General features: G+C 36.7%; 3 protein-coding genes, 1 long non-coding RNA gene and 1 pseudogene across 5 annotated transcripts; 3 read left to right on the plus strand and 2 right to left on the minus strand.

Annotated features, from left to right (window-relative positions):
• Positions 1 to 2306: 2306 nt before the first annotated feature.
• On the minus strand, positions 2307 to 4219 carry LOC128092348 (elongation factor 1-alpha-like; annotated as a pseudogene).
• A 1267-nt stretch (positions 4220 to 5486) lies between these two features.
• On the plus strand, positions 5487 to 6130 carry LOC120430137 (uncharacterized). The gene is made up of 2 exons (XM_039595224.1): positions 5487 to 5562; positions 5610 to 6130. The coding sequence occupies exons 1-2, from the start codon at positions 5487 to 5489 to the stop codon at positions 6128 to 6130; spliced, it is 597 nt and encodes a 198-aa protein (XP_039451158.1).
• A 2787-nt stretch (positions 6131 to 8917) lies between these two features.
• Positions 8918 to 11302, plus strand: LOC120430138 (uncharacterized). The gene is made up of 4 exons (XM_039595225.1): positions 8918 to 9081; positions 9890 to 10247; positions 10327 to 10942; positions 11007 to 11302. Exons 1-4 carry the CDS (start codon positions 8918 to 8920, stop codon positions 11300 to 11302), a joined length of 1434 nt encoding a protein of 477 aa, XP_039451159.1.
• Positions 11303 to 12663: 1361 nt separating this feature from the next.
• LOC120430139 (syntaxin-binding protein 5) lies at positions 12664 to 58518 on the minus strand. The gene is given in 9 exon segments (XM_039595226.2): positions 12664 to 19921; positions 32986 to 33172; positions 33231 to 33562; positions 33623 to 33701; positions 33831 to 34293; positions 34357 to 34517; positions 34579 to 34654; positions 34720 to 34927; positions 58306 to 58518. Coding segments are annotated over 9 exon segments (1722 nt in total). The 5' UTR covers positions 58504 to 58518; the 3' UTR covers positions 12664 to 19903.
• On the plus strand, positions 23201 to 25403 carry LOC120430143 (uncharacterized). 2 transcript variants are annotated; one of them, XR_005607561.2, is made up of 6 exons: positions 23201 to 23389; positions 23450 to 23504; positions 23564 to 23732; positions 23784 to 24332; positions 24398 to 24878; positions 24934 to 25403. It is a non-coding gene; the product is annotated as an uncharacterized LOC120430143 (long non-coding RNA). The 2 variants fall into 2 exon arrangements; XR_005607560.2 differs by having other exon boundaries at positions 23202 to 23504; positions 24934 to 25402.
• Positions 58519 to 67127: the final 8609 nt, after the last annotated feature.

Raw genomic sequence — 67127 nt, forward strand, 5'->3', positions numbered from 1 at the left:
ATCATCCTAACCTTCCCACGGGCCGGGAAGCAGCCAACATGGCCCGCTTCCCGGGACCCCTCATAACTTATATACTCTCAAAACGAATACTTTTTTTTAAAGGCATTGTTACGTTTGCATTTTATGGTCTGTTTTGCGATGATATTTGTAAACCATACTAGTTAGTATTTCTTAATATTAATGTGTGATAGCAGAAAAGATGAGTTTATTTCTTCCCTTGTGCGCCAACATAAATCCGCCACCTGGGACTTGCTGTATCAACATTTTCTTGCAAGCAGAAGGCGGAAACGAAATTCCTACTCGCCAACACCAACACACTCAACTCATCGAGAGGCAGAGAAGGCCAAACGACGAGCTAACTTGCAAGTGGCTTCATTTTGTGCAAGATTACGTTGCGGCAAAGTTGAGTTTTGTACTTTTTCCAACTTCTGAAGTGAAATTCAAACGCGTATTCTCAACGTCTGGAAGGATTATATTCGGTCAATTTAACCCATTACGAAACAAGCATCTGTCCGCACCGCAGATAAGCCGGAGGATTAGCAAGCTTTCCGAGATGGTAATCACGATAAGACGGTACGGACGGCGAGGAATAGTCTGCAGAAGCGTAGCCTAACTGAGATTGCCTGGCCGGACGGAGTAAAGCACTGGAAGAAACCCTCACAAAATGTTAAATTAAGTAGAATTTTGGCCATTTTGGGTCGTGCAATAGAAAAATGTTAAAAGCAAACGTTGTTGATTGGTATTTATTTTGATGAGCAGCCGAAGGGTAAAAAAGCTCTTGTACAGCACTTTGTTTTTTTTCGGGAATGTGGTCAATTAGGAGAAATGATTTTCGGTGAAATGGAATTCGGGATGTTGGCGGCTTGACTGGCTGCGTAAATTTGACAGCCCTGCTCGCCTGCCGGAACCAGTTTGCTGCGATCGAGCGCAACCCTGCGCAACGCTTTTCGCGCGCAACGGCGCGACGTTGACGCACGCCAAACGAACGAAGGACGACGAACGAGACACGAACAACGAGCGACGAAGATGACGAGAGAAAAAAACGCCATGTTGCGGTACCATTCCCTTTTCACCCTCGGTAGAGTTGACACGCGTTTGAATTAGTTTACTAAATCTAGTGTTAATTAGTTAAGATAACCCGAGTGCTTTACTTCTTCATCACACCCACGGCCATCGGATTCTAAAATACAGTCCACCCTTGAACATTCGGCCTTTTCCGTAGGGCCAACGTGCCGGCCCGAACATTGGTCCAATCGACCCGAATTTGGACATCCGGCGTTGGATGTGGTGAAGAAGCCCGGTGAAAAGATGGAGGCAAAGGCCTCTGTGTGCAAACGGCAGTTCCCGTGCAACCCAACTCCGGTGAGAGAGACGTAGCCACGAGTGACAAGTGCGAGACGATACGGTTTCGATTCCCGAACATTCGCGAAACCCGACGTCGCGAGTGTTCAAGAAAGTGAAAGAAGAAGAAGAAACAACCAACGAACAAGTGTGCAGTGAGAAAAGTGCAAAATGCCGACGAAAGTTCAACGAACCCCAGCGAAGAAGCAGATGAGTTGGACGGCCTGATCCACCTCCGGAACCAGGAGATGGACACCCTCGAGGAGCTCCAAAAGGAACTCGCTGGTTGGGCACGAGCTGATCGTACGGCTTCGGATGTCCGATCGCATCTGAAGAACCTGGAGCGAATCAACAACGATTTCGGCAACTTCCACCAGCGAATTGTCCTCCTGACGGACTCCAAGACTCGGGATCCACACGACGCGAAGAGGAAGGAGTTTAGAAAGCTGCACGATCAGATCTCCAAGACTCTTGAGCGATGGGCGGATGTCCTCGCACCCGCTGTCGGTGCAGGCCCATCCATGGCACTCCAACCAGCTAGGCCCCAACCGGTGAACACCTCGCAACCCCTGCCCAGAATCACCCAAAGTCCGACGGCAAGTACGAGTCCTGGGACAGATTCAAGGTAATGTTTAAGGACGTCGTGGACAAGTCAAACGAACCGACCAGGATCAAGCTCTACTACCTGGAACAAACCTTCATCGGAGAAGCTGCAGGTTCGATCGACGAAAAGACCATCCAGGATGGCAATTACCAGCGAGCCTGGGAACTGCTCGAAGAGCGGTTCGAAGACAAGCGGCGGATGGTCGATCTCCACATCGGCGGTCTGCTAGGAGTGCAAAAGCTGGAAGAGGAGAGCCATGCGGACGTCGAGAACCTCATGTTCCTGGACAAGGAGTTCTCCGGAGTGTCCGAGCAGATTGACGTCTACATCCTGGCACACGCGCTGGACGGACAGTGAATAATTTTGAGACATTTTGAAATTTTTTGAGTCAAATTGAGCCACTCTCGCTACTCAAAAATGTTCAGTTTTTCACGAACGACGTAGCCCGTTTTGACATTTGTCACCGATCATGATTGGAAAAAACATAAAGAGCAAAAAACGTGTTTCAGTGGCCCAAAGTTTACAATTTTGTGTAAAATTGGTCCATGCAAAATCTTTTCCCCCTTTCAATTTCCCCTTGGGGGCCGCACTGTAGGACCAAAAATTTTACCGCCCGTGAGCAAACACATTGGAGTATTGCAACGGGCCATGTTCCGACGAAAACGACCAGCATTGAAAACAGGCTGGCGGCGGATACACGAGTTCAGGAAAAGACCGCTTCCAGAAAGAGTGCCGCCGATGCTGATGGATTCGACTAGGGACAAATGTTGATCAATGCCGTCTGTGAAATCCTAACGGAAGGGGAAGAGGATGCAGTTGTCGCAAAGATGCATGTCCGGAGACAGTTCTACCCCGTGCCCGAAACTCCCTGCGCCGAAGCCGCTCACAAAATTGGAAAAAAAATCGGTAGAGCAAAGGGTATCAAGTAGCGAGCCCGTGTCAAAAAGGTACGAACGAGGTGTTGGACAAATCGGTTCCCACTTACGGCTACCAGCGGTTCAAGGCCGAAAAGGAGAAGGAATGGGTGGTAGAGGTGCTCCTGAATGCGGGTAAGCCAAGAACAAAATCGCCCGGATGAGGAACATTGCCCACGTAAAAACGATCCCAATTTCGCGAACGGGCTTTCCCGGACCGGATGCCGTTTCAACCAGAGAGCTGGTGAATGCTGCCAACGCCGCTAAGGCGTCGACGTCGTCGGTCGGAGATTTCTAGGAGAAGCGCAGGCGAAAAGCAGGCCCGCGGAATCGGCGTGAAGCGAAAGCGCGCAAGGTCAGCAAGGTGCTGAAAAAGAAGCCGCCGATGACACTGGAGCTGCTGTCCACAAGAAGAAGAGAACTGCCGGAGCAACGTAGGCTGCCGCAAAGAAGGTCGCCGCCACCGTGGGTGAGAAGAAGGCCATCGAGGTCAAGGTGCAGAAGGGTACCGCTATGATTTGTGTCGTCACTCTGCCGAGGGTCTAGGTATGATTTTGGAGCAAAATAAATAAGTAAACAAAAAAACACACAATAAAAAACGCATCATTCGCCTAGTCTCTGGTAAAAATAAGAAAAGATCGGAGCGACTGCTTCAGATGTCCCCCTCCTTATCCTTGATCTCGCTGAACTCGCAAGTATTTTGAGCGGTGTGGCAATCCAGCACTGGGGTGTATCCGTTGGAGATCTGACCGGGGTGGTTCAGCACGATGACCTGGGCGGTGAGTTCGCAGTTCCACGACGCAGTTCCTTGACGGACACGTTCTTGACGTTGTCTCTGGGCACGACCTCTGGCAGGGCTTCTTCGTGCATTTCGACGGACTTGACTTCAGCGGTCAGGTTGGCCGGGTCGAAGATGATGGCGATACCGGACTTGTTCACACCGGTTCCCGTTCCCGGGGCAGATGTAGGGGCTTGTCGGTGGGGCACTTGCCGTCAGCCTTCCTCTTTTGCACTTGATAGCCCATGCTTGAAACAAGTTCATCTTGGTGGACGGTTCCAGCATGTTATTTCCGTGCCATCCGGAGATGGGCACGATAGCGACGGCGGCTGGGTAGCCGATCTTCTTGATGTAGGACTAGACTTCCTTCTTGATTCCCCGAAACGGGCCTCGTTGTACAGGGGCTCGGTCGAGTCCATCTTGTTGACATCGACGATCAGCTGTTTGACACCGAGCGTGAAGGCAACAAGGCATTCTCTCGAGAGTGTCCGTTTTTGGAGAAATTTTTGAGATAATACCAGTCTCAAATTCACAGGTACCGGCGGCGACGATCAACACGGCACAGTCCGTAACAGGCGGAATAGTTTGTTCCGGGTTTCTTTGACTGACTGAACTTTAGCAGCATCGTGGCGTGAAAATGGTGAAAATATTTCTAATTTATTTGTAAACACGCTCTTCTGTCAAAAGCTGGTTATTTCACAGATTCCGCAACTCGGTGAAAAAAAAAATCATGAGGAAGATTGAGTAACTTTGAGCCACATTGAGTAATATTGTAAAATTGAGTCACTCAGTTACTCTGTGTCCTACCCCTTGGAGGCGACAATCAAGCGTGGGGAACTCTCGAAGTACGAAGCGGCCATCCAGTTCCTGAAGGACCGAGTTTCCGTTCTGGAACGGTGGGAGGCCACATTCAAGTCGGTACCGAAGCAGCGAAAACCAGCCAAGCCCTCCGCCAACAGGCCGTCTCAGCGAGCCAACGCGGCCACAACACCGTCGCAGTCGGAATTCCGGTGTGAGATCCGCGTCGAGGCGCACCAAACGTTCAGATGCTCAACGTTCCTCTTATACACGGTGGCCCAGCGAAAGGACAAGGCGAGGGAGAAGAACCTGTGCTACAATTGCCTGCGGCCAGGACACTCAACGAAGCGGTGCTCGTCGAAGTACACCTGTGGTAAGTGCCAACGGAGATATCACACAACCCTGCACGAACCACGAGAGCAGCAAGAACCGACGCAGAAGCCGGCCACTCCCCAGAGTGCTGGCCAGAATTGTTAAAATATCAAAATATCAGCTCTCAGCAACTATAATTATCCCGCCTGAATATTCATGCCTCAAATACAACTGCTCTTCTCTCCTAATTGAAACTCTCAGCGTCGAACATAGCCGAACACGTTTTCGTGTTTACCCACTCACGATTGACATTTTCCTTTTCTCTCTCATTCTCGCTTCCACGATCTTCCTACCGCAACAGCGTTTAACCACAAAAGCCGCCACAAAACAAATTTTGCAAACGCAGTTTAACGGGACGTCATGCGTGGTCGGCTCCTAATCGCCATCTCGCGCTCTCTCATTGCAGTTTTCGGAGAGATTGAGGTACTCAGCGGTGAGAACGCATAGTCGAGGAAAAGGGAAGGAGTGATAGAGAGAGAATGACATCGCTGGGAATCACGAGACACAAGAAGAGATATCACAAGCTATAGTGACGGCCGCTATGCTCTCGAATATTTTTGGTGCAGTGATAATCTATTGATAGCTTTTCTATCACTCTTTTGCAACACTGGGTGCTGGCCCACCTCAGCAGACGTCCAGCCAAGCGACCTGCAACCATACCTAGACGGTGAAGACCGTGATGCTGCTCACCGCGGTCGTTAACCTGCTCGACGACCAGGGCCAACCCGTGCCCTGTCGCGTCCTCCTCGACAACGGTTCCCAAGTGTATTTTATTACGCTAACTATGGCCGATCGCTTAAAGTCAACAACTTCTCCGTCAACGTCGAGTGCCTGATCGTGCCGAAAGTGACCGGTATGGTTCCAGCTGTGCCAGTTGACATCAACGATTGGCCGATTCCTGTCGGCGTCCAGCTGGTCGACCCAGCATTCCACAAGCCCAATCGCATCGACATGCTGATGGGGGTCGCCATGTTCTTCCGGTTGCTAAAATCGGGACAGATGGAGTTAGCTGGCAATCTACCGGAGCTGTGCGAGACTCACCTAGGCTGGGTCATCGCCGGAGAAGTTGGGGACACCGTCCCAAGCCCGCAGTACACGCACACTGCCACACTCGACGACATCAACGAAGCGATCCAGAGATTCTGGCAGGTCGAGGACATCGACACAGCGGTTTCCACCGAGCAAGAAGAATGCAAGGCGTTCTTCGCGTCCACCAACAAGCGGGATCCAACTGGCACATATGTGGTACGTTTGCCATTTCGTCCGGTCGTCGCAACTCTCGACTACAAACGCAACCTCGCTTTCGGCGCTTCCTGTCGCTGAAGCGGCGACTCGCCCGAGATCCTGACTTGAAGCTGCAATACGGTGAGTTCATTAGGGAATACGAAGAACTGGGGCACTGCAAGTCGGGTGAAGAGGCCGACGACTTACCTAACACGAGCCGCTACTACATGCCCCATCACGCTATCCTGCACCCCTCGAGCTCCACGACGAAGTTGAGGGTCGTATTGAACGCATCTGAGCAATTCTCTACCAAAACCGGAAATGGATTTTATTTGTATTTTTTGATTTGGTTCAAACTTTTTGGGGGCCTTCCCTATGACCAAAGAAGCCATTTTGCATCATTAGTTTGTCCATATAAATTTCCATACAAATTTGGCAGCTGTTCATACAAAAATGGTACGTAAATATTCGAAAATCTGTAACTTTTGAAGGAATTTTTTGATCAATTTGGTGTCTTCGGCAAAGTTGTAGGTATTGTTAAGGACTATTTAAAAAAAAATAGGTACACGGAAAAAAAATTTCACGATTTTTTTATTAACTTTTTTTTCACAAAAACTCAAATTCCCAAAATACGTATTTTTTGATTTTCGAGATTTTTTGATATGTTTTAGGGGACAAAAATCCGCAACTTTTGAGCTATAGAGAAACATGGTCAAAAAATCTGCCGCCGAGTTATGATTTTTTGAAAAACTGGTGATTTTTGGAAAAAATCGAAATTTCATACATAAAATTTTTTTGACCTCATTTTTTTATGCAAAATTGAATTTGCAATCGAAAATTACTTTACAGATTTTTTGATAAAGGGCCCCGTTTTCGATTTTTAAAAATAGTGACCATGAGCGACCATTTCTAAAAATTTTTTTTTTGAAAAGTTCAGAAAATTTGCTATAAAATTGTCTAAGAGACACCGAAGATTGGACCTCTGGTTGTTGAGATACAGCGGCTTAAAGAAAAAGAAACACGAAAATTGAAGTTTTCTAAGTCTCACCCAAACAGCCCACGATTTTCTAATGACAATATCTCAGCAATTAATGGTTCAATTTTCAATGTTATTACATGAAACATTCGTGAAATTTTCCGATCATTTCGAAAAAAATATTTTGAAAATTTTTAAATCAAGACTAACATTTCAAATGGGCATAATATTCAATGTTTGGCCCTTTTAAAATGTTAGTCTTGATTTATTTTTTTTCAAAATATTTTTTTCGAAAAGATCGGAAAATTTCACGAATGTTTCATGTATTAACATTGAAAATTGAACCATTAGTTGCTGAGATATCGTCATTAGAAAATCGTGGGCTGTTTGGGTGAGACTTAAAAAACTTCAATTTTCGTGTTTCTTTTTCTTTAAGCCGCTGTATCTCAACAACCAGAGGTCCAATCTTCGGTGTCTCTTAGACAATTTTATAGCAAATTTTCTGAACTTTTCAAAAAAAAAAAATTTTTAGAAATGGTCACTCATGGTCACTATTTTTAAAAATCGAAAAACTGCAAATATTTCGCTGAAATCAAACTTTCGGTGGCTATATCTTGAAAACGGGGCCCTTTATCAAAAAATCTGTAAAGTAATTTTCGATTGCAAATTCAATTTTGCATAAAAAAATGAGGTCAAAAAAATTTTATGTATGAAATTTCGATTTTTTCCAAAAATCACCAGTTTTTCAAAAAATCATAACTCGGCGGCAGATTTTTTGACCATGTTTCTCTATAGCTCAAAAGTTGCGGATTTTTGTCCCCTAAAACATATCAAAAAATCTCGAAAATCAAAAAATACGTATTTTGGGAATTTGAGTTTTTGTGAAAAAAAAGTTAATAAAAAAATCGGGAAATTTTTTTTTCCGTGTACCTATTTTTTTCTAAATAGTCCTTAACAATACCTACAACTTTGCCGAAGACACCAAATTGATCAAAAAATTCCTTCAAAAGTTACAGATTTTCGAATATTTACGTACCATTTTTGTATGAACAGCTGCCAAATTTGTATGGAAATTTATATGGACAAACTAATGATGCAAAATGGCTTCTTTGGTCATAGGGAAGGCCCCCACAAAGTTTGAGCCAAATAAAAAAATACAAAAAATAAAAATGGTCGAAATCGGCCGGTTTTGTAGAGAATTGCTCATCTGCAAAGATGTCCCCCACGAGCGTGTCCCTGAACGAAGCCCTCCAGGTCGGAGGCACTGTCCAGAATTATCTCTTCTCGATCCTCCTCGCCTTTCGTAAGCACTCTGTCGCCTTCACCGCAGACCTCTCGAAAATGTACCGCTAAATTCGCGTGGCCCCGTCTGACACTCGCTTCCAACGAATATTCTGGCGGGCCGAAGATTCCCTTCCTTGCTACGCGATGTTTGGTCCAGCTTTGCGACGACGAAGGTGAAAATTTTCCGCTGGCTGCCAAGATTGTGCGCGAGGCCTGCTACGTCGACGATATCTTGTCTGGTGGGAGCTCCCCCAATAAAGCGTTCGACTGTCTGACGCAGCTGCAAGGCCTGCTCAGTCGCGGTGGATTTCCTATCCCAAGTGGACCTCCAACGAACCTGCGGTGATGGAATGCATACCTGAAAGCGATCGAGAGAAGCTGATCGACCTGGACGGATTAATTGGCGGTGTGGTCAAGGCCCCGGGACTTTACTGGAGTCCAGGAGACGACGAATTCCGCTTCACCGTAACCCAAGCTGAAGCAGATGCCACCAAGCGCCGTGTCCTCTCGGAAATCGACAAATTCTAAGACGTGCTGGGACTCCTGTCACCAGTCATCATCAAGGCCAAGATCCTGATGCAGCGAGTCTGGTCTCACTATCGTGGGACGTTTTGCTAGAAGGCGGGATGATGGACACGTGGCACCAATTCCAATGCGCACGACATCCGTATCCCTCGGTACGTGATCGGACCTGGCAACCCGGGCCTGGAGCTTCACGGGTTCAGCGACGCCTCCAAGGTCGTGTACGGTGCGGTGACATACGTCCGCAGTCTTCTCCCGAACGGCAAGTGTAAGATGCGGCTGCTTTGCAGCAAATCGAAGGTCCAAGCCACTGGACATCCACCGACTGGTACTGCTTGCCTTTCGACTGCTTTCGAGGTTGGTGGTGAAGGTCATCGCGGCGCTGAATCTCCCGTTCCGAAACGTGGTGCTGTGGTGCGACAGCCAAGTCGTGCTTGCGTGGATCAAGAAACCACTGGACCAACTATTGTGATTTCTGAATTAAATAGAAATATTTAACAGCGCGAGTGTTTTTCATCACGCGAAGCAATTTTGGGTAGTTTCTTTTCTGAGTGTATGTCAAATGTCACATTCGAAACCAAAACAAAATTTCGCCGCGGCACCAAACTGAAATGTCGCGAGTTGAGTTGCGAAGAGACTAGCGCCGCGGCCGGAACGGATCAAGGAATTGACCTCAAAGATCTACTAGAAATCGTTCAATTGGCGTGGATTTGATGGACAATGCCATAAAGTCCAGTCTGAAAAGGATTATGACGACACATTCGGCTTTCAAAAGGGTTTAGCAACCCAGCCCAAGATTGTCACTAAAACTCTTGATATTTTATCTTGCCTTCTGAAGCTGGGAACAAATTGAAAATCATTACATGACCCAACCAAAACAGTTCTACAGCTAGTTTAAACCCCTAAAATGATTTTAATCACTAATTAAACACACGATGTTTTCCAACGTTTCAAACAAAACCAAGTCATCAAAACAATAAATCTAACACAGTGATTCGAAACAGCCCAAACATGCTTGACAGATATTTCGCGACAGAAAATCGTCGCGAGAGTTAAACTCGCTCAATTCGGTTTAGTGCCGCGGCGACAATACAAACGTTCGTGCGCAACCGCGTCGCGGAGATCCGGAAAGAGACCGGCGGGTTTATATTCAAGTACATCCGCTTCAAGGACAACCCGGCTGACCTGATCTCTCGAGGCATGTTTCAGGCGGCCCTGATGAAATGTGGTAAGTGGTGGGAAGGACCAGGGTTTCTAGAGTCAGTTGTGTACCAGGAGGAACCTACAATCAAGATACCGGACAGTGAGTTGCCAGAGTTGAGAACAGTGAAGCTGGTTATCTTGCTAGCCTGCAACACAATCGACTTCCCAATCTTCGAGGACTGCAGTTCATTCCGGAAGCTGCAGCGAATAATGGTGTACGTGATGCGTTTCGTGAACAACTGTCGGATCAAGAACGGAACGAACTCGCCTACGCCATCTTTCCGTTCCTGAGCTGTGGTCGACCCTGAAGCTGATCGTGAAGGTGGTGCAGCACGACGTGCTGTCTCAAGAGATCCAGCAAGTTACCGAGAACGACACGGCCGGGCATCTCCAAGGTTTGACGCCATTCCTACACGAAGGCCTCCTACGAGTGGGAGGAAAACTGCAACACTCCGAGCTGCCGTTTGCAGCCAAACACCAGCTGATCCTGTCCAAGCACCGAGTGACCAACCTGATAGTGAAGGCCTATCACGAAGAACACCAGCACGCGGGGCCGTCGTCCCTGCTTGCAATCCGGCGGAGACAGTTCTGGCTGCTCGACGGACGGTCGACAGTTCGGAGCGATACGAAAAGCTGTGTGACGTGCTTCCGCGCGAAGCAACGCAGTACAAGCCAGCTGATGGGGAGACTGCCGTCCTGTTGTGTGACCGAGAACCTTCCGTTCGACGAGGTCGGCGTGAACTACGCCGGAACGATTACTGTGAAGGTGGGAACCCGGAAGCAACAGATCGTCAAGGCATACTTTGTCGTCTCTGTTTGCATGGTGACCGAACTTGTTTCGGACCTCACGACCGAGACATTCCTGGCCACCCTCCAACGCTTCGTCAGCCGACGCGGCATACCTCGCCAAATCCACTCGGATAACGGCACAAACTTCAAGGGGCCAAGACAGAACTTCACGAGATGTACATCCTCTTCAACGAACGCCAGTCCAAGGAGATCACCTGGTCGTTCATCCCTCCCGGCGCGCCGAACTTCGGTGGCCTTTGGGAGGCCGCTGTAAAGAGCACCTGAAGAGGATCCTCAAGAATCGCAGCTTACCTTCGAGCAGTACGCGACCGTGCTATCGGAGGTCGAGGCCGTGCTTAACTCAAGGCTGCTTTTCGCAACGTCAACCTGCGGATCCGGAAGTCCTGACGCCGGGACACTTCTTGATCGGCCGCCCTCTAATGGCCATTCCGGAACCGGCGTACGAGGGAACACCGACAAATCGGCTGTCCAAATAGCAGTACCTGCAGCTCTTGCGAGAGCACTTCTGGAGAGCTTGGCGACGGGACTACCTGACGACCCTCCAGCCCAGAGAAAAGAACCGGAAGGAGATGCCGAACGTCCGCCTTCAAATGGTGGTCCTGCTGGAGGAGAAGAACGCGCCGCCTCTTGAGTGGAAAATGGGGATTGTGCAACAGACCTTCCCTGGACCGGACGGTCTTGTGAGCACTGCGGACGTGAAGGTTGGTGGCAGCGCCTTTTTTTCCTGTTTGAGTATTAAGACACGGAATCCTGATTACAAGGACTATTGTATCGTGTTACCCAATTTTACACAGTTCCTATTGAGAGGAAAAGTGCTGTTCCATCCAGATGCTGTAAACTCCATTCCTTGTGCGCTATGTATCGCTAGAACCGCGGTGACAATTTTTTCCTGTCATTTTTCAAGCTCTTCCCAGCCTATTATTTGCCGCGCGGGGTCTTGTAAAGACAATTGTCTTTTTGCGGCGCTACTCTTGCGGTGTTCCTTTTGCTCTGTTCTGGACAATGCGACTGGACTGCAGTGCAATACCGATCGGCTGGGCATTATTTACATGCGAAGACGTCCCAGCCCGGGGGGAGGATGTTGGCGGCTAGACTTGCTGCGTAAATTTGACAGCCCTGCTCACCTGCTACAACCAGTTTGCTGCGATCGAGCGCAACCCTGCGCAACGCTTTTCGCGCGCAACGGCACGACGTTGCCGCACGCCGAATGAACGAAGGACGACGAACGAGACACGAACAACGAGCGACGACGACGACGAGAGAAAAAAAACCGCCATTTTGCGGTACCATTCCCTTTTCACCCTCGGTTGAGTTAACACGCGTTTGAATTAGTTTAAAAAATCTAGTATTAATTAGGTAGTTAAGAAAACCCGAGTGCTTTACTTCTTCATCACACCCACGGTCATCGGATTCTAAAATACAGGGCCAACGTGCCGGCCCGAACAGGGGAAATGAGTTAGACCCAATTTCACTTGCATCTCGCTCTTTTGAGCGTCACTTTTCTCTTAGCTTTTTCCGGGGGTCTTCTTCTTCGGTGTCGTCTTAGCACCATCGGGCGCGCGAGCGCGTAGGCTGCGCGATCGAATCGGATTTCTCCGTCACTTCCGGATCACTAGTCCAGTCTTCCGGAGCATTTCTCCGGTCTTCTACAGCACTGGCTGTCGTATTACACACTTTTCCACGACGTGGGTGCTACGCCCTTCGACGTCTCACACACGGACACGTTGGCCGTGTTCAAAGCAAGGTTCAAAGTCGGATTTTCCGTCGAAATCCGTCAACCACTACTTCAGCATCCGGCTCGTGCTGGACCACAATGTCTTTCGGTTTTTGAATCGAGTGGACTGTATTTTAGGATTTTCTCTCCACGAACGGATCGAATCAAAAACTCTTAATTCTTTATTCAGACGTTCAAGGTACACGAAAAATTAAATGGGCAAACACTTTAAACTTTGCCGAAGACACCAAATTGTTCAGAAAATTCCTTCAAAAGTTACAGATTTTCGAATTTTTACGTACCACTTGTGTATGGACAGCTGCCAAAATTGTATGGAGAATTAGTTTTTGGAGATTAAAGGTGAATCAATGACACAAAATTGCTTCTTTGGTCATAGGGAAGGCCGCACAAAGTTTGAGTAAAAAAATACATATGAAAAGAAATGGTCGAAAAGTATTAATTGGAGGGTTTAAAAAGTTAAACTACATTTTTAATGTAATGCTGTCCAATCAGCAGGGCCAAACTAATCTAGTTTTAATTAAAGGACGTTATCCGGAATAAAATTTCCTGGAATGGACGTTTCCCGGAATGGACATTTTCCGGAAAATGAGTTTTTTTTTTATATTATCTGATTTGAGAATGAATGGAATCTGTCTTCTCTCCAGCCATGCCAGTTTTTCAATCCCAAAAATCACAAAAATCTGTATATTTATCTAAATTATTTAAGTATTTATTTAAATTGATAATATTTACAAATTTCAACAATTTAGTAATTGAATTATGCTTTAATATGAATAAAAAAGCTTAAATATGCTGTTGTAATTATAAAAATGTCTTGTATGGCTTCGATTTTGACATGATACAGAAAAAATACAGATTTATTTTTAAGAAAATACAGATCTCCCATAAAATAATCTGGCATCGTTGCTTCTCTCTAATTTGTGGTTAAAAATTTTGACAACAATATGATAAGGCTACCAACTGTACGGATTTTTTCCTTACCATACGGATTTTCGAACCTCTTCGCGGATTTTTAAAAGGCCGGAATTTTTGTAGGGAATTTTACGCATAATACGGATTTATACGGAATTTTAACAACTTTTCAATAATTGGATTGCTTTTTTGATTTGGTCGAAGCTTTTGTTAACTAGAAATTTTTATTTTTCTGTGATTTTGATGTAAAAAGGGAGAGTTTTCCGCAGTTTCCTCAATTCAAAATTGATTATCAATAATTCAAGAGTTTTTGAACTATTGTCTTTCATATGTTTATAAGCCCGTTTAAAAAAACTCTAGAATTGTTCTTTTAGACATTCCTTACTAAATATATTCCATTTCTAAAGGCTTTCTAAAACTTGTGAAAACATTTGAACATTTAACAAATCTAGAGTTTTTTTTAAAGGTCCTATAAACTGTTGTGTTTCACATGCTATAGCTGGGGGTAAGACGTCCAGGCGGGGTAAGACGGCCACACAACTGTTTAATAAGTATACTAATGAATATTACTAAAATGTTTAACAATACTGTTCCTCATGCTAAATAATGCCAAACATATTGTTTGAAATAGTATAAAAATAGCTCAAAATAAACAAATAATTTTTGAACTTGAAACTGGATGTAATTTTCATGAATTACAACTTAGGCATTTTTGTTAGAAAACAATATGTTTTCCTGTCTTCAAATATTTTTTTCATGTTAAATTGAAGTTTTTACTAGATTATGTCTCTCCGAAAAGTTTGAAAAATGCGATGAGCTATTTGCAAAAAAATGTTTAAAAAAATAATTTATTTGGGGGCAAGACGGCCACCTCGTCCGGGGGTAATACGGCCGCCCGTAATTTGTAAACTTTATTTGATATAGGCCGGTTATATTTTTGGCGGTTTTTTGACTATTAAGACATATTTGTAGATAAGGAAAAGCATTTTCAATAAAACTATCCATTTTCAATCAAAATGCTGTTAACTACCGTTTCGACAACAAAACTCATTGAATAGTATGAAATCCACGGGGATGCTTCGGCTGTCTTCTGCATACAATGTCACTGAAGCCTAAAAAGTACCAAAGTTTTGGTGTCTAGTGTCAAAATTATGGGGAGTAACATGACGAAAAGGGCGCAAAATCGAAACGACGAAAATATTTTTTTTTCTTTATTTTTGTTTCGTTAGTTAAAATGAAATAAAATGTGTACCATTATCCGGGGCAAATCGAGACACATGGGGTGAATTGAGAAGTGATTTTAGTAATGTTTTTGCACAATATTTGAATATTTTTTATTGGTTTCAGTAGGAATAGACACAAAACAACAAATTAGTTTCTAAATTTGAACTTTTATGCCTAAAAACAGCTGTTCATAGAAGCCTGTGTGGATCAATCGACCCGCGCACTGGACTCACAATCCAGAGGTCGCCGGTTCGAATCCCGAGGCGGACGCAAAAAATTCTAAAGTGTAAATATAGGTATTCGGTGCCCTCTCCCCGTGCCATACCTTCACACTTAGGAGACCCGGGAGGCGGAGTCTTGTCGCAAAGAGAACGATACACGCCTGTGGATCCGTTGACGAAACCGCAAGGTTTAAGAGGGCCACATTATAAGGTGTTACGTCGATTCCGTTCATAGAAGGCTTTCTTGTCGAAAATTTACCAACACATTCAAACCACGGGGTACCATAGAAGTTGGTTTGTTTGACTCAAAAACATGCTTTCTTGTAAACGCAAATGTGGTAAAATGTACCATGCTTCCTCGAAACTGTATGGTAGTGAATACTAAATCATGTTCATCTTTTCTTTATTGGAGGGTTAACATTACTATGCACTACTGGACATCGTAAAATTGACAACGTAATTTATTCAAATCAAGTTTGTACGGTTTTTTATAGCAAAATTGCTATGCAAACTTTTGCTCGGATACCCCATTTTTTTGAGATGGATTTATCAAATTCAAGTTCCTGAGCCAATTTCAGAATAACATGTATTAAAATGTTTATATTTATCCATTTATACTCTTTACTAAACTAAAATGTAAAGAAATCACCGATTCACATTCATTGGAAACTAGGTTCATATCCAACAATACCAAATGTCAACCGACAAGAGCAGATTTTTTTTTTTTTACTTTAATTTTTAAAGAGTAGGCATAAATGGATAAAAACTTCGAAATTTGCAATTTTTTAACTGAAATGCTTATAACTTCCGTTAGATTTGAACAATTGGGATGCTTCATAGTGCCCATATTTAGCCCAGATGTTAGTTATATAAGTTCAAACAACCCCTGAATTTCAGGCAGATTGGTGAGCTCCACAACGTCCCTAACAATGGGCTATGCCCTGTTCGTGGACTCGCTCTTAAGGTTTCCCAACAACAAATTGTAGATTTAAATTAATATTATGATGATCTGTAAGTTCATTGGCTAAATAAAAATTTGCGGAAGACATTTCAGAGGATTTGAAAAAGACACCTGCTGGGAAGCTTTGCCTGAGACCTGATGCTAAACATATATTGTCATATCAATTCAATATTGTTTACATAATTTTGATTTACTTATTCTAATCAAAATACACAAACTAATTATTTTGCATCAAATTGTGTTTGCATTGTAGTAAAAATTCACAGTTTTTCATAAAATGTGATCGCAATAATATGAAATTCACTGAACCAAAATATGAAATTTTTTAAACAGCATTTTTCTTCACATTTGAAACTTGATTTTTTTCAACCGAAATAGTTATAATTTTCAGAGAAGTCTGTTCAACCAACCATGTAGGCGTTTGGCTGGATTTAGCAAAATTATTAAGTTAATTTATAGCACTGACCGTCATACCCCACACACTGAAAGAAACCAACATAGCAATCTCATGTGTTTTTTCACGTGAGAGTCTCCAAAAACCAACACAATAAATTCACGTGCTTTTCCTTTGACTCTCACATGCTTTCCATGTTAAATGGATGTGAAATTCATTTGGTACCAGCTGATCGTTGGCAAAAAACTCTTCATTATATTTTCGTATGCTGTTCACTTTAAATTCAAATGAATTGCACTTCGATTCGCCCCATTTGTCATTTCCTTTGATTTCGATGTGAAAAACACGTTAGATTGAAATGATTTAGTTTTGTTTTGCCTGTGGCGAAAATTCTTCATTAGTAAGATGGCCACGGACGACGGCAGTGCAAAATTTTCTTATCGGACTAAAATGTTCTTTTTGCAACCAAATTACTGTAGTTATTTTTTAAAATGTTCGCGCTGGTGGTAAATAAAATCAAAAGAAACTTGAAAATTTAAAATTCATGCAGATTAACATTATATTTCCAGGCCAGAGGTCGTTTTCGGAATCTGCTCCGATCTGGAGCTCCGGAAAAAGATTGCAAGCGGTGTTTCTCGATAATACGAATCAGCCTGCTGCCAGTTGCTGTACGATCGTCTTGATGCACTTTTGATCGGCAAGCTTGAGTCCGTTCGCGATCCTGACCGTGACGATTTACCGGCACAGTAGGGCGTAATTTTTGAGCGCCTCGATTACCAAATTGCGCTGCTCGTGATAGCACAGCGCCATCGGAACCTGGTCCGCAGCGTAGCAGTGAAGTGAAATGTGTGATTTAACGTTTTTTACATGTACCCAAACAGATATTTTGACTTAGAAAAATAAAAGTTATAATTACAAAAACCGTGAAATAAATTAATAAAAAAAATAAAGAAAACCGCTCTCATTGTTTTACACACCTGAATACCATTAGAAAACCATTTGATTTACTCTACAAACTCATTTAACATTAATGTGAAAAGCATTGCAAATTCATGTGTGTCGTCACGCGAAGTTAACGTGTTTTGCTTTTGAATTTTGCGTGTCGAGCGATGGAAATTTTCCAAGTGATTTGCACATGACATTCATATGTAAAGCCGTATGGGGCTGATTTACGTGTGAAACATGTGATATTGCTGTGAGCCTTTCTTTCAGTGCATGGGTGGCCGTCTTACCCCGCATGTTTCGTATATATATACGATTTCAATTATTTTTTTTTAAATTGCTGTACAGTATTGAAAATTGGTTTTTAGATCAACTAATTTATGTCATGTCTATAATGGACGACTAGTAGAACAATATATGTAAGTAATTTGAGATCAAAATAATCTGTTGTGTAAATTTTGTGAGACTTCTCCCTTAGGGTGTCCGTCTTACCCCCATCTCCCCTAATGATTTGATTCAAATCACGGTTGATTTTATGAATACTTTTAAACGTGCAAGTCATAAGCACTCTGATAGCAATTTGTGAAATTTGTTAGCTGTAAAAATGACACAGTTTTAAATTTTTAATTCTCAGATTTATTAAATTTAATTTATCTAAATAATTCATTGACAGTTTTTGTTATACCATGGTTTCATATCGGTAAAGTGTACGGATTTTTGCTCAGAAAGTGTTGGTAGCCTTAAAATATGAATAATAAAAAAGAATGTGAATTGTTCGGACACGAACAATAGAAGCAAGCGTTGACTATTGAAACAATACTTTATTAACCACCACGAGATGTAACAATGTACCTAGATCGATAGATATTAGACAATTACTTGATGTTTTTAACATTCTTTCAATGTGATGTTATGTTAGAATTTTCCCTTCTTTTGTTAATCAGTTTACTTTTGTGTGTATGTGGTTCAATCCAATACCCGCAAGCCGGTAGCGATATTATGGGAAAGTATAGTTTTTATCAGACTTTGTATATATGCTATAATATTATTATTTAAGAGGTACTCGATGTTTTCTATTGAGTCAATTCAAAATCAACAACAACATGGAGCTAACTGTAGTGTGCCCTTATCTTGGGTGAATAGGGATACATAAGTTCTATCAGGAATTTTGATTTAGTCATATTTTTTTACGAGTGAGAACATGTTTTGGTTTTAGTTAGAATAGACAGAGAACCTCAAAATAAGTAGGATATCTGTAAAAAAAAACTCCTAGGGTTTTTTGAACCTCAATTTATATAACGACAAATTTGTGCACATCAATGAAATTGAGCTTCGGGAACATGTTGTGTATCAATAGGAGACCATACTTGCTTAGCTTTGTGCCATAATTTCAATGGATTTCTTGAGTTTTGCCTAGGACGAAAACTGGTTCCAAGGGCGGGCGAAAATTGGTTTTAGGGAGGCGGAAATAGGCACTGCAGAGCACTTTATTGAAACGCAAAATTTCAACAAAAATGAACTTGTAAATGATAAAAACCTTTTGGAAACTTAAAATCAAATAGTTTATCAACGTTCTACAACAGATAGAACCGAAAACCAGAAATCGTCATTAAATTCTTTCTAATTTCTAAGATTTCCATTATAAAGTGGGCGATTTCTGGGTTCTCTACCCTATTCTCTTGTGTTGGGTCGTGTTTATCTGTTGATATTTCTTCTGTCGCGGTGTTTTGTTACCATTTTCTGGTCCTAAGCATTTTATAAAAAAACGTAACTTAATCCACCCTTAAGTGGTTGGTGCCTTCCTCACATTTTAAGGGTAATGCTATCCAAAATAGATACAAAAGAACGGATCTTTCAGTGTTCTATCAACTTGATTCAATATTCATACCATCAGATTGGGTAGTCAGATCTTCATTATTCAGGGCACTTATGTGCTTATAACTTTTGATAGGGATGTCTGATCTGCAATCTATTGAACTCGTTTGAAAGGTATTTTGGTTACCTATCCAACGACAAATCGCATGATAGATCCGGATAACGTTTTCATCGAAATATTTTAGTCCGGCATTTAAAAAGTGCATAAATAACACTTAAGTGCGTATAACTTTTGATAGGGTCGTCAGATCTTTAATCTTTAGAACTCGCTGAAAAAGTCTTTTGAATACAATATCTTATACCTAAAACTATATAACATGACGGGTTTCTTGCAAAAACCACCCTATTTACATCTTCCGAACTTTTGTTAAAATCGTTTTTTAAGCATAACTTTTGAAGTACTTAACTAAACTTTATAATATTCAATAGCGACTTATTTGTTTGTTTATTTGAAATCATCTGACCCGGTGGTCTCAATGATGTTTGGTTACTTAAAACTAATAAGAAGTTTACAAACATAAATATAGTCAAGTTATCAAAACATAAATTTAAACAAAACATGATTTAACGGCTAGATCTTCTTGTTCTTGATGCACGTTGTTGCGGGTTGTCAGCAGGACGCGATGAACGAGAACGATCTCGGAGTTCAGTTCGAAGTCTTTCCAAAAATCGGCTCACAGGTTCGTGGAAGTCGAACAGATGGTAGAACTCGTTGAAAGCTGTGGCCAGCGTACGAATAGGGGAGTATTCCGCATAAACCGTACGGACCAACGGGCGTGAGAAGAATCCAGGGTTTGGGCGTAGATTCCTTGGCTACACTCTGGCATTTAACTGGAAAAGAAGATTAGGGGAGTCGATTTCAGAGGTAATAACTTTCGCAGCGCATACAGCCCTTGAGATTGTTCGCCGGTTTTATAGCGTCTCTATTCCAAGCAGGTTGCACCGAGTTTCGTAGCTTGGTAGCTGAGCAGGATTATTCCACGGGAGGCGTCTCAGAGCAAACAAGACGAATTTCCTTTGCACACGTTCAATGCGATCGTTCCAATTCTGGTGATAGGGTGCCCAGACAACTGCTGACGTCTCAAGAGCACAGTACAATGTCCTAAGACATAACGGATCGTCAAATTCTTGGGCAGCCTTAAACATAAAACCAAGTTTCCGGTTGGCTTTGTCAATTACGGAAGATAGTTGCAGGTGAAAATCCAATTTCAGGTCAAGAAGTACACCCAAATCCTTAGCAACTTCTAGGCGTTCCAGCACGTGAGAACCGAGATGGTAATCAAATGTGAACAATTCTCGACTTTGTTTCCGGTTGAAGGATATGACGTAGCATTTTCGGAGCTGAGTTACAGGCGGTTGTTCCCGCACCACTCCGAGAATTTGTCCAGCCTTGATTGTAGCACGTAACAGTCGGCCAACGTGTCGATAGGGATGAACAGCTTGAAGTCGTCAGCGTAGGATAGCTTACAGTTTCCGCTAAACAGGAAATTGGCGTCGTTGCAGATCCCGGAAAAAACTATAGGGCCGAGGTTGCTCCCCTGAGCTTTAGAAGCTTAGAACCGGAACACAAAGACCCTCAATAGTTTTCAATGGAACGCTTTGAACCTTTCTTGAAAATTGGAAATATGAAAGATTTCTTCCAAGCTGTTGGAAATGTGGCTTGACGCAAGGAAAGGTTAAATATCACCAAAAGTGGCTCGATCAGTTGATTTGCACAGCGCTTGAGAACAGCAGAAGGGATTCCGTCGGGTCCAGGTGAGAATGATGACTTCAACTTCTTCGTCGCCTTCTCGATCATGTCAAACGTGTGGATGTCGACCAGATCACTTATGGGACCCCAAGACTAGGGGGCCCAGAATATGGGACTTTTTCTCAAAACCTCGCTCCACAAGCTGAATATTGTTCCTTGACCTATTTTAGGACTCTGGGCTAAAGAGCAAAATTGGTCATCATTTACCCATTGATACTCGGAGGTGAAGTTTTTATGGGAAAAATCGAAAAAATGTATGGAAAACCAAAGTTTCTTACGGTTTGGTCTGCACGGTGCGCTACTTCCATCCAAATATTCCCAAAAGTGAAATATTTATTGAAAATTTAATGCTCTACAACTTTGTAGAACATACCAAAGCTGTAAAAATCGATCCTGAAAAGTTATAAGCGATTTAAAAAAGTCATTTTTGCATGAAAAATATTTTTTTTCACTGACTTTAGGCTCGGGTATCAATGGGTTAATCTTATCCAATTTCGCTCAAAATTTGCACAGATGCTTAAAATGACCCAAAAAACCGTTTTCTGCTTGTGGAGCAGGGGGTCATTTTTTCTGGGCACCCTAACGGAGACGGCTCGAATGAGACCAAGACGGTCCAAATCGGTTCAGCCAGTGCCGAGATAATTCAGTGCATTTTTTTTTTAATCAACACCCCACCACACACACAGACATTTGCTCAGAATTTGATTCTGAGTCGATATGTATACATGAAAATGGGTTTAAGAGGTCAAATTAAGAATATCGTTTTTCGAGTGATTTTATAAAATCAAACCATCCACATTAACGACCCCCAGGTCTTTTGTGGTCTCTATTGCAAGTTTCTGCTCGAACCTAGGAGTCCGAAGGCTTGAATGGGGAGGGCATCCAAACCTCTTTCTACTCCAAGGAACCGAGTTGCGGCTGAGGACAAAAACAAAGACCAGCAGAGCCAACCAAGACCCGCAAATCAAAGTTTATAAAAAATAAGAAGCTGCTTTTTTTCTGGTGTCATCTAGTATCCTTGGAAACGAACTTGATTTTCAATAAATGTGAATCGAAGATTTTTTTTTAACTTTAATTTTTTAAAGGGTTAAAATGGATGAAAATAAACATTTTTATGCATGTTTCTATTGTGAAATTGTCTCAGGAACACGAATACGATAAAATTATCACCAGAAAATGGGATCTAAGGGGTCACCCGAGCAAAAATTTACCACAAAAAAATTCACTAAAAGTAAAAGTGTTTATTTAACATGTTAAACTGCTTTACCCAAAGCGTTCTCAGTCTCAGATGGTAGTCCCAGATGTCCCCTACAAGCTGCAGGTCAAACCGAGTTGATATCTGGATTGAACACTTTTTAATTTGAGTTTGAAAATTATGCTACTTTTTCACTAAAATGCAAATAACTCCCTTTAGAATTATCCAATTAGGATGCTTCTCCCTGCATTTTGTTGCATTTTTTAAGCCCTTTCAGATGCATTTTGAATTTTGAAATTTAATTGAATTTTGCCTTTTTAAGATTTTTGACGTTTTTGAACCTTCAAACTTTGTATCCCGATTTGCCCCACTTCCCGTTGACCTAGAGTGCTCATATTTTGGCCAGATGCTAGTTTTATATGTACAAACATCCCCTGAAAATTTCAGGCAGATTGGTGAGGTCGATGCGAGATGGGTATGCTTTGCTCGTGGACTCGCTCTTAAAACGTTTGAAATCGTTGATTTGCGAATTAAATTAAATGAGGTGAAAGTGCAAAGTTTCGCCTTGTTTTAATAACTAAATGAAACGGAGTTGTGTTTCTTTCATCAGATTTCCTCCAGATTTTGCAGTTTCTGAGCAGTGGGTTTTCCGGCTCAGAAGAGATTCTGTGTCGACCAGACCGAGGGCTTCGATTCGGGACCATTCCGCGAATCGTTGACTTTTCCTTCTTCAGGCTGAAACAAGCCGTTTTATGGAAGTGGATTTCGGAATGTAGAACGGACCAAGGGTACGATTTGATTTTTCCTTTGAATTTTCAGCAGGCTTCAGTTTGGAACCGATCCGCGGTTATTGATGGACGCTAAACGCCATTTTCCAGAAGAGGATATACGGATGCATGGACCCCGGACCCTAAGGATTTTCCATTTCTATTGAGTCTTGTGTCATTCTATGTGTGTCTTGACAATCTACAGTAGCTGTTGTTGAAAGCTGTAAATTTGGACCGTGCACGCAAAGAAAATCCGGTGAGCATTGGACGCTCATTCGACTTAACCCATCCGATGTTCACAAACAAGAACATCGGATGTTCAAACCGCCGTAAACAAAACACACACGTATAAGATGTTTGATGGTGTGCGTGATTTTTCCGTGTCGCGTGTGTAAAGCGCTGCATACTGCTTCTTCTTTTTTATAGTGGCCGAGTGGTTCTTCTTCGCAACTTTTCGAGAAATGTCAAAAAAATAAACGATCGTAGCAAGCTCGACGGTGCAATCTTTTCTGTGATTTGCGTTTCGGGTTTGTACCATCACGGAATTGCCGGCGCGGCGGAGAAAAAGCGGCATCTTGACCACACCGGTCAGCGGATTAGTTCTAGCGAACGAATAAGTTATAAAAGTGTTGTTTTAAAACATCTAGATTGGCCAATCAGCTGGAGGAGGAACATTATCCACGACTTGGCTTATTTGTTCAGGTAGAGATCAGTTAACAACAATCGTAATGCATCAAATAAAAAATCATTTCTCTGTGCAGGAAATGTACACGTCACCTTACAATCTCAAATCGATCCGGAGCAAAACCCACTGATACGGACGTCCCAACAACGGCAACGATTTAACCACCCAGGAGAAATCTGATGTTTCCGCTTCCGTTCTCGTTGGCAAGCCACAAGAGCTGTTACCGCAACTGTGTTTGGGGAATGGTGAGTTTGCTTTACTAAGAAATTTCTCAAAATACATAACCTTACTTTCAGATTTGTCGGTAGATGATTAGTCCTAACAAAAAGTCCGCGGCGAATCGGTCCCCCTCCGCGGGGCGTTTTTGCAGTGCGTCAGCTAGTGCGTCTTAGTCTTACCGACGTGTCACCTCCCTTGCCCAATAACGACCGCGGCCGGAATGTTCGTTGACGAGCAGGAACTGTTCCGCCCTCGGTTGATTCACCGAAGAAGAAATCGGCGATGGCAAGAGAAAAAGAAGACGCAATCAAAACACAGGCAAGACTACTTGAGCCGTCCGAACGCCCACGATCATACGAACACGTTTGGGAAGGTTCATTGCTAGTTGCCTTAGTCCTCGAGTGTGACCAACAAGCGCCAATCGAAGACGATGTGATTTGGCACAACCCGCGCCACAGCAACGATCGGAAATAACAACGAGAACGTATACAAACCACCGTTCACCGACGTCAAGACTCCCATCATAACTGGTCCCATGGGCAAGCGAATGGGTGGATGGTCGACCGGAAGCGGGAAGCTGCTCCGATTCAATCCGAGTTTCAGCAGCCGTTGCCAGCGATTTTGACGTGAGTTGAATTAATTTTGTTTTTCTTTTTTTTCCAAATTAAATATTTCCTAAACCTTTTTCCAGACCCGTTGTTCTATGAGCCAGCTTTCTGCTGAGGGCCAGCGCTAAACGGACTGGGCTAAGGTTTGCGGCCAAAGTAAAGCCCTGTCCAACACGCTTGAACTGCTGTGACTCGACTTGATGTCGGATAGGTTGAAGATCTGCGAACCGTCACTATCCAGCCGACATTCCCACCGGGACGAGGAAGCCTTAATGATGAATTCTATTATGGACCGCTTCATTTTACGAAGGAGGAATGCAATACCGGAGACTGCAGAACAAGAACCGGTTCCAGCTGAAGGGCTATGCAAGATCTAGCCGCGGCTGGAACCGACTCGTCGTAGAAAGTTCGACGTTCATGAATAATCATTCCGTTTGAAATGGTGTTGGCCAGTACACACGAACCGGACACCTGGGTCCAGATGCACCAGCTCCGCAACAAGCAGCTCGATCTGGTCCTTTCGCCCGAGTTCAAGCAATCGTCGACAAAACAATCCGGCAAAGGGTCAGTACACAAAATGTTATTTATAGATACAAAATCTTAATCATGTATATTTCAGCTTACCCTGAAATCGTCGCCCTCTCAGTAGTGGGGACAAAGGCGAAGTTTGCCATAACAAGAATGGCGTCGACGGCCAGCTGCAGTTTACAATCATCTGTAACACAACTTCCGGTCGGCCAATGGGATGTTCAACAATCTGTCGTTGGAAACGTTACAATCTGTAGAGGTGAACTGGTCCTGCGCAATTGTAAAGTGAAACCAGAAGAAGATCCAGAACTTGTGTATAAATTATGGTTGTAGAGATGACCAGAATCTACGGTTCTATTTAGAAATTTGCATAATCAATTAGTTGAAAATTTACGTCTTGCGTTAAAAGAATAAAAAGATTGCTGTTTGTTTTCATCGAATAGTTTCTCTCTTGGGAGGAATATTGATCAAAACAGGCAATCTTAGTTGCTGTAAAACCAAACAAAACTAACTGGAAGGTAACTTTATTTTTAATGTAAAAAATTACAGAAAATAAGTTCACTCCAGTTTTAATGATTGGTTTCACTGCAACATAAATTGTCTGCTTTGATTAATAATCCGATCTCAGCTGATTTTTGGTTTGGGTCCTGGATAATTGAATGCATCCATCTGGTGGTGAAAAGCGGTACTATTCCTGCTGCGCCGATGTACAGTGGCGACGCCAGTGGTGAATAGTGCAAACTTGCAAAAACTGCGCGCGACGACACGCACACATTCAAGCGAGCTGTCAAAATTTCCCGAAAACACAGTGACCATCGAATGGTCATCGCGCTTTGAACATCGGATGCGCATGATCGTTTATGACCATTCGATGTTCAAGAATTTGATACCAACGTTCAGAAAATTCACATTGGCGGTTTTGCGTGTGGAGGAATTGCATCGAAATGCTGGTTTACTCCCGTCTATAACTGTGAGAAATTTGATGATTCATCGCGAGCTCAAAATGATATTAAAAAACGTTACTTAATCCACCATTTTTCCACCTTTAGGTGGTTGGTGCTTTCCTCACATTCATAAAGTGAATACACTACACAGCGTATGAATAACTTCAATCTTTTGGGCTCGTTGGAAAGGTCTTTTGATTACCTATCCAACGATGGGTCGCATAATAGACCCGGACAACTTTTTCATCAAAATATTTGAGATCCGGCCTCAAAAAAGTGTATAAATAACACTTAAGTGCTCATAACTTTTGATGGGGTTGTCAGATCTTCAATCTTTTAAATGCGTTCGAAAGGTCTTTCAAATACCTTTCTAACAATATAAAGCATGACTTACAAAAACCACCCTTTTTACAATTGAGTGTCTTGCGAACCTTCGAGGTGAACACTAGAGCTGCGGTATTTTTTACTACCTAAGCTCAGAGTTATTTCAAACAAAATTCACAGTCTTTTTAAAGACTACCTGAGTTATTTTCCAAAATTCTAAACAGTCTTTTCAAGACTAACCCCACCTGAAATTTTGTTGTATTTTACAAACGAAGCCATCTTTTTAAGAGAACTTTGCTTGCAAAATGCGTCAAAACAAAGGTAAACGCAAATCTTCTGAAGATTTGGTCGTTACGTCGGTGAAGCGTTTGAACGCTAAATCGGCTAACGGAAATAGAAAAAGAAAACAGCCTCATCCGAGGTCTGATTCTGATTCTGAAAGTGAGGTCAATCCTCCAATTCCATTGGCAAACGGTTTCGGTGTTATATCCGAAACTGTGGACAAGGATCCTTCTCCTCGTACTGAGCCTTCTGCCGTCGAGAAACGAGTAAAGGCTCCGCCAATTGTAGTGACTTCCGTCTCCGATTTGGCCAGCTTTCGAACGCAACTGAGGAATTGCAAGGAAACTTGCAATTTGAAGGTTTCAAATCTCTACAAGATCACCAAACTTTTGTTGGTTATTTGAAAAACCACAAACACAATTTCTACACGTATGAGACCAAGAATGCTCGTCCATTCAAGGCGGTCCTGAAAGGTCTCTCCAACGACTTGTCGGTGGATGAGATCAAAAACGAACTGAAGGTGTTGCTTGGCTTTGTCCAATGAAGAAAAAATCAAACGGGAATATTTCTCGCTATGGTTTGACTTCACAATTTTATCTGATTCATTTTAACAGAAATGAAATCAACAATTTGAAACTTTTGGACAAAGTTCAGTTTTTGTTCCATGTACGGGTAAAGTGGGAGCATTTTAAGAAACATGGCGGTAATGGCCAGAATCTGACCCAGTGCCGGCGTTGCCAGGCATTCGGTCATGGTACTGATCATTCCGCCATGGTTCCAAAATGCATGGTTTGCGGGGATTCTTCTCACGACAAGGACAATTGTCCCGTGAAAGAAGTCACCCAATTTAAATGTGCTAATTGTGGTGGAAATCACAAATCAAATTTCTGGGATTGCCCCATCAGAAAAAAGGTTTTGGATTCTCGTGCTAAGCATCAGCCGAAATCCAAACCGAAATTTTCTCAATGTCAGGTTGTACCTGCATCTTTAAATCAAACGTTCGTGCTGTCTCACTCGAACAATGCTAGAAATACCCCTACCGTGGAAAAGTTAGGTAACACTAATGGTATTTCCTATGCCAACGTCGTTTCGGGTTCATCCACGAATTTTAAATCCTCTACCAATCTTCCTGAAATTGGGCAGGTACCTCAAATCTCATTTGAAAATGTTTCTGCTGGCAACGCTTTGGGATCTTCTGATCTCGGCGATGTTACGTTTGAAAAAATGACTTTTTTGCAAAACTCACTGTTTGGTTTGATTCAAACAATGAGTAATGCTACATCCATGATGGAAGCAATCCAGATTGGATTAAAATTTGCGAATGATGTTGTTCTTACCCTGAAGTTTAATCATGGATCTAAGTAATTCCATCAATATTATGAATTTTAATGCTCGCTCTTTAAAAGCGAAAGAAAATGAATTTTTCAACTTTTTACGAGTTCATAACGTGCATGTTGCTGTTATAACCGAAACATTTTTAAAAACTCCGTAGTAACATTTCAATAGGGCGAATCTGCTTTTGTAAACAAGCAGTCTATCCCCCTCTTACTTGACGTTGACTGTCACTTGAGCAAAAGGGATAGACTGCTTGTTTACAAAAGCAGATTCGCCCTATTGTAATGTTACTACGGAACTGGCACTTATTTGAAAAGTGATCCAGATTATAAAGTTATAACCAATAACCGAATGAATCGAAATGGCGGTGGAGTTGCAATAGTTATCCACCGTAGTATGACTTATAGCACGTTACGTGACTTTAAGTTAAAAGTTATTGAAAGTTTGGGCATTGAACTTGAAACTTCTTTTGGGAAAATTATGATTGCAGCTGCATATTTGCCTTTCCAATGCACTGGGGAAAATAAAAATTATTTCAAAGGGGATTTGAATAAACTTACTCGGCATAGATCTCGATTTTTGATCATCAATGCCAAACACCAATCTTGGAATAATTCAAAAGTAAATTCTATTCAGAGATTGCACTTCTTGTCTTTATTCGGTTTTATACCCGAATGGGCCAACTTGCTTTTCTTCTGTTAGAAATCCATCAACAATTGATTTGGTTTTGACAAATCAAAGTCAGTATTGTGGTCCTTTAGTGACTCATGCTGATTTTGATTCTGATCACCTTCCAGTAACATTTTCACTTTCTCATGAAGCAGTTACCAGACCCAATAGTTCTGTGTTTAATTACCACAAAGCTAATTGGGGCAGGTATCAGCATCATATTGAGAACAATTTAAATCATGATTTTGTTTTAGAAACCAAAGCTGATATTGATTCAGCCTTGGAATCTTTAACTAATGCAATTTTGGATGCTAGGAATATTGCTATTCCTAAAGTCCAAGTCAAATTTGATTCTCCCATTATTGATGACGATCTTCAGCTTCTGATTCGTCTGAAAAATGTTCGCCGAAGACAGTATCAACGTTCTCGTGATCCTGCACTGAAGCGAATTCAAAAAGATTTGCAAAAGGTTATTGACCACAGATTCACTCTCCTGCGAAATGAAAAGTTCGCAAGAGATGTCGAACAAATTAAACCTTATTCCAAACCTTTTTGGAAACTTTCAAAGGTTCTTAAGAAACCTCAAAAACCAATCCCTTCTTTAAAAGATGGTGATAATATTCTATTAACTAATGGGGAGAAAGCTCAAAAACTTGCTCAGCAGTTTGAGAGTGCCCATAATTTCAACTTAAATGTTTTGAGTCCTATTGAAGATCAAATTTCAATAGAATTTCAGAATATTGTTGAACAAGAATTTCCATCAGATGAAGTTTTTAATACGGATCTGAATGAAATAAAATCTATTATCAAAAAATTTAAAAATATGAAAGCCCCTGGTGAGGATGGCATTTTTTACATTTTAATTAAAAAATTACCAGAAGCAACTTTAAGTAGCTTGGTCAAAATTTGCAACAAATGTTTTGATTTGGCATATTTTCCCAGTAGTTGGAAAAATGCCAAAGTAGTTCCGATTTTGAAACCGGACAAAAATCCTGCCGAAGCTTCAAGCTATCGGCCCATTAGTTTGCTTTCATCTATTAGTAAGTTATTCGAAAGAATAATTCTTAATAGAATGATGACGCACATTAATGAAAATTCAATTTTCGCTGATGAGCAGTTTGGATTTCGCTTTGGGCATTCAACTACTCATCAGTTGTTGAGAGTTTCAAATTTAATTCGAAGCAACAAATCTGAGGACTATTCTACTGGCGCTGCTCTTCTAGACATAGAAAAAGCATTTGACAGTGTTTGGCATAAAGGTTTGATTGCGAAATTGAAAAGGTTTAATTTTCCGATTTATATCGTGAAAATTATTCAAAATTATTTGACGGATCGTACTCTGCAGGTATGTTATCAGAATAGCAAATCTGATCAACTAGGGTACGTTATCCATTAGTGGACCCCTTTCCTATAGTGGACCCTCTGATGGGTTTTTGATGAAAAATTCAATAAAATCACAATTTCAAGCGTGTTGTTGTCTACAAATCTTTTATTTGGCATGTTCAGCATCATTTAAAACAATGTTGACTGACATTGAATTGTCCTTTTCACCAAAATAAGTGTTTTGAGTTCGACATCTGAAATCAGCCATGGCCACTAGCATTTTCACAACAAAACTGCATTTATATTTTATGATTGAATTAACCATCCAATCATTTTTTGACTGATTATTTAACTTCAGCATGTCGGAATAATGTAAGTTTAAGGATCTTTACTAAAATAAAGCGAAGAGCTGCCATTTTCGAGCAAAAATTAGGGGGTCCAATATAGGACAACGAAATCCAAACTTTTCCAAAAGTGGACCCCTGTTAATTTAACCTTCAAAAATGAAGAAAACTGTGTATTCAAGCAAAAGTTTCTCTTAAACATACAATAAATGCTTGTTGAAATCAACCTAAACGCATTTTTTTTTTCAATTATGAGTATAAATATAGCTGTTTTCATGTTAAAAGTACCAAAAATGCTGAAGCCGTAAGAATTTATAATTGATCAAAACTATAGTTCATTGTACTTGACTGAAGCATCATAATTGCAGTTTGAAATGATATTTTATAATAATTAATCAATAACAAAACATTTGTTTAAATAAACATGCGCGGTTTTATCAGCAACTGTAAACAAATCTATTATTTAGTTTCGGTCAACCATTTATGTAATTAATATGGAAAAATTTGCATCAAGATTACTTTTTTTTATTATTTTTATGTTTATAGTGGTTTTTGAGACGTTCTCTCTGATCTTTTTCGTAAATAAATGTGTTTAAATGTCTGTTTGGTTTTTTTGTTGTTTGAAGCCAAATTTGTTAACAAAACATATTTGTTTATAATGAAAAGTGAGCAAAATCCATCTTTCATTCATTATATCTATCATTAGACCTACACAATGCATCAAAACATCAAATATCGGTTAAATTTGGTATAAAAATAACAGTTTGCCTATAGTGGACCCGGGTCCACAATTGGATTATGGACCCGGGTCCACTATAGGAAAAGGGGGTCCATAACAAGGCAAATTTTTTTTTTTTTCAAGTGGCTATTTTTCTGCTCAAAAACAAATAACTGATGAAACAAATAGTCAAAATTGTTCAAAAGACTTCAGATTTCATTGTTTTGTACAAAGGGTTATGAAAAAGTGCTTAAAATATTGAAAATTTGTGAAAAATGTGCTTCGGCTCTACTAGGGGGTCCACTAATGGTTAAAATACCCTACCTGTACGCGCCGGAGTCCCTCAAGGAAGCATTTTGGGTCCAATTTTATACAATGTTTTTACTTCTGACTTGCCTGATTTGCCCCCAGGATGTCAGAAATCACTTTTTGCTGATGATACAAGCATCTCCGCCAAAGGTAGAAGCCTTCGTGTCATCACAAGAAGATTACAAAAAAGCTTGGATATTTTCAATTCTTATTTGAAAGAATGGAAAATTACTCCAAATGCTGCAAAACTCAACTTATTATTTTCCCTCACAAACCAAGGGCTGATTTTCTTAAACCAAAAAGTCATCACGTTATCAAGATGAATGAGGTAAATTTAAAGTGGGAGGATCAAATGAAATATCTTGGACTTGCTTTTAACAAAAACCTTACTTACAAGGATCACATTGAAAGTATCCAGGTTAAATGTAACAAATATATTAAATGTTTGTATCCGCTTATAAACAGGAATTCTAGACTTTGTCTCAAGAATAAACTGTTAATTTATAAACAAATTTTCAGACCTGCCATGCTTTATGCTGTGCCGATCTGGAAAAGCTGTTGCCTAACCAGGAAGAAAAAACTTCAGAGGATTCAGAACAAAATTCTGAAAATGATTCTGAAACTTCCTCCCTGGTTCAGCACCAGTGAACTTCATCAATTAGCCGAAATTGACACTTTGGATGTTATGTCCAATAAGATAATTGATGCATTTCGACAAAAATCATTGCAGTCTTCAGCTGCATTGATCCGCTCTTCATATAGTTTATAAGTTAGTTTTAAGGTATCCCTTTTCCCCTTTGTACATGTAGGACCTCCTACATTTGAAATCACTGAATAGCGAAAGCTACAATATTTCATGAATATATGAAAGTTGCTTGTATTTAAAATTCAGGTGAAAAGTCATCGATTGTGATTGGACACTCAATAATATTTTAACTGAATGAATGTACATGGAAGAGAAAATCAAAATAAATATAAATTAAAAAAAACCCTTTTTACAATCTTCCGAAGATTAGCTAAAACTGTTTTTTAAGCATAACTTTTGTAGTACTTTTCTAAACTTCATAATATTAACTAGGGTCTTGTGGGACACCAAGACGGATCGAATGAGACCAAAACAGTCTAAATCGGTTCAACCAGTCCGGAGATAATCGAGTGCATATTTTTGGGTCCACGCACTCACATCCAGACACACGCACAGACATTTGTTCAGAATTTGATTCTGAGTCGATAGGTATACGTGAAGGTGGGTCTAGGAGGTCGAATAAAGAAGTTCATTTTATGAGTGATTTTATAGCCTTTCCTCATTGAGGTGAGGAAGGCAAAACTCTAATATTTAGGAAAATTGAAAATTAATTGAATGGCCCAACTTATTTACAAAATTTTACACAAACTTCGCCCATCCTGGTTACTCTGTTTATAGACAGATTCATGATTCACTCCGATTAGTATTGTTGACATCCATAAAAAAAATGTACATTCACCGCAAAAGAAACAGCGCGCAATGAGAACCATGATATTTGTTTTGAATATATTGTATAAAAACTTTAATAGAAAAGATAAAATCAATTTTTACCGATAGATTTTTTTGAAAAACAGTTTCCCTGACTCAGGACAGTCCCCCCTACAAACTCCAGAAAGAATTACCGAGTTCCATTCAAGTTTTATAAAAATAACCTTTAGACAAGCCGTGCCCCACTGACGGTACAACAAAATTGGTAAATAAATTGACATGTTTAAGAAGGTTTTTAAAAATAAAGCTATTTTATTATATTTTCAGAAGTTGCTTAGTTATATCTGTATAGTGATGAAAATGTAGGATGAGCTATTAGCAAAGTTTATCGGAACATGCTAGTGAGTTGGAGAACACACATCCATAGCTACGTTCAACATACCTGATCTATACTTGGTGATCGCATATGATCTTCCTTTGATTGGACACTGTCTAATCGCTTTGGACTCCGGGGAGTTCGAGAGTATAAATCTAAGGAACCATAAATTTCCTGTGTAGATAAGTTTACTAAGCACGATTTTTGCACAATGTCTACTACAGCAAGGCCATACTCGTTTCCATATGCCATTCTGGAGAACAAAAATCAAACATTCAATAAGATTCTATGGCTCTATTTATAATACCTACAATCCATAGCTGGAGTTTATTGTGAGTGCAGTTATTTGACCAGGGTGCGTGCCTTGTGTCCACGGAGTTACGCATACTAATTGAGCTTGAAAACCTGGTGGTTTCCTTTGTGGTCCACTCCGGACTTTCAAAATTCCGTTACACTGTGAGTTTATTGAAAATTAAAAAGAAAAAGTATAAACACGCTGAATGTTGTATTTTACGAAGTCAACTACCTTTTTCTCGCTATCCGTTGAATCGTATTGTTTTGGCAGTGTCTTTGGAACAAACTCACAATCTGGACTGCCATCGTTTTCTGCTGAATTTTCATAAGATATAGGAATTTCAAGTACCTTAAAGAGTACCAAAGTTTAGGTATTACATTGTTAAAATAAAACCATTTCGTTACATACGGCAATATCTCCCGTGCTTTCAGCTCTCCTAAACTTGAATAAAACTACATGCCCGCTACTGGTGGCTGTACATAATTTTCTGAAAATGAAAAGTATTTTTGGCTCTTAAAAAGTTCTCATCACGTTGGTTTAGGCTTCCCAATTCAAATAGATGCAAGTATGTTACAACGATGTTAGAACATTTGGCTTTGTTAAAAAATACCCTTACCTTGATTCTGCACATAAAGATATCGCCGAAATAGATAAAGGATCGTCATCACTGACGTCCATCGATCTCACTCTGGATTTCTCGAATATTTTAGACGTTTTTAATTTATAAAGCACTTGTAATGTTCCAGCACTCGAGTCCCAAAACTTGATAGACCCATCTTGATGTCCAGTCATGACAATTTCTGAATAACTACATGAAGTTGGCTGCCATTCTCCACCATTTACTGGCCACTCCCGTTCCGAATATCCCGAACGGCGGTTAGAAGTATTTCTTCCTACTGAGTAAAAAGCTGGAACCAAATCAGATGGACAATCTGCTAGGTATGTACAACAAGTAACTTGTGACTCATGTATATCCATGGAATAAGGCGATTCAAATGTGGGATAACCGGGTGTTAACAAATCTATCAGTACCAAATCATTTTGCAGCAGGACTGCAACGGCGTATGGTTCTTGTAAATCTGAAATAAAGCAAAAAGAAAAAAAAATAAGTCCACACTTTCAGTGAAGGTGCAGCTACTCACCACTTCCCCAAGGACTTTCACAAATTGTAAAAAAATCTATAACTGGATGTTCCATTTCTAATACTGTGGTTGATTTGCCTTGAACTAATACTGTTATGCAATGAGACTTACTGCTACACTTTTCTGTCGGCAGGCCACCAGAGAATATTGTAAATTGTTCACTGAAACAAGATCCCCAAATTTAGTAACTCAACAAAGTGCAGCTGAGAAATGTGTACCTACCCAAGTCTATTTGTTTTAACTTCCACTTTCTGGATTGCATTGCATGTTTCTGTTTTTCCATCCTTATTAGTCTTAGCTTAAATAGTATTTGATTGAACAAATTAAAACAAAGTGATCGTTATTCAAAGCTATCATACTTACCGTGTGGAAAACCATGCACTAGAGGTTTAGGTGAAAGTTTTAAAGGCCACGTACACAAAGATCCATCGGTGTGCGATGAAAAAAAGTGTTTTCCTTCATGATGCCACGAGCACGATAAAAGCGGTTCCTGCGATATCCATCGAAATTCTGCACATTTTCCTCTCATATCCCATAGAACTAATTGACCTGTTTCAAATCCTATCAACAACTGAAATGCAAAAAAAAAAAATTAAAAACATTGTCACTTGATACATTTTGATAAAACCCTTATAATATGTTTTCAAGTATTTATCCCCAAATCGAAGCACCGTCAAGTGGGGCTAATTGGGACTACGGTCTGAATACGTAGAGCAGTTTTTAAAGTTAAAAAAAAGTTACGATTGAGAGTTGTAAACAATTCAAGAACATAGACGAATCCAGTTTGAAATGGCCGCTAGGTGGCCAATGGTGTTAGAAATGACAGCTTCCAAGTCTTGTTCCAAGTATTTGAATATGGGAGCTGAGGGAAACTCAATTTTTAAGCAATAAAATGATTATTCATGATAAAAGTATTGATTGATTACGTGCACAAAATATGTCTAGAATATTATTAACATAAAAACTGTTCGAAAAATTTGCTATCGAGATAAGTACACCATTCGATTCAGCAGGAATTTTGGGCACCAAAAATATATACTTTTCATATGTTAAGTATTTAATTTTAAAAGAAAATTAACAAACAGTATGAAAATCGAGACATTTAGTATGGGAGCTGTCAAATCTCTCACCATCAAAAAACAGCGTTGAGCTTTCGCTGGATTTGTCTATTGAAATCGGATAACACTTTTTGTTTTTCACTGCTGACAGTTTAGTGTGTAGCGCATCATGACGTCATCACTTCTACACTTCTCCTCGCTAGGCAACTCAACTGTACTTTCTTCTACTAATTCAATGCGTCTGTTTAAAATTCAAAGATTAAGCTTGTACAACTTGCCAAATTTCTGTCCAATGATCTTTCTTTTCATCTTTCATGACATAGCACTCGCTTGCTTTAAAGATATCGTCAAAACCTTTCATCGAGATTGCACTTACTGAAACGAGATTTGACTTCAACCCTGGCACGTACGACACATTCTTCAGCTTTACAGCAGTCGACTTGCGGTTTCCATCCAAAACACCAAGCTTTGCCGACCCTACCATGGACGATTTCAGCACTTTTCCATCGGGAAGCTTCAAATTCGTAGTCGTTACCGCTCCACGTTGATCCAGGGATTCGATTCTGCCGGTCATGTGCACCGAAGCGCCAGAATCCAAATACCAGTCCTGTTCATTGTAATGTTATGTTTGTTGTATTTCCTATTTTTTTTGTATTTTTGTGTTGATGTATTTTTGTATTTTTGTATTTTTGTTTTTTTGTATTTTTGTATTTTTGTATTTTTGTATTTTTGTATTTTTGTATTTTTGTATTTTTGTATTTTTGTATTTTTGTATTTTTGTATTTTTGTATTTTTGTATTTTTGTATTTTTGTATTTTTGTATTTTTGTATTTTTGTATTTTTGTATTTTTGTATTTTTGTATTTTTGTATTTTTGTATTTTTGTATTTTTGTATTTTTGTATTTTTGTATTTTTGTATTTTTGTATTTTTGTATTTTTTTATTTTTGTATTTTTGTATTTTTGTATTTTTGTATTTTTGTATTTTTGTATTTTTGTATTTTTGTATTTTTGTATTTTTGTATTTTTGTATTTTTGTATTTTTGTATTTTTGTATTTTTGTATTTTTGTATTTTTGTATTTTTGTATTTTTGTATTTTTGTATTTTTGTATTTTTGTATTTTTGTATTTTTTTATTTTTGCATTTTTGCATTTTTGTATTTTTGTATTTTTGTATTTTTGTATTTTTGTATTTTTGTATTTTTGTATTTTTGTATTTTTGTATTTTTGTATTTTTGTATTTTTGTATTTTTGTATTTTTGTATTTTTGTATTTTTGTATTTTTGTATTTTTGTATTTTTGTATTTTTGTATTTTTGTATTTTTGTATTTTTGTATTTTTGTATTTTTGTATTTTTGTATTTTTGTATTTTTGTATTTTTGTATTTTTGTATTTTTGTATTTTTGTATTTTTGTATTTTTGTATTTTTGTATTTTTGTATTTTTGTATTTTTGTATTTTTGTATTTTTGTATTTTTGTATTTTTGTATTTTTGTATTTTTGTATTTTTGTATTTTTGTATTTTTGTATTTTTGTATTTTTGTATTTTTGTATTTTTGTATTTTTGTATTTTTGTATTTTTGTATTTTTGTATTTTTGTATTTTTGTATTTTTGTATTTTTGTATTTTTGTATTTTTGTATTTTTGTATTTTTGTATTTTTGTATTTTTGTATTTTTGTATTTTTGTATTTTTGTATTTTTGTATTTTTGTATTTTTGTATTTTTGTATTTTTGTATTTTTGTATTTTTGTATTTTTGTATTTTTGTATTTTTGTATTTTTGTATTTTTGCATTTTTGTATTTTTGTATTTTTGTATTTTTGTATTTTTGTATTTTTGTATTTTTGTATTTTTGTATTTTTGTATTTTTGTATTTTTGTATTTTTGTATTTTTGTATTTTTGTATTTTTGTATTTTTGTATTTTTGTATTTTTGTATTTTTGTATTTTTGTATTTTTGTATTTTTGTATTTTTGTATTTTTGTATTTTTGTATTTTTGTATTTTTGTATTTTTGTATTTTTGTATTTTTGTATTTTTGTATTTTTGTATTTTTGTATTTTTGTATTTTTGTATTTTTGTATTTTTGTATTTTTGTATTTTTGTATTTTTGTATTTTTGTATTTTTGTATTTTTGTATTTTTGTATTTTTGTATTTTTGTATTTTTGTATTTTTGTATTTTTGTATTTTTGTATTTTTGTATTTTTGTATTTTTGTATTTTTGTATTTTTGTATTTTTGTATTTTTGTATTTTTGTATTTTTGTATTTTTGTATTTTTGTATTTTTGTATTTTTGTATTTTTGTATTTTTGTATTTTTGTATTTTTGTATTTTTGTATTTTTGTATTTTTGTATTTTTGTATTTTTGTATTTTTGTATTTTTGTATTTTTGTATTTTTGTATTTTTGTATTTTTGTATTTTTGTATTTTTGTATTTTTGTATTTTTGTATTTTTGTATTTTTGTATTTTTGTATTTTTGTATTTTTGTATTTTTGTATTTTTGTATTTTTGTATTTTTGTATTTTTGTATTTTTGTATTTTTGTATTTTTGTATTTTTGTAGCATAGCACTCGCTTGCTTTAAAGATAACGTCAAAACCTTTCATCGAGATTGCACTTACTGAAACGAGATTTGCCTTCAACCCTGGCACGTACGACACATTCTTCAGCTTTACAGCAGTCGACTTGCGGTTTCCATCCAAAACACCAAGCTTTGCCGACCCTACCATGGACGATTTCAGCACTTTTCCATCGGGAAGCTTCAAATTCGTAGTCGTTACCGCTCCACGTTGATCCAGGGATTCGATTCTGCCGGTCATGTGCACCGAAGCGCCAGAATCCAAATACCAGTCCTGTTCATTGTAATGTTATGTTTGTTGTATTTCCTATTCTTTTTGTATTTTTGTGTTGATTTTTTTTGTATTTTTGTATTTTTGTATTTTTGTATTTTTGTATTTTTGTATTTTTGTATTTTTGTATTTTTGTATTTTTGTATTTTTGTATTTTTGTATTTTTGTATTTTTGTATTTTTGTATTTGTATTTTTGTATTTTTGTATTTTTGTATTTTTGTATTTTTGTATTTTTGTATTTTTGTATTTTTGTATTTTTGTATTTTTGTATTTTTGTATTTTTGTATTTTTGTATTTTTGTATTTTTGTATTTTTGTATTTTTGTATTTTTGTATTTTTGTATTTTTGTATTTTTGTATTTTTGTATTTTTGTATTTTTGTATTTTTGTATTTTTGTATTTTTGTATTTTTGTATTTTTGTATTTTTGTATTTTTGTATTTTTGTATTTTTGTATTTTTGTATTTTTGTATTTTTGTATTTTTGTATTTTTGTATTTTTGTATTTTTGTATTTTTGTATTTTTGTATTTTTGTATTTTTGTATTTTTGTATTTTTGTATTTTTGTATTTTTGTATTTTTGTATTTTTGTATTTTTGTATTTTTGTATTTTTGTATTTTTGTATTTTTGTATTTTTGTATTTTTGTATTTTTGTATTTTTGTATTTTTGTATTTTTGTATTTTTGTATTTTTGTATTTTTGTATTTTTGTATTTTTGTATTTTTGTATTTTTGTATTTTTGTATTTTTGTATTTTTGTATTTTTGTATTTTTGTATTTTTGTATTTTTGTATTTTTGTATTTTTGTATTTTTGTATTTTTGTATTTTTGTATTTTTGTATTTTTGTATTTTTGTATTTTTGTATTTTTGTATTTTTGTATTTTTGTATTTTTGTATTTTTGTATTTTTGTATTTTTGTATTTTTGTATTTTTGTATTTTGTATTTTTGTATTTTTGTATTTTTGTATTTTTGTATTTTTGTATTTTTGTATTTTTGTATTTTTGTATTTTTGTATTTTTGTATTTTTGTATTTTTGTATTTTTGTATTTTTGTATTTTTGTATTTTTGTATTTTTGTATTTTTGTATTTTTGTATTTTTGTATTTTTGTATTTTTGTATTTTTGTATTTTTGTATTTTTGTATTTTTGTATTTTTGTATTTTTGTATTTTTGTATTTTTGTATTTTTGTATTTTTGTATTTTTGTATTTTTGTATTTTTGTATTTTTGTATTTTTGTATTTTTGTATTTTTGTATTTTTGTATTTTTGTATTTTTGTATTTTTGTATTTTTGTATTTTGTATTTTTGTATTTTTGTATTTTTGTATTTTTGTATTTTTGTATTTTTGTATTTTTGTATTTTTGTATTTTTGTATTTTTGTATTTTTGTATTTTGTATTTTTGTATTTTTGTATTTTTGTATTTTTGTATTTTTGTATTTTTGTATTTTTGTATTTTTGTATTTTTGTATTTTTGTATTTTTGTATTTTTGTATTTTTGTATTTTTGTATTTTTGTATTTTTGTATTTTTGTATTTTTGTATTTTTGTATTTTTGTATTTTTGTATTTTTGTATTTTTGTATTTTTGTATTTTTGTATTTTTGTATTTTTGTATTTTTGTATTTTGTATTTTTGTATTTTTGTATTTTTGTATTTTTGTATTTTTGTATTTTTGTATTTTTGTATTTTTGTATTTTTGTATTTTTGTATTTTTGTATTTTTGTATTTTTGTATTTTTGTATTTTTGTATTTTTGTATTTTTGTATTTTTGTATTTTTGTATTTTTGTATTTTTGTATTTTTGTATTTTTGTATTTTTGTATTTTTGTATTTTTGTATTTTTGTATTTTTGTATTTTTGTATTTTTGTATTTTTGTATTTTTGTATTTTTTGTATTTTTGTATTTTTGTATTTTTGTATTTTTGTATTTTTGTATTTTTGTATTTTTGTATTTTTGTATTTTTGTATTTTTGTATTTTTGTATTTTTGTATTTTTGTATTTTTGTATTTTTGTATTTTTGTATTTTTGTATTTTTGTATTTTTGTATTTTTGTATTTTTGTATTTTTGTATTTTTGTATTTTTGTATTTTTGTATTTTTGTATTTTTGTATTTTTGTATTTTTGTATTTTTGTATTTTTGTATTTTTGTATTTTTGTATTTTTGTATTTTTGTATTTTTGTATTTTTGTATTTTTGTATTTTTGTATTTTTGTATTTTTGTATTTTTGTATTTTTGTATTTTTGTATTTTTGTATTTTTGTATTTTTGTATTTTTGTATTTTTGTATTTTTGTATTTTTGTATTTTTGTATTTTTGTATTTTTGTATTTTTGTATTTTTGTATTTTTGTATTTTTGTATTTTTGTATTTTTGTATTTTTGTATTTTTGTATTTTTGTATTTTTGTATTTTTGTATTTTTGTATTTTTGTATTTTTGTATTTTTGTATTTTTGTATTTTTGTATTTTTGTATTTTTGTATTTTTGTATTTTTGTATTTTTGTATTTTTGTATTTTTGTATTTTTGTATTTTTGTATTTTTGTATTTTTGTATTTTTGTATTTTTGTATTTTTGTATTTTTGTATTTTTGTATTTTTGTATTTTTGTATTTTTGTATTTTTGTATTTTTGTATTTTTGTATTTTTGTATTTTTGTATTTTTGTATTTTTGTATTTTTGTATTTTTGTATTTTTGTATTTTTGTATTTTTGTATTTTTGTATTTTTGTATTTTTGTATTTTTGTATTTTTGTATTTTTGTATTTTTGTATTTTTGTATTTTTGTATTTTTGTATTTTGTATTTTTGTATTTTTGTATTTTTGTATTTTTGTATTTTTGTATTTTTGTATTTTTGTATTTTTGTATTTTTGTATTTTTGTATTTTTGTATTTTTGTATTTTTGTATTTTTGTATTTTTGTATTTTTGTATTTTTGTATTTTTGTATTTTTGTATTTTTGTATTTTTGTATTTTGTATTTTTGTATTTTTGTATTTTTGTATTTTTGTATTTTTGTATTTTTGTATTTTTGTATTTTTGTATTTTTGTATTTTTGTATTTTTTTGTATTTTTGTATTTTTGTATTTTTGTATTTTTGTATTTTTGTATTTTTGTATTTTTGTATTTTTGTATTTTTGTATTTTTGTATTTTTGTATTTTTGTATTTTTGTATTTTTGTATTTTTGTATTTTTGTATTTTTGTATTTTTGTATTTTTGTATTTTTGTATTTTTGTATTTTTGTATTTTTGTATTTTGTATTTTTGTATTTTTGTATTTTTGTATTTTTGTATTTTTGTATTTTTGTATTTTTGTATTTTTGTATTTTTGTATTTTTGTATTTTTGTATTTTTGTATTTTTGTATTTTTGTATTTTTGTATTTTTGTATTTTTGTATTTTTGTATTTTTGTATTTTTGTATTTTTGTATTTTTGTATTTTGTATTTTTGTATTTTTGTATTTTTGTATTTTTGTATTTTTGTATTTTTGTATTTTTGTATTTTTGTATTTTTGTATTTTTGTATTTTTGTATTTTTGTATTTTTGTATTTTTGTATTTTTGTATTTTTGTATTTTTGTATTTTGTATTTTTGTATTTTTGTATTTTTGTATTTTTGTATTTTTGTATTTTTGTATTTTTGTATTTTTGTATTTTTGTATTTTTGTATTTTGTATTTTTGTATTTTTGTATTTTTGTATTTTTGTATTTTGTATTTTTGTATTTTTGTATTTTTGTATTTTTGTATTTTTGTATTTTTGTATTTTTGTATTTTTGTATTTTTGTATTTTTGTATTTTTGTATTTTTGTATTTTTGTATTTTTGTATTTTTGTATTTTGTATTTTTGTATTTTTGTATTTTTGTATTTTTGTATTTTTGTATTTTTGTATTTTTGTATTTTTGTATTTTTGTATTTTTGTATTTTTGTATTTTTGTATTTTTGTATTTTTGTATTTTTGTATTTTTGTATTTTTGTATTTTTGTATTTTTGTATTTTTGTATTTTTGTATTTTTGTATTTTTGTATTTTTGTATTTTTGTATTTTTGTATTTTTGTATTTTTGTATTTTTGTATTTTTGTATTTTTGTATTTTTGTATTTTTGTATTTTTGTATTTTTGTATTTTTGTATTTTTGTATTTTTGTATTTTTGTATTTTTGTATTTTTGTATTTTTGTATTTTTGTATTTTTGTATTTTTGTATTTTTGTATTTTTGTATTTTTGTATTTTTGTATTTTTGTATTTTTGTATTTTTGTATTTTTGTATTTTTGTATTTTTGTATTTTTGTATTTTTGTATTTTTGTATTTTTGTATTTTTGTATTTTTGTATTTTTGTATTTTTGTATTTTTGTATTTTTGTATTTTTGTATTTTTGTATTTTTGTATTTTTGTATTTTTGTATTTTTGTATTTTTGTATTTTTGTATTTTTGTATTTTTGTATTTTTGTATTTTTGTATTTTTGTATTTTTGTATTTTTGTATTTTTGTATTTTTGTATTTTTGTATTTTTGTATTTTTGTATTTTTGTATTTTTGTATTTTTGTATTTTTGTATTTTTGTATTTTTGTATTTTTGTATTTTTGTATTTTTGTATTTTTGTATTTTTGTATTTTGTATTTTTGTATTTTTGTATTTTTGTATTTTTGTATTTTTGTATTTTTGTATTTTTGTATTTTTGTATTTTTGTATTTTTGTATTTTTGTATTTTTGTATTTTTGTATTTTTGTATTTTTGTATTTTGTATTTTTGTATTTTTGTATTTTTGTATTTTTGTATTTTTGTATTTTTGTATTTTTGTATTTTTGTATTTTTGTATTTTTGTATTTTTGTATTTTTGTATTTTTGTATTTTTGTATTTTTGTATTTTTGTATTTTTGTATTTTTGTATTTTTGTATTTTTGTATTTTTGTATTTTTGTATTTTTGTATTTTTGTATTTTTGTATTTTTGTATTTTTGTATTTTTGTATTTTTGTATTTTTGTATTTTTGTATTTTTGTATTTTTGTATTTTTGTATTTTTGTATTTTTGTATTTTTGTATTTTTGTATTTTTGTATTTTTGTATTTTTGTATTTTTGTATTTTTGTATTTTTGTATTTTTGTATTTTTGTATTTTTGTATTTTTGTATTTTTGTATTTTTGTATTTTTGTATTTTGTATTTTTGTATTTTTGTATTTTTGTATTTTTGTATTTTTGTATTTTTGTATTTTTGTATTTTTGTATTTTTGTATTTTTATATTTTTGTATTTTTGTATTTTTGTATTTTTGTATTTTTGTATTTTTGTATTTTTGTATTTTTGTATTTTTGTATTTTTGTATTTTTGTATTTTTGTATTTTTGTATTTTTGTATTTTTGTATTTTTGTATTTTTGTATTTTTGTATTTTTGTATTTTGTATTTTTGTATTTTTGTATTTTTGTATTTTTGTATTTTTGTATTTTTGTATTTTTGTATTCTTGTATTTTTGTATTTTTGTATCATTGTATCATTGTATTTTGTATTTTGTATTTTTGTATTTTTGTATTTTTGTATTTTTGTATTTTTGTATTTTTGTATTTTTGTATTTTTGTATTTTTGTATTTTTGTATTTTTGTATTTTTGTATTTTTGTATTTTTGTATTTTTGTATTTTTGTATTTTTGTATTTTTGTATTTTTGTATTTTTGTATTTTTGTATTTTTGTATTTTTGTATTTTTGTATTTTTGTATTTTTGTATTTTTGTATTTTTGTATTTTTGTATTTTTGTATTTTTGTATTTTTGTATTTTTGTATTTTTGTATTTTTGTATTTTTGTATTTTTGTATTTTTGTATTTTTGTATTTTTGTATTTTTGTATTTTTGTATTTTTGTATTTTTGTATTTTTGTATTTTTGTATTTTTGTATTTTTGTATTTTTGTATTTTTGTATTTTTGTATTTTTGTATTTTTGTATTTTTGTATTTTTGTATTTTTGTATTTTTGTATTTTTGTATTTTTGTATTTTTGTATTTTTGTATTTTTGTATTTTTGTATTTTTGTATTTTTGTATTTTTGTATTTTTGTATTTTTGTATTTTTGTATTTTTGTATTTTTGTATTTTTGTATTTTTGTATTTTTGTATTTTTGTATTTTTGTATTTTGTATTTTTGTATTTTTGTATTTTTGTATTTTTGTATTTTTGTATTTTTGTATTTTTGTATTTTTGTATTTTTGTATTTTTGTATTTTTGTATTTTTGTATTTTTGTATTTTTGTATTTTTGTATTTTTGTATTTTTGTATTTTTGTATTTTTGTATTTTTGTATTTTTGTATTTTTGTATTTTTGTATTTTTGTATTTTTGTATTTTTGTATTTTTGTATTTTTGTATTTTTGTATTTTTGTATTTTTGTATTTTTGTATTTTTGTATTTTTGTATTTTTGTATTTTTGTATTTTTGTATTTTTGTATTTTTGTATTTTTGTATTTTTGTATTTTTGTATTTTTGTATTTTTGTATTTTTGTATTTTTGTATTTTTGTATTTTTGTATTTTTGTATTTTTGTATTTTTGTATTTTTGTATTTTTGTATTTTTGTATTTTTGTATTTTTGTATTTTTGTATTTTTGTATTTTTGTATTTTTGTATTTTTGTATTTTTGTATTTTTGTATTTTTGTATTTTTGTATTTTTGTATTTTTGTATTTTTGTATTTTTGTATTTTTGTATTTTTGTATTTTTGTATTTTTGTATTTTTGTATTTTTGTATTTTTGTATTTTTGTATTTTTGTATTTTTGTATTTTTGTATTTTTGTATTTTTGTATTTTTGTATTTTTGTATTTTTGTATTTTTGTATTTTTGTATTTTTGTATTTTTGTATTTTTGTATTTTTGTATTTTTGTATTTTTGTATTTTTGTATTTTTGTATTTTTGTATTTTTGTATTTTTGTATTTTTGTATTTTTGTATTTTTGTATTTTTGTATTTTGTATTTTTGTATTTTTGTATTTTTGTATTTTTGTATTTTTGTATTTTGTATTTTTGTATTTTTGTATTTTTGTATTTTTGTATTTTTGTATTTTTGTATTTTTGTATTTTTGTATTTTTGTATTTTTGTATTTTTGTATTTTTGTATTTTTGTATTTTTGTATTTTTGTATTTTTGTATTTTTGTATTTTTGTATTTTTGTATTTTTGTATTTTTGTATTTTTGTATTTTTGTATTTTTGTATTTTTGTATTTTTGTATTTTTGTATTTTTGTATTTTTGTATTTTTGTATTTTTGTATTTTTGTATTTTTGTATTTTTGTATTTTTGTATTTTTGTATTTTTGTATTTTTGTATTTTTGTATTTTTGTATTTTTGTATTTTTGTATTTTTGTATTTTTGTATTTTTGTATTTTTGTATTTTTGTATTTTTGTATTTTTGTATTTTTGTATTTTTGTATTTTTGTATTTTTGTATTTTTGTATTTTTGTATTTTTGTATTTTTGTATTTTTGTATTTTTGTATTTTTGTTTTTGTATTTTTGTATTTTTGTATTTTTGTATTTTTGTATTTTTGTATTTTTGTATTTTTGTATTTTTGTATTTTTGTATTTTTGTATTTTTGTATTTTTGTATTTTTGTATTTTTGTATTTTTGTATTTTTGTATTTTTGTATTTTTGTATTTTTGTATTTTTGTATTTTTGTATTTTTGTATTTTTGTATTTTTGTATTTTTGTATTTTTGTATTTTTGTATTTTTGTATTTTTGTATTTTTGTATTTTTGTATTTTTGTATTTTTGTATTTTTGTATTTTTGTATTTTGTATTTTTGTATTTTTGTATTTTTGTATTTTTGTATTTTTGTATTTTTGTATTTTTGTATTTTTGTATTTTTGTATTTTTGTATTTTTGTATTTTTGTATTTTTGTATTTTTGTATTTTTGTATTTTTGTATTTTTGTATTTTTGTATTTTTGTATTTTTGTATTTTTGTATTTTTGTATTTTTGTATTTTTGTATTTTTGTATTTTTGTATTTTTGTATTTTTGTATTTTTGTATTTTTGTATTTTTGTATTTTTGTATTTTTGTATTTTTGTATTTTTGTATTTTGTATTTTTGTATTTTTGTATTTTTGTATTTTTGTATTTTTGTATTTTTGTATTTTTGTATTTTTGTATTTTTGTATTTTTGTATTTTTGTATTTTTGTATTTTTGTATTTTTGTATTTTTGTATTTTTGTATTTTTGTATTTTTGTATTTTTGTATTTTTGTATTTTGTATTTTTGTATTTTTGTATTTTTGTATTTTTGTATTTTTGTATTTTTGTATTTTTGTATTTTTGTATTTTTGTATTTTGTATTTTTGTATTTTTGTATTTTTGTATTTTTGTATTTTTGTATTTTTGTATTTTTGTATTTTTGTATTTTTGTATTTTTGTATTTTTGTATTTTTGTATTTTTGTATTTTTGTATTTTTGTATTTTTGTATTTTTGTATTTTTGTATTTTTGTATTTTTGTATTTTTGTATTTTTGTATTTTTGTATTTTTGTATTTTTGTATTTTTGTATTTTTGTATTTTTGTATTTTTGTATTTTTGTATTTTTGTATTTTTGTATTTTTGTATTTTTGTATTTTTGTATTTTTGTATTTTTGTATTTTTGTATTCTTCAATCTGGCTATGCCTAGCCATCACAAATATGTTTAAGTGCAAACTCGCGAGAAAATCTTCAAGGTGCTTCTATCGAATTTCCCAAAACGCAAATCATTTAAAGAGCTGCACAAGTTGTTGCACGTTAATCTGGCCTTGAGGCCAGAGAAAGTTTTATTTATTTATTTGCGTTTTAGGACCACTTAACTCAAGAGTCATTCGGGTCCGATACCCAGAGAAAGTAAAAAGGCTCCAGATCAACCATGCGCAAAATTGCGCACATGTTAAGTGCAGTGAGTTAAAAATAGCTCAAGACATTGTTGCTATGCACAACGAGAAGCACGAGCTTGTGATTAACAAAACCAAGGTCAATGTTCGGTTAACGATGGAGGACGGGGGAGTGGAGGTCAAAATCCACCATCTCTCCGAAAACATCACGAATGACGAAATTGTGGCCTTTCTTCGGCACTACGGTGATGTCTTTAGCATCCAAGAGGCAGTTTGGGGAGAAAAATTCGAATTCCGCGGCGTATCGTCAGGAACCCGGATTGCAAAGATGGTGCTTCGCCGCCATATTAAGTCGTTCGTTACAATCAAAAACGAACTATCGCTGGTCACCTACACAGGTCAACTATACAGAAAAATAAATGATGGTAAATTCATCAGGAAATGGTGACAGATTTTGTGTCAAAAAAAATATTAATTATACCCCAAAAAATGATACAAAATGATTAATTTTTATTAGTTTTTGATGAATACTCATCAGGTTCACATTTTCATACATTTTCTATGTAATATTACTCATAAAGAGAGGTGATATTCAACCTACCAAATTTTCAACATTCTAAAACTCAATTTTTTTTCTGTGTAGCGACGTGCAGACACTGCACACTAACTCAACACATAGGGATGTCATGTGTTGAAAACAAAAAACTTCTCGGCCAGAAGGCCGACCTTAGCGAAAGACAGAAAAGCACACAGACAACTGCACCACAAAGTTACGCTGGTGTGGTGAACGAAGGTACCTTCCCCACGGTTTTGCAAACCCAAACTACACCACGACAAACAAATCCAATCGGCTGCATCAGTATATCCGGGACCGACACCGCGACGATCTTGCCGAATCACTCAACTGAAATCACGAACGAGCTCAGCGGAAACGGTACTTAAGACGACAACGAACATCAAATCGAGAACTCACGAAACGAAGAAGGCAATGATGAAGAGATGCCACTCTCTTTGACGCCTGCTGACATGATCTTGGAAAACAATTTCAAGGTCCCTTTTCCGATCCGGGATCCGAAGACATCGCCATCTTTGGACACCATCTCAGAGAGGGCAAGTGATATCTCTCCTGCCTAGTTAACTCAATCCGAATTCTGAAACGGAATCTAATTAGAATCGTATAACGGATTCTAATTAGATTCCGTTTCAGAATTTAAACTGATTTGACTGGGTGGAGGCTCTGCGCCCAATTCGGACCGACGAGGTCCACTTGGTATTGGAATGGTTTTATTTTGCCCTTGGAATAACATGGTTTGGTATTGCTGTGCTCTTCCACATACAAGTCTTTGGTATGATTTCATGGTATTTTAGCAACCAAGGGCACATTTTGGTCCCTGTTATTTGCCCAAGTAATACCAAAATTTGATATTCCCGTGTTATTTACCTCTGCTCGGGTATTCTAACCATAACCATAGTCAGTGAACCATAAAATTATCTTTATTTGGCGTAAAAACGATCCCCTATTGAAAACTACATGAAAAATTAACTTTTACACATAAAATAAGCGTAAAATACCTTTGCCTCGCAGACTGCGCATACACGGATAGAAATCCGGTCCGCAAATCCAAAATCAAACTGTCTTGAAATCGAAAACATCGTTTGTTTTCGATTTCGTTTCAAATGTTTTCAAAAACGACAACATTTTCATCACATTCGAAAACATTTGTGTTCGAAATCGCCCCCCGCTTTTCTCAAATTTTCTGAAGCGTAACAACTGTCAAACGCAACCAAAACCGCAACCCAATTCCACCGCGCGATTTTTACTGTTTGTTTATGTTTTGGTTTTAGTTTGAGAGAATTTGTGGAAAAAAAGCTGCGCGACGAGTGGTTATCTGACGACCCGGTTCCCTCCGGATCACGTTCGGTTCTGCTGGCGCAGAATGACGGGGACGACCCGGCCTGGTTCTTCGGGAGTCCGCTAGCATTGCGGCGCGTGGTTCTTCGGCGAGGACGGTTGTTGGACACCTTAGTTCTTTTTCGGCGTTGGCCAGCGGAATGTGGCTCGCGTAGTTGGCCAACGGAACGTGGTTCTTGTTCGCCGGGTCTGCGTGTTGATCAGCAGTTCCTCCGACGACGTTGGCCGCACCTAGTTCGGCCAGGTTTTCGACAACAGCGCCGGTTCGGAATCACGATTGCCGATTCCTGACAGCGGCGCCGAACCTAAGCGGCCTCCCGCCGCTCGAAAGTGCTCCCCCAGCGGTGTTTTTACTGGCACGAACCGATGGATATCGGTTCTGAGCGACCAGGCAGGGGAATCCTCCTCAGCAATGGGATTGGAGTATAAGTTCAGAGAAGACAACCGGTTCCAGCTACAGCAGAAGCACCACAAGAAGCGGCCAAAGGTGTTGATTCGCTACTCCATGAAGTGTGGTAAGTTTGAATGATAAAACCTCCCGAAATACCATAACCTAATCAACCTTTTCCTTCAATAGACCTCCTGCGCCGCCGACCTCCACGGCCGCCAAGGAGAAGATATTGTCCATCGGAAGGTAATCATCAACGAGCCGTTGCCGTGCTGCCGTTGATTGACGTCCCTGGAAAACTTGGCTGCTAACAGAGGAGTAGGAAGTTCCGACGATGCAATAATTCCGCTGAAGGTGGTCCTGCATCATGTACGGTACATAGCGGGCGGTCGTGCAGTTGGCGCGGTTATCCTACACTCTAATCTCATCACATACTATCTATCTGTCTCATACTATCTCAACTCTCATATACTCATCATACTACATCTCTCTCACTCCTCACTCTATCTCTCTCACATTCTATCTATCTACTATCACACTCTCTATCACTATATATCTATATCTATATCTCATAATAATCTCTATCACAACTCTCTATACTTCTTCTATATACTACACTCTACTATATCATCTATATCATCTCTAATATCTCTAATCTCTAGGGGGCGTCTCGAGTCCTACTCGTTTCGCGTTGACTTTTGGAGGCTTGGCGTTGGGATTTTTCGAGTGTTGGCCTTTTACAGGTTTGGCGGTTTTGGGGTTTTGCATATTTGGAGTTTTGCAGTTTGGGATGTTTGGAGTATGGCGTTTGGCGTGTTGGTGGATTGTGCACGTTTTGGGGGTTCGGTGTTTTGGAGGATTGGATTTTGGGCGTTTTGGCGTTGTCGTTATGGCGGTGTTAAGTTTGTGCGCATTTGGAGTGGGGGGGCCATTGGGGGTATGGGGTTGGAGTTAGGGAATTTTGGGGTTTGGCATTTTTGGCTTTTTGTGATTATTGGGCTGTTTGGAATTTCTGGTTTAGGGATTTTAATGTTTTGAGTGTTGGCGTGTTTGCGTTGGTGGGGGTTGGGGCATTGGCGATTTGACATTCTGGCTGTTTGGGTGGTTGGAGGTCTGGGGATTGAGGGGGTTTGGCTTTTTGGAGATTTGGGATTTTTGGGATTGGATGGGTGGGGGGGTTTTTGGTTATTGAGTTTTCGAGTATTGGCGGTTGGGGAGGTTGGGGAGGTTTTGGAGCATTTGAAGTTTTGGGTTTTGGGGGTTGTATTTGATCGGTGGGATTTACTACGTTGTTGGCGTTTGGGGTTTGGCGGGTCGGTCTTTTTGGCGGGTTGGAATTTTATGGGTTTGGGGAGCTTACGGTTGGGGGGTTGGGGGGGTGGCGTTGTGGAGTTTGGGAGGTTTGGGGGTTGGAGATACAGGCATTTTGGGTTTTGGCGGTGGGGTTTGGGAGTTTTGGCGTGTTGTGGATCTGGGGATTTAATCGTGGTGGTTGGTGGTGGGGGGTTGGGGGGGTTGGCGTATTGGCGTGGTGGCGGGAGTCGTATTTGGGGTTTTACTAGGATTGGGGCGTTGCCGTTTTTGAGGTTTGGAGTGTTAGGGTTTTTTTTTGTTGGAGTGTTGGGCTTTTGGGAGGTTTGGGGCTTTGCGTTTAGGGATTTTGGGGTGTGGCATTTGTGGAGTTGGGCATTTGTGGAGTTTTATTTTTCGTTTTGGGATGTTAACGTTTGTGAGGTTTAGCGTGTTGGTGGTTGGGGGGTTGGGGGGGTGGTTTTTTTTTGCGTATTGGAGTATGGAGTGGTGGTTGTTTGGACTTTTGGCGGTTGGGAGGTGTGGAGTTTTGGAGGTGTGGGTTTTTTGGAGTTTTAGAGTTATATAGGTTTGGTGTTTTGGGAGGTTTGTTGGTTAGGTTTTTTGTGTTGGATTTGTGGAGTTTTGAAGGTTTGGGGGTTTTGGAGTTTTGGAGTTTTGGAGTTTTGGAGTTTTGGGGTTTTGGAGTTTTGGAGTTTTGGAGTTTTGGAGTTTTGGAGTTTTGGAGTTTTGGAGTTTTGGAGTTTTGGAGTTTTGGAGTTTTGGAGTTTTGGAGTTTTGGAGTTTTGGAGTTTTGGAGTTTTGGAGTTTTGGAGTTTTTGGAGTTTTGGAGTTTTGGAGTTTGGGTTTTGGAGTTTTGGAGTTTTGGAGTTTTGGAGTTTTGGAGTTTTTGGAGTTTTGGAGTTTTTGGAGTTTTGGAGTTTTGGAGTTTTGGAGTTTTGGAGTTTTGGAGTTTTGGAGTTTTGGAGTTTTGGAGTTTTGGAGTTTTGGAGTTTTGGAGTTTTGGAGTTTTGGAGTTTTGGAGTTTTGGAGTTTTGGAGTTTTGGAGTTTTGGAGTTTTGGAGTTTTGGAGTTTTGGAGTTTTGGAGTTTTGGAGTTTTGGAGTTTTGGAGTTTTGGAGTTTTGGAGTTTTGGAGTTTTGGAGTTTTGGAGTTTTGGAGTTTTGGAGTTTTGGAGTTTTGGAGTTTTGGAGTTTTGGAGTTTGGAGTTTTGGAGTTTTGGAGTTTTGGAGTTTTGGAGTTTTGGAGTTTTGGAGTTTTGGAGTTTTGGAGTTTTGGAGTTTTGGAGTTTTGGAGTTTTGGAGTTTTGGAGTTTTGGAGTTTTGGAGTTTTGGAGTTTTGGAGTTTTGGAGTTTTGGAGTTTTGGAGTTTTGGAGTTTTGGAGTTTTGGAGTTTTGGAGTTTTGGAGTTTTGGAGTTTTGGAGTTTTGGAGTTTTGGAGTTTTGGAGTTTTGGAGTTTTGGAGTTTTGGAGTTTTGGAGTTTTGGAGTTTTGGAGTTTTGGAGTTTTGGAGTTTTGGAGTTTTGGAGTTTTGGAGTTTTGGAGTTTTGGAGTTTTGGAGTTTTGGAGTTTTTGGAGTTTTGGAGTTTTGGAGTTTTGGAGTTTTGGAGTTTTGGAGTTTTGGAGTTTTGGAGTTTTGGGTTTTGGAGTTTTGGAGTTTTGGAGTTTTGGAGTTTTGGAGTTTTGGAGTTTTGGAGTTTTGGAGTTTTGGAGTTTTGGAGTTTTGGAGTTTTGGAGTTTTGGAGTTTTGGAGTTTTGGAGTTTTGGAGTTTTGGAGTTTTGGAGTTTTGGAGTTTTGGAGTTTTGGAGTTTTGGAGTTTTGGAGTTTTGGAGTTTTGGAGTTTTGGAGTTTTGGAGTTTTTGGAGTTTTGGAGTTTTGGAGTTTTGGAGTTTTTGGAGTTTTGGAGTTTTGGAGTTTTGGAGTTTTGGAGTTTTGGAGTTTTGGAGTTTTGGAGTTTTGGAGTTTTGGAGTTTTTGGAGTTTTGGAGTTTTGGAGTTTTGGAGTTTTGGAGTTTTGGAGTTTTGGAGTTTTGGAGTTTTGGAGTTTTGGAGTTTTGGAGTTTTGGAGTTTTGGAGTTTTGGAGTTTTGGAGTTTTGGAGTTTTGGAGTTTTGGAGTTTTTGGAGTTTTGGAGTTTTGGAGTTTTGGAGTTTTGGAGTTTTGGAGTTTTGGAGTTTTGGAGTTTTGGAGTTTTGGAGTTTTGGAGTTTTGGAGTTTTGGAGTTTTGGAGTTTTGGAGTTTTGGAGTTTTGGAGTTTTGGAGTTTTGGAGTTTTGGAGTTTTGGAGTTTTGGAGTTTTGGAGTTTTGGAGTTTTGGAGTTTTGGAGTTTTGGAGTTTTGGAGTTTTGGAGTTTTGGAGTTTTGGAGTTTTGGAGTTTTGGAGTTTTGGAGTTTTGGAGTTTTGGAGTTTTGGAGTTTTGGAGTTTTGGAGTTTTGGAGTTTTGGAGTTTTGGAGTTTTGGAGTTTTGGAGTTTTGGAGTTTTGGAGTTTTGGAGTTTTGGAGTTTTGGAGTTTTGGAGTTTTGGAGTTTTGGAGTTTTGGAGTTTTGGAGTTTTGGAGTTTTGGAGTTTTGGAGTTTTGGAGTTTTGGAGTTTTGGAGTTTTGGAGTTTTGGAGTTTGGAGTTTTGGAGTTTTGGAGTTTTGGAGTTTTGGAGTTTTGGAGTTTTGGAGTTTTTGGAGTTTTGGAGTTTTGGAGTTTTGGAGTTTTGGAGTTTTGGAGTTTTGGAGTTTTGGAGTTTTGGAGTTTTGGAGTTTTGGAGTTTTGGAGTTTTGGAGTTTTGGAGTTTTGGAGTTTTGGAGTTTTGGAGTTTTGGAGTTTTGGAGTTTTGGAGTTTTGGAGTTTTGGAGTTTTGGAGTTTTGGAGTTTTGGAGTTTTGGAGTTTTGGAGTTTTGGAGTTTTGGAGTTTTGGAGTTTTGGAGTTTTGGAGTTTTGGAGTTTTGGAGTTTTGGAGTTTTGGAGTTTTGGAGTTTTGGAGTTTTGGAGTTTTGGAGTTTTGGAGTTTTGGAGTTTTGGAGTTTTGGAGTTTTGGAGTTTTGGAGTTTTGGAGTTTTGGAGTTTTGGAGTTTTGGAGTTTTGGAGTTTTGGAGTTTTGGAGTTTTGGAGTTTTGGAGTTTTGGAGTTTTGGAGTTTTGGAGTTTTGGAGTTTTGGAGTTTTGGAGTTTTGGAGTTTTGGAGTTTTGGAGTTTTGGAGTTTTGGAGTTTTGGAGTTTTGGAGTTTTGGAGTTTTGGAGTTTTGGAGTTTTGGAGTTTTGGAGTTTTGGAGTTTTGGAGTTTGGAGTTTTGGAGTTTGGAGTTTTGGAGTTTTGGAGTTTTGGAGTTTTGGAGTTTGGAGTTTTGGAGTTTTGGAGTTTGGAGTTTGGAGTTTTGGAGTTTTGGAGTTTGGAGTTTTGGAGTTTTGGAGTTTGGATTTTGGAGTTTGGATTTGGAGTTTTGGAATTTGGAGTTTGGAGTTTTGGAGTTTGGAGTTTGGAATTTTGGAGTTTGGAATTTGGAGTTTGAAGTTTGGAGTTTGGAGTTTGGAGATTGGAGCTAGGAGTTTGGAGTTTGGAATTTGGAGTTTGGAATTTGAAGTTTAGAGTTTGGAGATTGGAGCTTGGAATTTGGAGTTTTGGATTTTGGATTTGGAGTTTGGAAGTTTTGGAGTTTTGGAGTTTGGAAGTTTGGAGATTTGGAAGTTTGGAATTTGGAATTTGGAGTTTTGGAAGTTTGGAGTTTGGAATTTTGGAATTTGGAATTTTGGAGTTTGGAGTTTGGAATTTGGAGTTTGGAATTTGAAGTTTGGAAGTTGGAAGTTTGGAAGTTTGGAATTTTGGAGTTTGGAAGTTTGGAATTTGGAAGTTTGGAAGTTTGGAGTTTGGAAGTTTGGAAGTTTGGAGTTTGGAGTTTGGAAGTTTGGAAGTTTGGAGTTTGGAATTTGGAGTTTGGAGTTTGGAAGTTTGGAATTTGGAAGTTTGGAATTTGGAATTTGGAAGTTTGGAGTTTGGAAGTTTGGAAGTTTTGGAAGTTTGGAGTTTGGAAGTTTGGAATTTGGAGTTTGGAGTTTTGGAATTTGGATTTTGGAGTTTGGAATTTGGAAGTTTGGAAGTTTGGAGTTTGGAGATTTGGAAGTTTGGAAGTTTGGAAGTTTGGAAGTTTGGAGATTGGAAGTTTGGAATTTGGAATTTGGAGGTTTGGAAATTTGGAGATTTGGAATTTTGGAAGTTTGGAATTTGGAATTTGGAGTTTTGGAAGTTTGGATTTGGAATTTGGAATTTGGATATTTGGAATTTGGAATTTTGGAATTTGGAATTTGGAAGTTTGGAAGGTTTGGAATTTGGAAATTTGGAAGTTTGGAGTTTGGAATTTGGAAGTTTGGAAGTTTGGAATTTGGAAGTTTGGAAATTTGGAATTTGGAAATTTGGAATTTGGAATTTGGAATTTGGAAGTTTGGAAATTTGGAAGTTTGGAAATTTGGAAATTTGGAAATTTGGAAGTTTGGAAGTTTGGAAGTTTGGAATTTGGAAGTTTGGAGTTTGGAATTTGGAATTTGGAAGTTTGGAAATTTGGAATTTGGAATTTGGAAGTTTGGAGATTTGGAAGTTTGGAATTTGAAATTCGGAGTTTGGAAATTTGGAATTGTTTGCGCAAATTTGCATATTCATTAATCCTCAAATTCCTAAATTCCTAAAATCCTCAATTCCTAAATTCCTAAGTTCCTAAATTCTCAAACTCCTAAATTCCCAAATTCCCAAATTCTTAAATTCCCAAATTCTCAAATTCCCAAAATCCCAAATTCCCAAATTCTTAAATTCTTAAATTCCCAAATTCACAAATTTCCAAATTCTTAAATTCCCTAATTCCCAAATTCCTAAATTCCCAAATTCCTAAATTCCCAAATTCCCAAATTCCTAAATTCTCAAATTCCTAAATTCCCAAATTCCCCAATTCTTAAATTCCCAAATTCCTACATTCCAAAATTCCCAAATTCCCAAATTCTTATATTCCCAAATTCCCAAATTCCTAAATTCCCAAATTCCCAAATTCCCAAATTCCCAAATTCCTAAATTCCTAAATTCTCAAATTCCTAAATTCCCAAATTCCTAAATTCCCAAATTCCCAAATCCTCAAATTCCCATGTTCCCAAATTCTCAAATTCCCAAATTCACAAATTCACAAATTCTCAGAATCCCAAATTCCTTAATTCCTAAATTCCTAAATTCTCAAATTCCTAAATTCCTAAATTCCTCAGTTCCTAAATTCTCCATCTCCTAAATTCCCTAATTCCCAAATTCTTAAATTCCCTAATTCTCAAATTCCAAAAATCCTAAATTCCCAAATTCCCAAATTCTAAAATTCCTAAATTCACTTATTCCCAAATTCCCAAATTCACAAATTCCCAAATTCACAAAATCACAAATTCCCAAGTTCCCTAATTTCCTTATTCCCAAATTCCCAAATTCCTAAATTTCTAAATTCCCAAATTCTTAAATTCTTAAATTCCCAAATTCACTTATTCCCAAATTCACAAATTCCCAAATTCCCAAATTCACAAAATCACAAATTCCCAAGTTCCCTAATTCCCCAATTTCCTAATTTCCAAATTCCCAAATTCCTAAATTCCAAATTCCTAAATTTCTAAATTCCCAAATTCTCAAATTCCCGAATTCCCAAATTTCCAAATTTCCAAATTCCTAAATTCTCAAATTCCTAAATTCCCGAATTCCCAAATTCCTAAATTCCCAAATTCCCAAATGCCTAAATTCTCAAATTCCCAAAATCCCAAATTCCTAAATTTCCAAATTTATAAATTCCCAAATTCCTAAATTCCTAAATTCCTAAATTCTCAAATTCCTAAATTCCTAAATTCCAAATTCCTAAATTCCCAAATTCTCAAATTCCCAAATTCCCAAATTCCCAGATTTCCAAATTCCCAAATTCCCATATCCCCAAATTCTTCAATTCCCAAATTCTCAAATTTCTGAATTCCTAAATTCCTAAATTCCTAAATTCCTAAATTCCTAAATTCCTAAATTCCTAAATTCCTAAATTCCTATATTCCTAAATTCCTAAATTCCAAATTCCTAATGTCCCAAATTCTCAAATTCCCTAATTCCCAAATTCCTAAATTCCTAAATTCCCAGATTTCCAAATCCCCAAATTCACAAATTCCCATATCCCCAAATTCTTCAATTCCCAAATTCCCAAATTCCCAAATTCACAAATTCCCAAATTCACAAATTCTTAAATTCTTAAATTTCTAAATTCCCAAATTACCAAATTCTCAAATGCCCAAATTCTCAAATTCCAAAAATCCCAAAATCCCTAATTCCCAAATTCCTAAATCCTCAAATTCCTAAATTCCTAAATTCCTAAATTCCTAAATTCCTAAATTCCCAAATTCCCAAATTCCCAAATTCCCAAATTCCCAAATTCCCAAATTCCTAAATTCCTTAATTCCTTAATTCCTTAATTCCTTGATTCCTAAATCTCAATATTCCAAACCAACACACACACACAGACACACACACACACTCACACAAAAAATAGTTTTGTAATTAATGATGTATTTTTTGCCTCAATAAATAAAAAAAAAACGAATCAACTGTTTTACTGAACCAAAAGAAATATCCAACGGTCAATTCAAAAACCAAAACCAACGGTCAATTCAAAAACCGATTAAACCGTTCGGGAAGGCTGCGTGCTTTTTTTTGCCAGGCGTCACCAACCGTGACGACTCAAAATCGACAACATTGTTCTCGATTTTGTTGCAAATGTTACCGGACGACTGGTCGACAACATTCTGAAACGAATTTCAGAACGAATCGAGAACAATGTTGTCGATTTCCCGGACAGGATTTCTATCCGTGTACCTTTGCCCCGCGTGGGGTTACGCACTTCATTTTTTTTAGAGGAATTGCCTGGTTCTCGAGATACAAGCAATTTGTGGTAAAACCAAGTACTACGTTTTATAGGCAAGTTATAATTGTGCACTTTGGTAAACAGGTCGAATCCGAAATATTCAATGGTCACTGGTGACAGAATGATGGCCATTAGGTGCGAACCTTTGCTCCGCTCTACTCTCAAAAAAATAAAAATCAAATTATTCGCTCTACAGCATTGCCTTGGCGTTCTCGATTGCGAGATTCCTACTCGAAACTAGGTGTTCGAAGGCTTGATTGTTGAGGCAATTGCAAACCTCTTTTTACACCTTAGCTTCCATCCACCCCGGGATTCGAACTGACGACCTTAGGATTGTTAGTCTAACTGCCTACCAGCGACTCCACCGAGACAGGACCCAGGGAGACGACTCCTACACCTGGACTGAGCTAACGACCTAACCACTGGGTTAGACCGGGACCAACATTTACTTCCCTGTCCGACGGAAGGCGTGATCAGACAAATCTCGTCTCAAAATTTGCCACCGGGACCTTCTGGGATCAAACCCAGGTCGACTGGGTGAGAGGCAACCACGCTTACCCCTACACCACGGTCCCGGCGCTCTACTCTATGTGTAACAATTTTTTATGGTTTTTGTTAGGAGCATGACGTTTTTTTTAGATTCTGGATTAAACAGATTGTTCTGATAATTTTTTATATATTTTAAAAATCATTTGAAAGATAATAGAGCCAATGAAATTGAAGAATCGATATCTTACCTTATTCGCATCTAAAGGGTTGTCCGATAAATGTACGATTGCGCCAGGATGAGTCTTTCTGATTCTGTGAAAGAAAGCAAAAATGACTTTGGAAAAGTTGATCTTGCGTTTAACAGCGAGTATTTCACCAATGTGTAACAGCTCGTATCGAGGTGCTCCGGTTTGGATGAAACTTTCAGCGTTTGTTTGTCTATACATGAGATGAACTCTTGCCAATGCCAAATATGAGCCCTCTACGACAAAGGGAAGTGGGGTAAAACGTGCTTTGAAGTTTGAAGTCCAAAAAACATAAAAAAAATTAAATTGCTCGCATTTCTGTAAAACTTAATCAATTTCAACTCTCTTAGATGCATTCGAAAGGTCTTTTAAAGCACTTCAAAATGTGCCATAGACATCCAGGATTGGTTTAACTTTTTCTGTGTGGGCCGATTGGCAGAAAACTGTTCGGCAGAATGACGTTTAGCAGAACGCTAATCGGCAGAAAAAGTTAAACGAGAGAAAATTTTTTGGCAGAAAAATATCTGGCAGAAAACTAACCGGCTCCGTGGCTTAATGGTTACGGCTTCTGCCTCACAAGCAGAAGGTTCAGGGATCAAATCCCGGTCGGTACCTTTGAAATTTGGAATCAGGAATTGGAACAAAAACGAAACTGAATCAGGTGGGATTCGAACTCACACCTCTGGATTGATGGTCTGGGACTCTAACCAGTCGGCCATCTGAAGGTTATAAAACATGTTGTATTCTTCTCATATTAAATACGCTCTGATCCCTGATTTGCCTCAGGGATTGGGAGTCTTAAGATAGATCAAGGATCCGTCTGGTGCTTGCTTCTATGTTAAGGCGGGGCCGGAAAATGCCCAACGACCTCGGAATTGGGCCGCTAGGATCTCTGCCATTCTGAAATGGGTCGTTGGAAGCAGCGCGAGGGCTATCACCACCTAATACCCGGGACTGAGATAAGTTGTATCAGCATTCGGCATATAAAAAGTCTGATAGAAAGTTGCAGTTGAGTCTTTTTACTGGACGGAAGCGTTTTTAATTCGCTCTACACCTTATTTTTATTTACCTTCACTGACTCAGTCCACAAACGCAAACGTAAACTTATTTATTTTTTGTCGCGCGTCGCGTGTGCCCTTATTAACAAACGTAAGCAAAATGCAGTGCTATGTGCCGTCGTGCTCTTCACCTTTCGACCAACAATACCTCTGGAACTGCTCGGGGATCTGTAACCGAAGTTTTCACGCGGCCTGTATTGGGGTCAAGCGTGGCTCCGAAGACGACTTGCAACTACATGTACTTCCAGTATGCAGTCTTTGTCGAAATAACCTACATATGGAAATCTTCATTAGAAAAATAATACAGCATCATTTAGAAGGCAGTCATATGATCTTGACTCTCATCAAGACAAATGACAAGACAAATCAAGAAGCCCTAGATGAACTGCACAATAAAATCATAGGCCTGCAAGAAGAAATTAAGAAATCCACAGAAATTGCAAGTCAAATCCATACGGCAGTACTAACACAGGCAGCGGCAATGGACTTCCCCTTGAACGAAGTCAGGAAAGCATTTGAAGACACCACCTCGGACCAGAATCAAAAACTCGCTGAATCATTCGGCCGTATCCAGGAAATTACGTCATCCCACCGGGATGACATAATTAAAACAATTGTCTCAGCAGAAAAATGTCCCTTGGACATTATTCTAGCAGTACACGATGAAGTGAGGGCCCTCACTTCATCCATCAATAAACTGCAAGACAATGAAATTGAAGTCCGGCAAAAATCACTTGCAGAAGAATTAAACGAACAAACCGTACTGGAAATCGAATCTGGCTGGCGACTTATCGGCAGCAAAAAAATCTGAAAGCCAGACTGGACCGACTTCGACGCCAGACAGCGGACTCGCCGTCTTCAGGAAAAGGAAGCCGAAAAAGCACGTCGCCGCAACCGAAAACATCGTCAACAAATGCAGCACCAGCAACAACAACAATCACAACAACATCATCAGCAACGCCGGCAACAGCAACACCTGCAGCAACAACAATCACATCAACTTCTTCGTCGGTAACAGCACCAGACCAACTGCAACTCTGACGCAGGCCGAAACCCAAGTACGCCACATTTTAACTTAAAGGCTAGTATGCTGATCGGAAGGAAAGGGGTCAAGAAACAGCTTTACGAACAGCAGAACAAAGGAGAGAGAGCGATTTCTTAGGACTTTTCTTCACCCTCTCTGACTTGCTTGCGCTGCCGCTGCTGCCCATTTGATTTTTTTCTTGACCGGTTCCTTCCGAAGTGCGTATACCGCTTAAAGGACAATCAATTCGACCAGGACAACGCAAGTAGCAGCAACTTTTTTACTCATTCGTCAACCAAATTGTCCGACAAGGAACTTCTAGACCAGGCAAGGGTCGAATTTTCTGGCCAACCTTCAACTACATCGAATCCAAACTTCATCAAGGCAGGCCCAAAATCAGACATACGTAATTATCGCGGAATTGCTCTTTTGTCTTGCATTCCAACACTTTTCGAATCTATTGTAAATGAAAAAATCTTTCAGCAAGTAAAAAACCGCATCACATGTAAACAGAACGGCTTTTTTAAAGGCCGCTCTACTAGCACCAACCTTTTAGAATTTGTAAATTTTACACTGAATGCAATGCATAATCACAATTTCGTAGAAGCAATTTACACAGACTTTAGTAAGGCATTTGACAGAATCGACATACCATTATTAATCTTCAAACTGCAGAAAATTGGAATTCAACCGAATCTTTTGGAATGGCTTAAGTCATATTTGACTAAGCGCGAACAAATTGTTCGCTTCCAAAATGTACTAACGGAATCAATTCACGTCACCTCTGGGGTTCCGCAAGGATCCCATTTAGGACCTCTTATTTTCATCTTGCATGTAAACGACATTTCCTTCATTCTTAAAAAAAATTAACGTACTTGTATATGCAGACGACATGAAATTGTATATGGAAATAGGAAATGCCAATGACAGTCATGTATTCCAAAACGAAATTAATCTTTTCTACACATGGTGTAGTAAAAGCCTACTCCAATTGAATGTAAAGAAATGTACACAGCTAAAAAAGTAGTAATCCAGCTGCGTGTAAAAGGCCTGGGTGTAAAATAAATATTGCATTATTTTATGCAATTTTATGTGATTTTACACCCTGAAATATGTAGCTCAGGGATGCCCAACCTTTTGGGTCAGATCTAATTTTTCTGAAGCAGTGGCGGGCCGGAACTAATATTTGATAACAGTTGAAAAAGTAAACATTTTTTTCAATTTTCTCATGATTGGGTTCTTTTAAAGTAAATACATAAAAGAACTAGTGATTTTAAGAATGAAAAACAAAGATAACATTCAAAATGTGTTTATTTGACTTATTTCAATATTTGTTTGTATAATTGTTTAAAATTGTATAGATTTTTTTTGACAATTGCAATTAAATACCTTGATATATTTTTTTTATGAAAAAAGAGCATTCAAATTTCAATGATCGTTGCAATTTTTTGATGTTTTTGATACATTTTTTTATATTTTTAAATATGAATAATTAGATTTTTTAAGCTTTTTTTTAAAAAAAAACTTTGTCAATAAAAAGTTGTTCTGGAAAAAACATTATTTTTGCTTACTTATTAAATAAAAAAAAGAAAATAGAAAAAAATCGATTTGAAGTAAACACAGTTAAAACTGAAAGAATAACATTTAGTATTTTTTGTAAATTTTAAGACATCAATCCAAGTTTTTTCATAAATTTCACAATTGTGCGAAATGGATAATTTTGTTTTGCTGCACAATTTTTCAACTAAAAAATATCAATATAAAAATTAAAAGAATTAAATTCAAACATGGAGAATGTTCTTATTGTATGTAAAAAATTGATCTCATGGTTATTTTTTTAATTCAGACAATAATTTTATTTATTTGATACTTCATGAACGGCCTTAAGGGCCGGTCATAGAACTATTTTGAAAAGCCGTCGCGGGCCGGATGAAATGGCTTCACGGGCCGGATCAGGCCCGCGGACCGGACGTTGGGCAGGCCTGAAGCCCATCAGTATGGGAAACCTACTTGACCGAAATGTCAAGCTCATATATGCGTTTATCCTTACATCATTTCATCGGTCTGATGGCCGAATGGGCTAAGGCGCCAGTCCATACTGTTGGTGCTGGGTTTGAATTCCGTCGGTTGAACTTTTTTTGTGTTTGCAAAAATTGTACATGCAGTGTGTAATATTAAGTGTTTATTTTGACGAAGGTGATGTGCATGCTTTTGCATGCGATTTTACCATCGGATTTTTTGCTGTGTAATTCCATTGCCTTCAGCAGAAAACATGAAACAGCAAACATAACAGTATTATTAGGAAACCAACCAGTAGAAAAATGCAAAGTAGTACGTGATCTAGGTGTCATCCTAGACTCACAACTAACTTTTGTAGAACACTATAACACAATAATAAACAAGGCAAAAGTACATTAGGCTTTATAAAGCGCTTTGCATTCTACTTCCAGGACCCGTATACTATTAAATTACTTTATATAACGTATGTCAGGCCACTCTTGGAATACTGTAGTATCGTCTGGAATCCATACTGTGCCGTACACCAAGCACGTATTGAATCTGCCCAAAAACAATTCTTACTGTACGCACTACGTAAACTTAACTGGACTGCATTTCCTCTTCCATCGTATGAAGCATGCTGCATGTTCATAAACATACAATCATTACAAGAACGTCGTACATTTTCCAAGCTCTCTTTCATCAACGACATTATTTCTCAACGCATACAGTCAGCAGCATTATTTTCAGAAATACGCAATAGTATTCATGAACGTCCACACCAGAATCAAACAGATGGTGAATGGAGTCAAGGCAGCCATGATTGCTGCAGAGCGCGAAAACAGTTCGCTGGTGGTGACGAGAACTTCACTGAAGCTGAGAGCTGAAAAAGCCGAAAAAGCGCTGGAGGCAAAACTGGAGGAGGAAGCGCTACGAGAGAAAGAACCTAAAACGCCGCCCGGCCCAAGCACAAAAAGGGTCAGGGAAACGCCTGGAGAGGAGGAGGATGCAAAGAAGCAGAAGCAGGGGAATGGAGACAGTCCGGACCCAGTGAAGGAGCCAGAACCAGACCCAGGGAAGGAGAAGGAATGGGAGAAGGTCAAGAAAAAGAAGCGGAAGAAAAAAGGGAAGCAGAACGAGGACACCCAAAAACCCAAGTTTCGCAGGGAGCGTAACAAAGGCGAGGCTTTGGTGGTCGAGGTGAAGGAAGGTGTGTCGTACGCAGACCTCCTCCGGAAAGTAAGAACCGATCCGGAACTCAAGGAGCTTGGCGAGAACGTGGTTAAAACCAGGCGCACCCAGACCGGCGCGATGCTTTTTGAGCTGAAAAATGATCCGCGGTCAAGAGCTCAGCTTTTAAGTCCCTCGTCGAGAAAGCCGTAGGCTACGAATCGAAGGTGAGGGCGCTATCGCCGGAGACAACGATCGAGTGCAGGAACCTGGACGAGATCACGACGGAGGAAGAGCTAGAAGATGCGCTGATCGTTCTTCTGGATGACCGTACGACACCGATGGCAATCCGGTTGAGGAAAGCCTACGGCGGCACGACAATTGCGTCGATCCGACTATCGACGCCTTCGGCGTCTAAGCTGCTGGAAGTCGTCAAGGTCAAAGTAGGGTGGTCGGTGTGCCCACTGAGGCCTGTTCCTCGAGTGACCCAGCAGATGACGAGGTGTTTCCATAGACTAAAAAAAGACTACACAGTGGGATCTGAACCATGACTCAACTTTTTTATGACCCCTCGGCATGGCCGGTTCACTGTCAAAAATGACAGATCAAAATGTCAGAAACTGGCTACACTGGTGATTTTCTGACGTTTCTTTTTTTCTTTTTGTTTTGATTCTTGAATCTTTACAAACACATACATTCGTTTTATGGGAGGGTAATTTAGCCATCCAAGTAGAATCAGAGAACCGGAACGACCGACAACTTAGCCGCCGTCCGGTATGGTCCGGGTTATGGCCATGAAGTTTTCTTCACAATTTACATTTAATTTCCGTTCATTTTCACCTCAAGTCACTAATGGAACGATTGGCCACTTACGCATCGGTTTCGGATTGATCAGCAGTTGCCGGATCATGTCATGTAACGTCTCCTAGGTCATCCAACCACCGGAAGCAAAAGGAATCAAGTCGAGACTGACCGCGATGGCGGTAAGCGTGATACCGTACCGGACCTGTCAGTTAAATCGAACATAATTGAACCGATAGGTGCCGGGGTTAATTATACAGACGCAAACCCTATCCGACTCGGACAGATCTAGACAGGCTGGCGGAATAAGCGCCGAAAAGGGCCAATTGCGAGGAATCTGGCGAAATAAATCAGCGCATACCCGGAGGTGAACGAAAGAAGAAGAAAGAATGACCCCCGGCGATTCCGATCAAGAAATTTTCTTAATCGTCTCCAAAGCCATCAACATCTAGACGAGCGAGTTGGTCTTCGACAAGTCACGACTAAATATTACCGGAGGTGGAAACCTCGAATCGCGTGCGAGCGAGCTGGCTCACTTTTGTAATAAAATAACGAATTATTTTCAAATATTATTTCATACATTTTAACACATCATCTATTGAATGGATTTCTTTCAGAACTGTGCCTGAATTTAAAAGTATTGCATAGTATTTGATTGCATTCTAACTCAATTTATTCGACCATTGAGATTCTTCACATTTTGGTTCACAAATACTTTTGGTTTGACTTGCTTTTCCCTAAGATTGTAGCGATCGGAGTTCCCGAACCTGCTCCTCGTGTACACAAGATGTCCTCCTTCCGCTTCTCTTCGCTGATCCATCGCCCGCGCAGCCCAGAATAGCATCAGGAGACCTCCATTGGTGTGATGGTCCCCAAGACTTGAGTGCCGACGTGCGAACAGCACAACTAGTGACAGCATGCGACACAACCATGCCGCGGAGACTGGAGCCAAGGAACTGTCGTCGTCCAGCCTACTGGTGGAATGAAGAACTCGGTACCCTTCGGGCAAGTTGCCTCAGCGCCAGAAGACGAGTCCAGAGAGCAAGATCCGAAGCAACTAGAGAGGAGTACAGAGAGGAGTACCGGTCTGCAAAGGCCGCGCTCAAGAAAGCGATCAAATGCATCAAGACAAACTGCTTCAAGGAGTTATGCCAAGACGCTGATGCAAACCCTTGGGGGAGCGCATATCGTGTCGCGATGGCGAAGATCAGAGGCCCCTCGATGGTGGCTGAAACTAGAGATCCTAAATAGGGAGACTGGACGAAGTGAATTTGACGTACCCAAACAGACGCGAGTTTGACGTATCCAAACGAGCATTTGCCTTTACGCCCAGCAAAACTTATCAGTGTTGCCAAGCTCAAAACATACGTTGCCAGATCGATTTAGCAAGCTTAGACCAGTCTCCCTATTTAGGGTCTCTAGCTGAAACGTGTCCCGACAAGCTGAAGGTCATTGTGGAAGGGCTCTTCCCAAGACATGATCCAACGACCTGGCCTCCTACACCGTACAACGACGAAGGGGGTAGTAACGCCGAAGGTCATCTGATCACCAACGAAGAACTTGTGGCAGTAGCGAAAAGATTTAAGGTGAAGAAAGCACCCGGCCCGGATGGAATCCCGAATTTCGCCCTGAAATCGGCGGTTCAAGCATTCCCGGACAGGTTTCGAACAGTCCTGCAGAAATGCCTGGACGAAGGACACTTCCCCGACCCGTGGAAGGTTCAAAAGCTCGTGTTTCTGCCAAAGCCAGGCAAACCACCGGGGGACACATCATCGTATAGGCCTATATGTTTGCTGGACACCCTCGGAATGCTTCTGGAACGGATCATCCTTAACCGGCTGACCAAGTACACGGAGAGCGAGCATGGCTTAGCAGCGAGGCAGTTCGGCTTCCGTAAAGGGAGATCCACGGTGGACGCCATCCGGAAAGTGGTCGAGAAAGCCGACAAAGCGCGGAGGAAAAAACGCAGGGGGAACCGTTGCTGCGCAATAGTCACGATTGACGTCAAGAACGCGTTCAACAGTGCGAGCTGGGCGGCCATAGCAGCAGCGCTGCACAAAATGAAGGTGCCTAACTATTTGTGCATGATCTTGAAGAGCTATTTCGAGAACCGCGTGCTGGTCTACACACAACCCGATAAGCGACCCTGGGAAAATGATTGGATCAACTGGAGATGTCCGAATCATCAAAGCGTGAGAATACTTTAAATGGAACTACATTTTGAAAAGTTATCAAAAATATTAAATAACTTATCAAAAGCCCCAACTAGGAGGTATAGAAATAGTACATTAATTGCCAAATTACACGAGGCTAAACAAGTATATAATGCAGCAATAATCGAGATAGAACTCTATAAAGAGTCAGACCAAGAAAAATTATTAAAAAATTCACGATACATATACGGAGAAGTATATACAAAATTAACAGCGAGGCTCGATAAAAATATTGAACCACTTTCTTTTAAGAATTTGGTAAAAGTTATTATAGCCTTGAATGATTTATATAAAAAAGTAAAAATGGCGACTGCTTTAGATTTGTCATAAGCTATTCGCAAAAAAAAGCAAAGTAATCCACTTTAACGACCCCCGGGTCTTATGTGGTCTCTGTTGCAAGTTTCTGCTCATTTCTAGGCGTCCGAAGGTTATGTGTGGTGAGTCACCCAAAACCTCTTTTACGCAAATGGACCGACGTTTTACTTCCCCATCCGATAGAAGGCGTGATCAGGCAAATCTCGTCTCGAAAAATGCCACTGGGTCCGTCTGGGATTGAACCCA

The sequence above is a fragment of the Culex pipiens genome, chromosome 1, assembly GCF_016801865.2.
Source record: "Culex pipiens pallens isolate TS chromosome 1, TS_CPP_V2, whole genome shotgun sequence".
Lineage (NCBI taxonomy): Eukaryota > Metazoa > Arthropoda > Insecta > Diptera > Culicidae > Culex > Culex pipiens.

Bases quoted from the DNA above. Each gene is read 5' to 3' on its own strand.
- LOC120430137 (XM_039595224.1), top strand. From the start codon at position 5,487: ATGCTGCTCACCGCGGTCGTTAACCTGCTCGACGACCAGGGCCAACCC. The intron at 5,563-5,609 runs GTTCCCAAGTGT...GATCGCTTAAAG, and splicing joins TCGCGTCCTCCTCGACAACG to TCAACAACTTCTCCGTCAAC.
- LOC120430138 (XM_039595225.1), top strand. From the start codon at position 8,918: ATGATGGACACGTGGCACCAATTCCAATGCGCACGACATCCGTATCCC. The intron at 10,248-10,326 runs GTGAACAACTGT...TCGACCCTGAAG, and splicing joins TGGTGTACGTGATGCGTTTC to CTGATCGTGAAGGTGGTGCA. The intron at 10,943-11,006 runs GCACAAACTTCA...AACGAACGCCAG, and splicing joins CCAAATCCACTCGGATAACG to TCCAAGGAGATCACCTGGTC.